At 40.2% G+C, this 72,089-nt stretch overlaps 1 protein-coding gene across 2 annotated transcripts; it reads left to right on the top strand.

Annotated features, from left to right (window-relative positions):
* The first annotated feature begins 34,107 nt into the window (after positions 1–34,107).
* EDNRB (endothelin receptor type B) lies at positions 34,108–66,177 on the top strand. 2 transcript variants are annotated; one of them, XM_027557757.1, is made up of 8 exons: positions 34,108–34,425; positions 35,224–35,755; positions 54,526–54,638; positions 54,773–54,977; positions 56,591–56,740; positions 60,908–61,041; positions 61,606–61,714; positions 63,631–66,177. In XM_027557757.1, the coding sequence occupies exons 2-8, from the start codon at positions 35,276–35,278 to the stop codon at positions 63,763–63,765; spliced, it is 1,326 nt and encodes a 441-aa protein (XP_027413558.1). In that variant the 5' UTR covers positions 34,108–34,425; positions 35,224–35,275; the 3' UTR covers positions 63,766–66,177. The 2 variants fall into 2 exon arrangements, with proteins under 2 accessions (XP_027413558.1, XP_027413559.1); XM_027557758.1 differs by having other exon boundaries at positions 34,354–34,503.
* The last annotated feature ends 5,912 nt before the right edge of the window (positions 66,178–72,089 follow it).

Raw genomic sequence — 72,089 nt, 5'->3', positions numbered from 1 at the left:
TATGTTACTGACAAAAATGTAAACTATGCATAAAATTGTTCTAACAGCAGTATTAAAACTGGTGAAAAATTACCAACAACCAATGCCCAAGAAGAGTCAAGAGCCAAGTCTTTTCAAAAAGGTATCCATTTCATGCTGAATTGGGTTGTAACTTCTCAGTGTGGCTAAGAAAATATTTCCACTTGCATTAATTTCATCTCACCACCTATTTAACTGTGGTTTTCTTAGTAGTAAAATGTAAAGATGTGACTACTACAAGTCCTGAGTTTGAACAACAACAACAAAAAAAACAGTATCAATATACTTCCAGCAAAGGTATCTAGTACGTGTACACAGAGGCACAACTATTCTAAACTTTCATTTCAATACATAATCCATTAGATAGTCTTGATAAGCTCCCATATTACAGAGAAAATAGAAGCCAGGTGTGAACTGCATCAGATGAACTCATGATCTATCACCTGGTTGATTAAGCTCCTTAAAAAACACTAGTATTTGAAAAGGCATGGAGAATTGCAGAAGCAGATTTTGAGCGCCTACCATGTACCACAGAGAAGGCAATGGCACCCCACTCCAGTACTCTTGCCTGGAAAATCCCATGGATGGAGGAGCCTGGTGGGCTGCAGTCCATGGGGTCGCTGAGGGTCGGACACGACTGAGTGACTTCACTTTCACTTTTCACTTTCATGCATTGGAGAAGGAAATGGCAACCCACTCCAGTGTTCTTGCCTGGAGAATCCCAGGGACGGGGGAGCCTGGTGGGCCGCTGTCCATGGGGTCACACAGAGTCGGACACAACTGAAGTGACTTAGCATAGCATAGCATACCATGTACCAAGCACTACCCTGTGCAAAGATCCCCAAGCTCCAATAAGAACATAGACTTCAGGGAACTACCTGAGTGTCCAAAGGCAAGTTAAGTTTTATTTTTAGGACAGAGACTTGTAGCCAAATTTCTTTAACTCTCCAAACCCAAGTATGTTATTCCCATGATACCACTGACTCTAACTTTAAAAATTCTGTGAACCTAAAAGAAATCTAGTTTAATCAAAGGCAAATCTCTCTCCTGCTTTTCTCAAAGATTTTTTAACACATTAGAGACTTTTAGGAGAACTGGATTAGTTGAGCCCTGAAAGCAATATTGAATGTGCCTTGCAATATATCACTAAGTAGTCTAGTTAAGATTTAGATAGTTTTAGGACAAAAGCAGTTAAATATTCTCTCAGCACCAGTACTCATTCCTTTCTAATTGCTATTAAGAAAGTTAGAAGTTCGTCAAATGTCTTTGGCAACAATATGTTCAGAAAACGTTACAGAGCTGAAAATGAAGTTAATTGATCTTAAAACTTTTGAGGTGCTCTTTCAATAGGAAATAAAATAATTAAATTAAATTAAATCCATCCCAATTCTTAATGAATGTGAAGACAGTATAAAATCTATGACGTTATGATCAGTGTTATTATTACTATACATGTGGTTGTTATATCAAAAACCTCAAATCCCCAGTCTAAATACACATGTTTTACACACATTAAACCCTCAGATTTGTATGTAAGCAACATTGAAACTTTAATAAAATGCTTTTTTTTTTATTTAGAAAAGCTTATTTTGTTATGTTAAGGCTTTTAAAGAATAGTCTTAGATTGTATTCTCCATTCTGTAACCACATAGGACTCATTTGGAAACATGCTCAAGTTAAATGCTTGCTTTAAAGAACCTTTTCTCACCCTTGCAAGTGTGGAAATAAATCATTTGTATAAACTTGAAACTGCCTGGTGTGATTTTTATGGAAACAACAATGGCAGTTCAACAATGGAGCAGAGGGTGGGGGTGCTGATGGTTATAAATACATCACTAATAACGTCAGTGTATTTCCCTTGTCTTCCCCACAACGATCCCTGGGGAAATGAAAACTCTGCTCCATGCTAACTTGAATTCCTGTCATTGTACTCTACACATCAGTCTCTGTAGTCTCAGGCTTAGGGCCTCTGGCTGAGGTTATCAGCCTGTGTGTCACACACAGCCACTGACATGGAAATGAAATCAGTGGAGAAGGGATTGTTCTTTTTTCTTATATAGGAGAGGCAAATGACTCATGAGCTCAGCAATAAATCACAGTGAACCAGGACAACTGACCAGTAGGGCAAATCTTAGCTGGAAAAACTAGAGGTTTCCAGAGGAAACGATATTAAATATAAATCCTTTCCTATGTGTTGATAACTATATTTGCTTCAAGTTCCTAAACCGTTGAAAGTGATGACACAACCAGCTTTACACCATGCCAAGTGGATCATTTCCTTCCTTCTCCCCTCTGCATCGCACCCTCCCCCTGCCTACCATTTAAGAAAAAAAAAAAGCTGAGGACAGCAAACTCTTCCAGAGGATAGCCTTGAACTTGAGTCTGGCTTATCCTGGGAGCTTTCTGCTCTTTTCTTTAGATAACACCTATTCTAGAGAGAAGCAGGTGTGCAGTTTCTCTGCAGGGCTTCTGAATTTGGTTTCTCTGATATTTCTACATCTCTGTGATAGTTCACATATTTGTGGCTTTGGAGAGAGTCTTATTTTGTAATTATTAGTGCTTCAGACATGAGTCAGGATGTGTGGCACCATAAATCTCAGGAGATGACTAATGATGCCAAGCCCTGGTATAGCATGACCGTCTTGCTCTGATAATTCCAACAGCTGTGTCATATCTGAGTCTGTTTCTGATGCCTGCTTTGTCTCTTCAGATTGTGTTTCTTGGCTTTCGGCATGCCTTGTAGTAGTTAGCCGAAGGCCGGACATCATGTACAAGATAATAGGAACTGAATGAATAAAGGCCTTTTAAGTGAGGCTTTCTATTAATCTGCTTAGAAGTTGGGCTGTATTTAGTATTGCTGTAGCTGTGGGATTCAGACTTCAGATTCCTATGGTATCCTTGATCTTACTTCCCACTATTGACTTGGTGTTCCCAAAGTACTCTTCAGAGAGTCTGAGCTTTGCATCTTTCAACTCTCACCCACTGTTGTCATATAGAGCCTTGTATATGTGGCATCTCTTTCTGCTTCCCTGGAAGAGTTATAGTTATTGGCTATAACTCTTTGGATTTGCCTTTCTCTGCAGATTTTGGTGTGAGTTTGCCTAGTGATTTCAGTTCTCTATTGGGTCCTAAAATTGTTACTGATTTTCCATTTGTTAGGCTTCTTCTTATCATGGGATTGGAGTCATGACCTTTAAGCTCTTTATAAATGTAGAGCTGAAAATAGGAGTCCACATTCATGTCTCAGGAATCAGCAAATAGGTGCATTTGTTTAATCTATTTAATCAAAAAGAGTCCAAATGATTGTACCAAGATCTTTCTAGGGACTTTTGCTTTTTATCAACATCAGAAAGAATCTATGTATTTCCAAAACTAAAAATTAAATCATTTATACAAAATATAAGATATACACACACACCAAAAAAAGCCATCAACATCTGAGATGGAAGATATCAACACAGTGCAGCACTATCATAGTCCCCAGCTCTAATCCAATCGCCTTCTAAACCAAAGGACAGTGAGTTCACAGTAACGCTAAAGGATTCACTCAGTGGTTCAGTAGCTGCAACTTCTCCAAGATCTCACACTTGGAAATTTTCTCACCAACCTCAAATTTTCTCAATTCAATCCTCAGTTTACCAACTCCATTTATTCACCCCAGGGAGCTCTAGCATAAGTCGCACAGCCCAGGAGTTAGGCCAGCTTCCTCTTACTTTATGGGGTTAGCTCCCACCCAACTTGCAAGCGATTATCCTCTCATATCTAGATTAAGTGGATGACTTGCTCCTTACTGAAATATGCCTTGGCACCTTTATTCATACTGCTTCTGCTGCCTCGATATAATATTCCTTCCACTCTGCCTTTTGAAATTCCATTCATCTTTTAATCAATGATAAAAACTTCATCAATCTATCAACTGTATGTGAATTTCTATTTTTGAACTACACAACCCTTTATTTATAGCTTTATTATGCATTTACCATACTCTCTGTCTTTTATCTAAATTTAGGTTCACCTACTTTAACTCCTCTGGTAAGTGATCTCGAACTTCTTGAAGATGTAATGTATACATGGTGCCTTATACATTGTACACAATTGTCCTTCTAATGCATGAAGGGGTGAGATTGTTTATGCTGGAAGCAGTGAGTTCTTAAAGCCTACTGAAGGATAAACTCAGAGGGGAATGGATCCTATTGATAAACAGGCCCCTAGTTTAGATCGACTCAACATCCAGGGCCAATAATTCTCTAACAGTCTTCGGATAATATTCCCTGTAGAGCATTTCTGTTCTCACCAGAACTCATTAGACATCTTTCTGCCCAGTCATACAACCTGGCAAATATTTTGAAAATTTACTCAATAAGATTGGTATTTTAGTCTCCAAACTACCTGGGAGTTTGAAATTTTGCAGATTTCACTTTACAATCTGTCCTCCAGACTAAGTGTGAAGTAAGACATATTGTTCCATGATCTTCACTGTTTAGATTCTAAGTGGTTTTTTAGCTGGAGTTTGACCATCTCCAATGTTAGGGCTTCACTTTCTTGAGTTTGCAGAAATTTTCTGTGTCTCTCCCAAATTTTTGGGGAGAAAAAATTTTTCTCTTTCCAAATTTTCTATGTCTCTCTTGTTTTGATATAAAACAAGGGAACTTTATTATATAAATCTAAAGGTGTTGGTGGATATCTTTTTAGAAAAAATTTCTTAAAATTTTCTAGCGAGCTTTGAGAAAAATCTATTTACTTATTCAAAATTCTGGCACCTTAATTCAGGGTGATGGATGTACTTTTTGATCACTGAAATCAAGTAATAAATAATGAAACTTAAAAATTCATGGAAGAGATATTAAGATAATGAAGGGAAAAGGCCAAAAATAATTAGCTTATAAATCAGGAATCATAAAGGCTGAGAGAAGGATGAAATTAAAATGTACACAACCATTAAGATATTGAATAAGGCAAAAAATAAAAATAAAAACATGACTGAGTGACTAAATTTTAGAATAAAGCTAGGGAACAGTCTGTAAAGTTTGATTAAAATCAAAAGTGGTACTATTTTTGAAATAAACTGGTAAAGTTATATCAATACACCTTCATGAAAAATTAAATAAGCTAAAGAAAAGTTTCAGTAAATGAATAGATGTTTCAAGGATTATAAAGAAAAAAATGAAATCCTTGGGTATGTAAGAAATCTCTGTTGCTATGGAAATTACTCTGAACAGTAAGACTTCTTTAATGCCACAAGTTTTAACAACAGTCAAGGCTTTACATAAATATTTAATATGATGAGATATGTATAATCTAAGACATTAAAGTTTGTCTATATATTAAAGGCAACTTAGGTAAATCACTCTCAATTATCATATCCACACAGCAAAATATTGCTTTACAGGACAGGGTGTTGCACATTTTCAGGCAGTTAAATCAAAAAATAACTTTTAAAAAAGAAAGGGGAATATTTAGCTAGAGTGTAATAAACACAATATGTAGCAGTTGGGGAAGTCAGAAATTGATTTCTATTTTAGACTAAGGTTGCCTTAAATGGCAGGCTAACCATTTCCAGCAAAAAAAGAACATTTATACTAGCAATAACAAGTTATAATATATTAGGTAGATTTTTGCAAAAGTGTAATTGTTAGGGAAATTAAAGTGGAGGAAGTCTTGTTCAGGCTTCAGAAGCAGGAGAGCAGATCTCTGACCTGCTTCTGATCTGCCTGGATACTGCATGTGGGGTGGACCCACTGCCCAGGACACTTTCCCAATTAGGACTCTGGCTTGCTATTAACAAGGGACTTCCCAGTGCTGTCCAAGTCTGGATGTAGGTCAGACCAACTTGGTGATGTATATACTGTTACTTCCCTCTATTGTTTCTATTCCTTTTCTTTTAATAACTCTATATTATAATTAAATCAAATGATCTATTAAAAAATGAAATTGTTTATATGTTTATAATGAGTGGTTTCTTTTGTTAATGAATTGTTTGAACTTAAAGTAAATCTTTCAGCAAAACAGCAATACTCCCTAAACTAATGTTATTCATATAATTAGTATAAAATAAAAATAATCGAGTTTGTTATGAAAAGAGTTTTTATAATTTGGAAAACAAATGTTTCCTTAAATAGCAATGTTTCTGAAAACACCTCAATTCTCCATTTCCTTTTTTCACTGATTTCAATTAATAGGAAAAAAACACTGATAATTTTCTTTTTACCTACATGTTAGATTCCAGATGAACATGGTCATTACTAAGATTGGATACATTATTAATTCCTCATATTACAATGTCAACTGAGCTTTATTTTCTGCAAACATTACTGAAAACAATTCACATTTCACCCTTATTAATTGGTGCAACATGATCTAGGCAAAGAAAAGGAGAAATACTAGGAAAAGCCTATTTGACCTGTCTGAGACATGGATAACCTAGTGGCTACCAAATAGGCACTGGACTCAGATTTCTTGGGTTTTTGAAATCAGCTTTATCTCTGTCCAGCCTTGGGCAAGTTATTTAACTTCCTTTTCCCTGAAATTCCTCATCTGGAATTAGCCATCTTTCAGAGATGTTGTGAGGATTAAATGAACTAATACAGAACAACAGAAATAGGGCTTGGTTTATTACAAACACTTCATAAATGTATGGTATCATCACAGGTTTTTTCTGTTAATATTTTCACACAGTAATGAAGCCCTTTATACAATAATCTTCAAATTGTGTCAAACTTCATCATAAGATTGGCATAGACTTTTATTCTTTTATCTCTCTTCATGGATGTTCATGAAACCACAACTTAATACTGAACTGACATTATAACTTTATACTCAAGACAATATTGCATATAATCATGTTGGTATTCCCAGCAAGGTTTTTTGCTTTATATGAACATTAGTTCACCAAATATTGATTGAGCATTTACCATGTCCCGAATAGATTCCAGGTTGTACAACAACAACTGTCCCTAATGCACAAACTTAGAAGCCTTCCAATAACTTTCATTCTTTTTGGAAAAATTTACATCATGGTTCTTGTGATGCACTGAATGTGTCCCCTCATCCCTAAAACTCAAGTTGAAGTCCTAATCCTCAATGAGATGATATATTTGGATGGAGCCTTTGGTAGGTAATTGGGTTCAAAAAAGGTCATGAAGGTGGAGCCACCAGGATGGTAGTAGTACCCTTATAAGAAGAGGAAGAGGGCTTCCCTGGTAACTCAGTGGTGAAAGAATCCACCTGCCAATGTAGAACACACGTTCCATCCCTGGTCTGAGAAGATCCCATATGCCACAAAGCAACTAAGCCATGCATCCGAACTACTGAGTCTGTGCTCCAGATCCTGGGAGCCCCAGCTACTGAAACCCACATGATCTAGAACCTGTGCTCTGCAGCAAGAGAAGCCACCACAGTGAGAAGCTTGTGTACCACAACTAGAGAATGCCTATGTGGACCAGTGAAGACCCAGCACAGCCAAAATAAATACGTAAAATGCTTTTTAAAAAACAAAGAAGAGGAAGATACACCAGAACTAACTTTCTCTCTCTCTCTCTACCATGTGAGGATTTAGTTAAAAAAAAAAAGCCACCTGCAAGCCAAAAAACCTGAACCCAACCATACTGGCATCCTGACCTCAGACTTCCAGTGCTCCAAGAAATAAATGTCTGTTTTGGAGTCACCTGGCCTGTGATATTCTGTTATAGCAGCCTGAGCTGACTAAGAAGACATTTCTGTTCCAGCTTTCCTACTCCAATTCTGGTGATGTGTGCACCCTCATTTAACCTGCTTAAGAGGAACATCCTAACCTATAAAACAGAAATGAGGTTGCTGTGAGGAAAATGGACTAGCACAGGTGAGAGAATCTTGTGAACATTATGCAACTGTTAGTTATTTGGTATAACACTAAAAGAATTTTGACATTTTTTTATTTTTTATTTTTTTAATTTTATTTTATTTTTAAACTTTACATAATTGTATTAGTTTTGCCAAATATCAAAATGAATCCACCACAGGTATACATGTGTTCCCCATCCTGAACCCTCCTCCCTCCTCCCTCCCCACACCATCCCTCTGGGTCGTCCCAATGCACTAGCCCCAAGCATCCAGCATCGTGCATCGAACCTGGACTGGCAACTCGTTTCTTACATGATATTTTACATGTTTCAATGTCATTCTCCCAAATCTTCCCATCCTCTCCCTCTCCCACAGAGTCCATAAGAACTGTTCTATACATCAGTGTCTCTTTTGCTGTCTCGTACACCGGGTTATTGAAAATTAAGTTTAGTCACTCAGTCGTGTCTGAGTCTTTGCAACCCCATGTACTGTAGCCTACCAGGCTCCTCCATCCATAGCATTTTCCAGGCAAGAGAACTGGAGCAGGTTTCTATTTCCTTCTCCAGAGGATCTTCCCGATACAGGGCTCAAACCCAGGTCTCCCACACTGTAGGGAGACGCTTTACTATCTGAGTAACCAGGGAAGTCCCTATTTTTAAATTAAGCAGCAACCAATCAAAGTAATGGAGTGTAATGCTCTTTGTGAATACTGGTCATTTCTAGATATTTATTTTCCTCAGAGAAAACAGACAAACCTACCATACCACTTCCTCTCTCCTAAGAAATATTTCTTCCAAAATAATAATAAAAAAAATTGTCTTACAACACACACACACACAAAAGAAATATTTCTTCCAGAAATAATTATGAATGCCTATAGGGATTTCTTGTTGTTGTTGTCTAGTTGCTAAATCATGTCCAACTCTTTTGCAACCCCATGGATTGTAGCCTGTCAGGCTCCTCTATCCTTGGGATTTCTCAAGCAAGAATACTGGAGTGGGTTGCCATTTCCTTCTCTAGGGGATCTTTCCAACCCAGAGATGGAACCTGCATCTCCTGTACTGCAGGTGGATTCTTTACCTCTGAGCCATCAGGGAAGCCTCTATAGGGGCTTAAAAACAAACAAAACGGAGTTCTCTGTTACCATCATTCTGAGCCTCTTAAATGTCTTCTCTCCTTTGTCTTCTCTAACTCCTCTTATTCCTTTTTGGCCATTCTTTTGCAATCTTTTTGTGGAATGGCTTCTACACTCATTCCCATACCCATCCTGGATGAGAGCATCGAAACTAAATAACAAGTCCCAAACATTTAACTGCATTTAAGATGTGAGCTCCAGACTCACACTTACAATTTTCAACCGGATGTCACACCTAACTATCTCCCAGACATCTTAAATTAAACTAGTCCTAAACTGAACTCATCATCTTTCCCCCAAAATTCCTTGGCTTCCCCTCTTAATGAATGATACCAAAATGCACCCATCCAGAGTGAGGCTTCCAGACTCCTCATTTCCTTCAACTCACATACAGAGACCACACCTTGTATGTTCGGAGTCATACAACAACTTTCTCAAATTCCGTCCATCCCCTCTTCAAATATTTGCAGCAAAAGTTTCTTCATCTTGCTCACGGGTTATGACAGTTTTAGTTCACATGCTTTCTGTGCATTTTTATTTACCTCCCCCCTCCACTGCCCACGCACACACACAAGCAATCCATCCTCTATTTGACTTGGAATGAGATTCTCTAGTAAACTGATCTGTCCATGATCTCAGTTGTAGGGTTCACCTGCTCCCCAGGTCTAAAAGGTAAACCACAGTCTTCTTAAGTCAGTGTATGGGAGCCTTCTGAGGTTGGTGTATGGGAAGAAAAGCCTATGACAAACCTAGAACAGCATATTAAAAAGCAAAGACATTACTTTGCCAAGAAGGGTCCATATAGTCAAGGCTATGCTTTTTCCAGTAGTCATGTATGGATGTGAGAGTTGAATCATAAAGAAGGCTGAGTGCTGAAGAACTGATGCTTTTGAACTGTGGTATTGGAGAAGACTCTTGAGAGTCCCTTGGACTGCAACGAGATCAAACCAGTCAATCCTTAAGGAATTCAATCCTGAATATTCATTGGAAGGACTGATGCTAGAGCAGAAGCTCCAGCACTTTGGCCACCTGATGGGACGACCTGACTCATTAGGAAAGACCCTGATGCTGGGAAAGATTGAAGGCAGGAGGCATAGGGGATGACTGCCTGGAGCAGGAGCTCCGCCTGTGGCAAAGGTCATGAAGAAGGAAGCTCGGCATACGCAAAGGCGGGATTGAGCCTCAGGAGTCCCCCTGGAAATTCTCAAGCATCTACCCCCAAAACCAGAGTCTGCCTACTTTCTGCTTTGTGCTGTCACCTACACCTCTGACTTTACAGGGGGCTGTCCCCCACTACCTCTTTCTGAAAAAAAGAGTTAACCTACAGCTCCAGTTAATAAAGTTCCTGGGTGTGATAGTGTTTCAACCTACAAACTCCTTTGGAAGTCCCTAGCCTGCCTGAGAAGGAAATGGCAACCCACTCCAGTGTTCTTGCCTGGAGAATCCCAGGGACAGGGGAGCCTGGTGGGCTTCCGTCTAGGGGGTCGCACAGAGTCGGACACGACTGTAGAGACTTAGCAGCAGCAGCAGCAGCCTGCCTGAATAGGTTTTTCCGGCCACATGTGATTGCTCAGAGCCTCCCAAGTGTGAGAGGCATGAGATGTTCTAAACTGTCTAAATACAGATTCCTTTGAGCAGTTAAAAGATTGATTAGAAATTGTGTTGGTGAAGGGTTTTTCACTTCTTGGGTCAATGTTTGCTGCTAAGTCTCCATATCCCTTACCTGCTGTGTCCCTGGCAGTGTATTGATTAATATAATTGGTGTAAGTAGTAGCTTTAATGTTTGTAACCTTGGACCCTTGAGTTAATTCTTTTTCTTGTTATAGCCCACCACATCTTTGCCCTATAGGAATGCAACTTTAATGCCTTTGGAGGGTGGTGCCTGACTAATAACCTTTAGAGAAAGTAAGTTTTCTGAAAAAAGGGTCTTAAAATGTTAACAGGCCTCCAGGCCAGAAGATGATGCAAATCACCTAAACTTTTGCATATGATAAGTTTGCAGGAAGAAAGCCTGGCTTACTGCATGACTCTACCCCTTCCCCCATTATCCTCTATGCATAACTTAAGATATAAAAACTACTTTGGAAAATAAAGTGTAGTGCCTTGTTGACCGAAACTTGGTCTCCCCATGTCGTTCTTTCTCTTACCTTCTGGCTGAATTATTCAGCTTCTTTCTCCACTGAATTTCCTCACTGAGCTATCCTTAATTCAGCCTCTTTTCTCCACTGAATTTCCTCACTGAGCTATCCTTAATTCAGCCTCTTTTCTCCACTGAATTTCCTCACTGAGCTATCCTTATTTGACCACTCTTTATATCTTTAATTAACATTTAAATAAGCTGTTGTTTCCTGATCGCCGATGCCATGATGCCGTCTCCCCTTCGAATTCCCTGGATCCACCGGGGCTGGACCCTGGCAGACGACAAAGGATGAGATGGTTGGACGGCATCACTGACTCAATGGACATAAGTTTGACGACGCCCCAGGAGATGGGGAAGGACAGGGAAGCCTGGCCTACTGCTGTCCATGGGGTCGCAAAAAGTCGGACACAACTGAGCGACTGAACAACAACAGAGGGAACCTCCATCATCCTCTAAAGCTGTCTTCTCACTCTTACTGCACTGAATGCCCCTCTTCTGTTCTCTATTCCAGTCATACTGACATTGAAACTCCTCGGGTACCTTGGGAAATTTTATATCGAGAATTTTACCAAGCTTTTCCATTTTTTTGAAATTTCCTATCTTTCTCTTCTGCCTAGAGGACATCTGCTCATCTTTCACAGCTCAGCTTCATTATGATCATCCTTATTAAATAATTCTTAAACTTTTTTCTGTTAGAATTAACCATTCTTACACCTATAATTAATCTCTTTTATGGTGACAATAACATCTGACTCCACGCTATATGTTCAACCCCTGGTGCCTAGCATACTGCCTAGAACCTAGGGGTTAAATCAGTAAGTATTTGCTTATTTATTGCAAAAGTTAATGATCAGATAGCTGTAGTAATGGTGAATATCAGCATGATGTGCATCCCATAAGAAGACAAGTCTGCACATAATTTTAAGTCCAACCTGCTACAATATTTCAAAAGAATCCCTAATGAAGGGAATCACATATGTTTGCCAAGTACTCACATTGTGCAAATCCTTTATCATCATCATCTCATTTAATTTGCACAGAAATTCTTTAAGATAAACGTTATGGATCACCTACAATGTAAAAGGCGTTTCTTCTCATTCATGACCTCACTTAATCCTCCCAACAAAGTTGTGAAAAAGGTATTATTTTTACAAATATACAAATGATAATATTAAAGCTCAGAGAGATTAGAAAATTTGCTAAAGACCATAGAAGTTAAAATCCAAAATTCAGTATTCCAACCCACTTTTCTGCCTATGAGAAAAATCCCACAAAATTCAGTTTTGAAGTTCTTGCCACAATATCCACAGGTGTTTTGAAATGGACACAGGAGTTTCTAGCATCTTAAGATCACCACAGAAACAAATATTCCCATAAAAGGACATTTGCAGAAAATTTAAAACAGCCCTGTCATCAACACTCCTTAAATATATATAATGCCACACAAGGGAAATTTGCATGCTTTAATACTTGGCAAGACATCAAAGTTTGCTTCTTTAATGTGATGTATCCTTTAGTTGGTCATGACAGATTTATTACAACTGGATGTTTTCCAGAAGTCATTACGCTCCTGATTTATTCATTTATTTTAATCTTGGAGAGATTTGAATTGAACTCTAAATTTGTGTTACTAAAACATTAACATTGAGTTCCACCTTAAAAGGGATTGAAAGAAAAACTGCTTTGGCCAACACCAAATATTGGAACGATTCACTTAGCATTTTTGGTTTTGATTGTATTTATTATCTTTTCAATAAATATGTCAGTTGAAGCCACGAACGGACTTTGACATACACTGTCAATATGAGCATGATCAAAACATTTGGGGAGTGTGGGACTGGAGTCAGAGGGACTTAGTCTCAGATTCGCCATCCATTGTTTACTTGCTCTATGTCCATAGGCATCTGGAGTGACTCATCTTGAATGTCAAGAAATATTTACTTCATAGAGTTTTTAAAAATAAGGTTCTAACAAAGTCAGACACGTAGAAAAATTAGGCAACTGATATGTCATTGAGCTGTCACTCAGTAAGTGAAAACTATTGTTTTTAGTATTGTTTTGAATAATAAAACTTGTTAAATAAGCAATAGAGACTAACGTTTCTCATATCTTTTTCACATGTTACTATGCAGGTATGTTCTGATAAATTAGATCCAAGGAGAGACACTGAAAGATTGGGAAATGGATGAAACTGTCTATGATGTCCACTTTACTTCATAGATTTCGAGTATCTTCAATCCTCAGAATTCTAGGTTCATCTGTTTATGTTTGCACTGTCTTTAGCCTTCCTTTCTGAGACGGTGTCAAAATTTCAGGACTTCTGTCTCCACCCTTGGGTCTATTTCTTCCTGGTTCTGAACTGAGTCTCTCCTCACATTTTTCCAATAATCTAACTGTCGAGATAATTATGTCTGTATTATAAAACTGGATTCCGATATTATTTTGTCTTATTTTTGTATTTAAGAAACAGAATTGAGTCTTTCAGAAAACAGTTTCATAAAAATTCGTCCGTGAGCTAACACTTCTTATTAAAGAGAACTTTCAATGTATGATTTGAGCTACCCTAGCCAATGCATTTAACCAGAGATAACTATTATTAGATGAAAGGATATTTAACTTCTATGTAATAATAACATGGAAACGACTTCACTTCAAGTAAACATAACTAATCATCTTATACTTTCCGAATAGAGAAGCCCCATGTGGTCCCTTCCTGTCATTTTTTCCTTCATTCTTAGAGAGGATGGAGAAGATACTGAGAAAGTACTACAGATTCCTAAAGATCAGAAACCTGGCAGTGCAAACAAATATTATCCATTTAAATAACCCAGACAGTCCAAGAAGGAAAATAAGCTGCTCATAGCAGCTGAGAGGAGTAATCTGAAAGGAGTTTGATGCTAACTTGCTCTAAGACTTGGCAGCTAAATCCTAATCATGACAAAGAATTGCCTCAGACATGTTTCAGGGTGAGTTAATAAACAAACATGCTGATGGACAGTAAAAACTATGATCATTGTTAATTCTTATACTAAGCTAGGATTTAGTGATCAGGTTGTAAATACTGCATACATACTTACTTTTTAAATATTTGCTTTATAAGATGGTATTCTGCACTGCCTGCTGCCCCCAGTCCCCAACCCCCAGTCAGGGCAGGTCAGTGTCAAAGCAAAAATAAAACTATCTTAAGAAAATCCTCTCCCAAATACCAAAGTAACTTGCACATTCATTTCTAAAGAGCAAACCAGTGTCTCACGATAGAAGTTTCCTGAAATCCTTGTAAAGCAAATCCTTTTCTGGTAATAGATATGTTGCTCTTGTTTACCAAAGGTCTCTTCCCTTTACCCACATCAGGATCACTGGTCAGTTAACATGGTCATGTAAGCCAGTTGAAGTGTGCTCAAAGTACCTTGGTCTTCTATGAATCCAATAAGTACTTAGCTGTAAATAGGAAGATTTTTCTGAATGTAATTACATACCTTCTTAATGAGAAAACAAACATTAATATATAATGTATTTTCATTGGTTACTATAATTTGAACTTCAGTTTACATTCGATTTTAAGCAATCTATTTTCTATTAGCATGTCAATTATGAATGTCTGTTACACACCCATATAGATATGCATATGAGTATACGTGTTATAAATATTTATATATGGCTATGTACAAGAAACCCACTTTACAAAAAGGAATTGCTTTTCTTTGAATCTAAATCAGAATCACTTCTATTTTATAAACAATTGTCTATGACAGTGTTTCTGCAATGTTAGTATATTTCTTAAACATTCCCTCCTTGTGACAGCTGTTTTGCTTCTCATATCTATGGATTGAGACCACACATAATGAAATTGAGCTGCCATAAATTCAATGGTTTTCTAAAGTGCTTTCTCATCCTTTGCATACAATTATATATTTTTTGAAATCAAAGTTAATGTGGGTATTCATTCAATAAGTATTTACTAACTGTATTACTTGGGCTTCCCTGGTGGCTCAGGGGTAATGAATCTGCCTCCCAAGGCAGATGTGAGTTCGATCCCTGGGTTGGGAAGATCCCTTGGAGAAGGGAACCCACTCCAGTATTCTTGCCTGGGAAATTCCACATACAGAGGAGGCTGGTGGGCTATAGACCATGGGGTTGCAAAGAGTTGGACATGACCTAACAACTAAAATAACAGCAAGAGCAAATTGTATTTCTTAACTATTTCTAGGTAACAAATTACATCAAAGTCTAGAGCTTAAAATATCAGACATTTCTTATAGCAAATAGTCCCAGAGACCAAGAATCCAGGAGTGGTACCGTTGGACAGTTCTGGCCCAGGGATCTTATCAGCTTGTAATCAAGCTATTGCCTGGGAACTTAATCATCTGAAGCCCAACTCAGTCTGTGAAATCCACCCCCAAGTTCTGGTTCATGGCTCTCATAGACCTCATCTCTTCATTAGTTATTGGTCAGAGACATCAGTTTCTATATAAGAAGAGCATCTCTACGTGAATGATTGTAACAAGACAACTGGCTTTCCTCAGATCAAGTAAGGAGAGAGGTAAGAATGTGTGTGTGTGTGTGTGTGTGTGTGTGTGTGTGTGTGTGTGTGTAACACACAGAGAATCAGAAACAAAGAAGAGAGAGAGCAGAGAAAATACAGGGTCTTTTACAACCTAAGCTTGGAAGTCACATACTATGACTTCTGTCACATTCTATTGATAACACAGATCAACACATCAACCTTGGCATAGTGTCAAAAAGGACTGCATACAGATCTAATGCCATGAGGAAGAGATCATGGTAGGCCATTTTGGTGACTAGCTGTCACAGTAACTAACTGTGGGCTAAGTAAAATATATTCTAAATAACACATACATCTAAAACCCCAAAATGAGAGTCCTTCGTAAGTTTTCTATACTCATTACAACTCCAACATAAATATTATAAATAAATTGTTATCTACAATTTTCTTTTTTTTACATATATGGATGTATGTGCATGCATAATTCATAAAAATATTCTGGAACTATACATTCTGTACTGAAGCAGACTCTTCCACACAGTAATCTATCGTGAACATCTTTCCACATAGGTCTGCTTTATTCAGTCATCAGTGATTAAATTCCTTGTAGCTCAGCTAGTAAAGAATCCGCCTGCAATGCAGGAGACCTGGGTTCAATCCCTGGGTTGGGAAGATCCCCAGGAGAAGGGAAAAGCTACCCACTCCAATATTCTGGCCTGGAGAATTCCATAGATTATATAGACCATGGGATCACCAAGGGTCGGACACAACTGAGTGACTTTCAATTCCACATAGGTCTACTTTATTCAATCATCAATGACTAAATAGTATTTCCTATTAAGGATGTAATAAAATTATGTTGTAACCAATTTTTTAATGGTTACATGTTGATCGTTTCTAATTTTTCTCCACTGCAGTTTGCTTCAAAAAATTTGAGTCACATTAATCATAGTAGAATTTACATACATTTGAAAAGGAAAATTAGAAAATTCAAGTAATATTTTTTCAAAAGAAAAAAAGCCTAGTATTTCATGAAGGCATTTTTTTAGTTAAGTTTTAGAGACATTAGCCATATATTTCTGTTCCAAACTGTGATATACACCTAAGCATATTTGTTCAAAAGCTACCCTGTTTGTATGTATGAACATGACCCCTGAGTTCAGGGGACCTACGATCTTTGGCAGTTGTAGTGATGGTGGTGATGCTGACTTGGTGACGATGGTGATGGTGGTGGTGACCACTTGGTGGTGTTGGTGATGGTGGTAGTGATGACGGTGGTGGTTATGACTTGGTGGTGTTAGTGATGGTGGTGTGATGAAGTGGTGGTGATGGTCATCATGGCAGTGGCAGTATTAGAAGTAGAGAATTGTTGGATGCACTGAGGCAGATAAGCAAACAAGAAAACTCAATACAGTGTAATAAGTGCTGTGATAAGAAAGCCCTTAGAAGAACTAATCTACTTCAGCTTTAGGAAATCTTCCTCATAAAATATTTCTTATTAGCAAAGACAGGAAGGATGTAGGTTAGCCAGGCCATCTGAGTCAGCTGTCATTAATTGAAAAACTAATATCTGTTTCCAGTCCTCCTACGTATTAATTTGTACACACAAATTCATTCTTCAGTCCCGTTGACAGAGATAAGCACCTCCTCCCCACCTCCAGAAAAGAGATATGCTGATGCCTACCATCTTTAAGTTGGTTAATTTATTCATTTATCAATATTCACTGAAAATCTACCATGCGTCTGAACACTGATAGGGCAATAGGAGAGCTGGGGTCTAGTACCTCTCCCGCCAGTCAGCTATGGCTAGCTAGGCTGTCATATGATACAAACATGATCTCTTAGTGGTGCATGTATGCTCAGCTGCTAAGTCATGTCCAGTTCTTTGCAACCCCATGGACTATATCCCACCAGCCTCCTCTGTCCATGGGATTTCCCAGGCAAGAATGTTGAAATGGGTAGCCATTTCCTTCTCCAGGGGATCATCCCAATCCAGGGATGGAATCCATGTCTCCTGCATTGGTAGGGGTACAACCCTACATAATCAAGACAGAGGAAGAAACTTCTATGGATCAGGAAGCTTCTCCAAGATTACTATTTATAAGCAGTTTGATTATAAGTTGTTGTCATTGTTGTTTGATATGACTTCTTACACAAAATTTGGGAAATTCCTCAATAAAATGAGGAAAGGCAGGTTTGGGGGGGCATGACTTTAAACATAAACTCTAATAAAACTGAGCCACTTCATCAAAGTCCTTACAATATTTGAAGTTTCATTTTATTTTAGTTTCAACTATCCATGTAAGTATTTTATATATTATATTAAAAAACAGAAATTTGGTTTATACAATGGCTTTAGGAAAACAGGCTGAAATTATCTTAGTCAACAACCTCGTGACATAGAGCAGCAATGATTTAGATGCTGCTTTTCAAAAACAGCATCTGGAAACTGAATTTCTATTTCTCTTTGGCTTGCAAAAATTGGTATTTTGCTGCTAAATATAGGCCTGTGTATAATACACACTTAGAGTTTGGGGCTCTACCTTATAAGGTAAAAATAGGTGTAGAAATGTCATAAAATAGATAGTGCTCCAAATTCCACTGGCACCAGTAACAAGACCCAGCTGTGCATGGTAAACTCCTCAAAGACTACACTTTAGGCACTGCAAGGGTTTAGCCAAGTCTCATTATTTCTGCAAACATCTCAGAACTGCTGAAAGTTCTATTTCAGCACATAACAGATGTATCAAAACATGCTGGACTTTTCTCAGTAGCTTTCTGTATGTACTTTTGAAAAGTTAGTATGTTACGAACTATCAAACTTTCTGACATGATTTTGGTCTCAAATCTGCACTGATGGATGGTTCATGTCCACCAACATGGAAATTTCTCCCCAAAACCATCTCTCCATCACAGTGCTATTGTATCCCAGAGCGCAAGCAGCCAAAGAGTGAAGAAATCATTTATGCTAATTTGTGGTGCCACGTCACAGATGTTTAATAATATTAAATATAAAATATTAATGTAGTTTGAAGTAAAAATTAGAACTGACACCACCATGAACCAGTTATTTATAGAGTCCTCTCCAAAAGTAGCTTACTTCTCATATGAAAGTACATTTTAAGAACTTACTGAAATAAACAAGGCATTTAAATCTATGCAGCTAGCTGGCAGGAACAGAATCTCAGGTGGCAGCCTCCGGGGCAGTGTCTGTAGAAGGGCAAGGCGGGTGTGGCTACCCAATAAAAAAAATAAATAAATAAATAAATAAATCTATGCAGCTCTAACTTTGTAAGTGATGAAAAATCTACTGTCCATATAACTAATTCTCATGCTTTTCAGTTTTCTTGACTGGCTTTCAAGTGGTCATAAAGGCAATGGTTATGTATTTGAAGACCAATGAAACTGTCACCGAGATGGTCAGTCTTGCTCGTTTCTGGTCATCATATAATTGATGATCAAAAGAAAGCAATCCAGTGCAACAAACAGTGATGGCATAAACTCAGCTATCTATCAATCAATCATAATATACATCAATTCTATTAGAAACAAGCCCTCATCTAAAAGACTCCATCATGCAGTGTCCCCACCCTAATATTTACCCTCAAACAGAAAATTTATTATTAATAAAAATGATCTCTGATATTTCTAGATAGTCACTCTATCCGAAGTACTATTTTTTTTTTCAAGTGTTTTTGTTGGCTTTTTTTTTTTTTCCACACTGGCCAGCATGCAGGATCTTCCCCCAGCCAGGTATGGACCCTGGGCCCCTTGCATTGGGAGTGCAGAGTCTTAACTACTGGACTACCAAGGAAGACCAGGCACTATTCTAAATGCTTTACAAACTGTAGAACTTAAATTTTACAATGGAGTTACTATTCTTACTCCCTTTTAACTCAGGAGATTCATGGGGGTAAAATGATTCACTTAAGTGTTCTCAGCTAAATAAATGACCAGGTTTCAGAGTGACCAAGGCGCATGTTCTTTTCTGCTTTTCAGACCACCTCTTTTCTAAGAGGCATAAGCCTCTCCTTTTTCTAGTCCAGGGGTTTAAAAGGAAGATTGTTATCAAGGAAGTATTGGAGGGGCTTCCCTGGTAGTTCAGTAGCTAAGACTTCATACTGTCAGTGGGGGCAGGCCCAATTTGATCCCTGATCAGGGAACTAGATCCCACAGACTGCAATTAAGACTTGGCACAGCCAAATAAATAAAGTATTGGAAAGTTTACCTGCCATGTACAGATCTATTTTTAGGTCCTTAAGAATTATCTAGGGGCTTCCCTGGTGGCTCAGTGGTAAAGAATCCTGCCTGCAATGCAAGAGACCTGGGTTTGATTTCTGGTTCGAGAAGATCTTCTGGAAAAGGGAATGGCAACCCACTTCAGTATTCTGGCCTGGAGAATTCCATGGACAGGGGAGCCTGGTGGTTTACACTCCATGGGTTGCAGAGAGTCGGGCACAATTGAGCGACTAAGCACAGCACAGCATATTTAGTAAAAGAAATTTACATACTCATACAACCACTATTAAAAACAGCATAGATGTTCCTCAGAAAGCTAAAAATAGAGCTACCATATGATCCAGCAATTTCAGTTCTGGGTACATATACTCCAGGTAAGTATTCTTGCCTGGAGAATCCCATGCACAGAGGAGCCTAGTAAGCTACAGTCTATGGGGTCACACAGAATTGGACACAACTGAAGCAACTAAGCAGACTCAGATAGAAACATCCAATTCATATAAGAAATAAGACAGTTGCTATTTCATTGTTTCAAAATAATGATAGATCTTAGCCAAAAATAATAGCAAAAAGCCACAGAAGAGGAAGTCTTCTAATGTACTTTTTAAAAAATAAAGGCCATCTAAAGAGAGCAGATGAGCTGCCCCAATGGCTCAGTGGTAAAGAATCCGCTTGCAATGCAGAAGACGTGGTTCAGTCCCTAGTTGGGAATATTCCCCTGGAGAAGGAAATGGCAACCCACTCCAGTATTCCTGCCTGGAGAATCCCATGGACAGAGAAGCCTGGTAGGCTGCAGTCCATGGGGTCGCACAGAGTCGGACACAACTGAAGCAACTTAGCAGTAGCAGCAGTAAAGAGAGCAGATGGGCTGCCCCAATGGCTCAGCGGTAAAGAATCCGCTTGCAATGCAGACATGGTTCAATCCCTAGTTGGGAAGATTCTCCTGGAGAAGGAAATAGTAACCCATTCCAGTATTCTTGCCTGGGAAATCCCATGGACAGAAGACACTGGCAGGCTACAGTCCATGGGGTTGCAAGAGTCAGACACAACTGAGTAACTAAAAACACCAACCAAAGAAAACAGAGGCTGTGTTATAAGACCAAGCTGAAGCCAATATACATCACTAAGTATCAAAGAAGAGTCACACATACATGTAGATGAGAGGTACAATTTGTATGACCAGATCTAAGATATTTATCTTACCCTTTTCCCTTATGTATTAGTAACTGTTTAGGAAGACATAATCCTGTATATTTTGGTCTTCTCACTCATATACTCTGAGAATTTCTAATAACCAAAACAATTCCTGGTATTAGGCCCACATCACACTTGCTCAGGCAAAACAAACAATCCCTTTGCATGATTATTTCCACTGTCAGTCACTTCCAGAAATCTGTTGTAACAAGCAGCATCCTGACAAGTACAGGCAATGAATCACTCACCTTTTGACCCTCGTCAATGTCTGCACCTAAAATTTCAACCTGATACATGACTGAATACAACTGAAAATGCTTCAGCCATATTGCTTTGGTTCCTCTGCTGACAGCCTGAGCTCTAAGTAAATTTGATACTTAGAGAATTGTTTTAACAATTGGAGATTGGACAATGATTGTCGCTAAATTACGCATTAAAAATATTTTAAGAAATACTTAGGAAATTCTTCCTAAATAATTTGGTGAAAACGTTACCAAGACCATGACATTTTACCTTCATCCCTCAAGCAAATACCGCTTTTCCCTAAAGGTAAGGATCACATTGTTCCCTGACTTGATCTTCTCTTGATTTCCAAGAAGCTGTATGATGTCTGGAATTCCAAAGGGAAAAGGCCATTTGTTTATCTCAGGCGAAGACATTTTCATTTATATATTTCAGATGGAATAACTTAAACATGTGTTTTTAGAACTACTTTTCAGCTGAATACACTGTTGATGCCTCCAGTGGTAAACTTTTTTCCGGAAAAAACATTCCTTTTGAAAACAAATCTTAAAATATCTTGTACTCTAGATAATTTTATACCAAAAAACACTGTCATGAAAAAAATATATAAAATATTTGGTAGCAATACCAGCACAGAACCACCCTGTGGTAAGCAAAAGGGATGAAACATTCCTCAGAATATTTCTTGGTGGTAAAAGAGGACCACCAAAGATCAGGTCACTTGGTTCTTGATATAAGACAGTGGTTAACATTGCAGCTTTAAAAATATGATGATATACTATCGTCATGGAAATTAAAATGGAGAAAGTCTTATCCAGGCTTCAGAAGCAAGAGAGCAGGCCTCTGACTTGTTCCTGACTGACCTGGACTCTGCTTGGATTCCATGCCTGCCTGCAAGCACAGCAAGTCAGGCAACACTTGAGATAAGAAAGGGAGTGGGTCTTGGAATCTCTTTTAAGCCCCTGAGGACCAGGCCAGCCTCCCAGGGTCTAAGAAGTCTTATGACTCACAAGGTGAAACAAACTGTAACAGCATTGTAAAAGCTTGTAAAAGTTAAAACAGAGCTGAATTTTTGCACAAAAACTGATGATGATGGTGTCAGTTTGCAGCCTGGAATTATAAGCAGGAGCCCCCCACACTGCCATCTGAAGGCTTACCTGTAGGGTAGATGCATCACCTGGAACCCTTTCACAACTGAGACTCCGGATTGCTATTAACAAGGGACTCACTAGTGCTGTTCAAGTCTGGATATAGATTGTTGGCCCAATTTGGTGATGTATACACTGTTCTCTCTATTGTTTCTACATCTTTTCTTTTAAATGACTGTATATTGAAATTGTCAAATAATTTTCTATAAAAAATTTAAATTGTTTACTTGTGAGTAACAGGAGATTTCTTTTGTTAACAAATTTCCTTCCAACCTAAAATGAAAGTAAAACTTTTGGCAAAACAGTTATAGTCATATGTAATATTATAATAAATCTACACATATATGTATACATAATAAAAGTAGCATCTTATTTACTGCCCAAATGATTATAAAATAAAAGATTAATTTAATTGTTTGTCTTCTTGCTTGCATATTTAAGATCCAATATACTTTTTTCTACAAATACTTGACTCCCTCACAAGATATGGATTATTTACTCTGAATATCTAGATAGATGGATGGATGGATAAAAGTAGAAGAAAAGCAACTGTGAAAATCTAAAGATGTTATAGCTCTTACTTAGGATAAATTTTATTTACAGCACTGCAGTGATGATAATCATTCACCTACTTTTTCAACTACCTTGAAATGGGAACAATATCATGGAAACATTTCTATGAAGTTCCTGATTGTTGATTTCACCTAAACTCCACAGCTGGCCTTTTACCAAATTGTCAAAAAGGGGAAATTTGTCTTAAATTTGTCTTGAGTACACCCACCCTTGCTAACCCTTGACCTGGTTTCTAGACACAGACTTCCCCAATCCTCACATTTCCCCAGATGGGTCTGTTAATATCCTTCTTGTACAATTTCAGGCCTGTCCAATTCCTTCATAAATCCAGAGCAAGTTCTGAATGCAACAATACAGTTCTAGAGTCCAACCCTCAACCTACCTCAACTAGAGAATCTCTGAACTTACTGAGGCTCCCAGATCAAGGATGTGGAGGCTCAGAGCTCACGTAGTGATCTTTGAATCTCTGACTTCTATGACCATGAACAGAGAACTAGGCAATTAAGAACAATCTTTCTTATGAATGAAATGGATAGACCTAGAGATTATCCTACTAAGCAAAGTTGGAAAGAGAAAAAAAATAACATATGATATCATTTATATGTAGAATCTAACATTCGACACAAATGCACATATCTATGAAACAAACACAGATTTACAGATACAGAGAACAGATCTGTGGTTGCCAAGGGGAAAGGGGTCAGGGAGGGAAGGGCTGGGAGTTGGCAATTAGCAGATACAAACTATTATATTAACATATAGGATCAATAAACAGCAAGGTCCTACTGTATTCAGCACAGGGAACTGTATTCAATATCCTGTGATAAACCATTGATAAACAATCAATGCAAAAAATAGAGGAAAACAACAGAATGGGAAAGACTAGAGATCTCTTCAAGAAAATTAGAGATACCAAGGGAACATTTCGTGGACAGATGGGCTCGATAAAGGACAGAAATGGTATGGACCTAACAGAAGCAGAAGATATTAAGAAGAGGTGGCAAGAATACACAGAAGAACTATACAAAAAAGATCTTCACGACCCAGATAATCACGAAGGTGTGATCACGGACCTAGAGCCAGACATCCTGGAATGTGAAGTCAAGTGGGCCTTAGAAGGCATCAGTACGAACAAAGGTAGTGGAGGTGATGAATTCCAGTTGAGCTTTTTCAAATCCTGAAAGATGATGCTGTGAAAGTGTTGCACTCAATATGCCAGCAAATTTGGAAAACTCAGCAGCGGCCACAGGACTGGAAAAGGTCAGTTTTCATTCCAATCCCAAAGAAAGGCAATGCCAAAGAATGCTCAAACTACCGCACAATTGCACTCATCTCACACACTAGTAAAGTAATGCTCAAAATTCTCCAAGTCAGGCTTCAGCAATACGTGAACCATGAACTTCCAGTTGTTCAAGCTGGTTTTAGAAAAAGCAGAGGAACCAGAGATCAAATTGCCAACATCCGCTGGATCATGGAAAAAGCAAGAGAGTTCCAGAAAAACATCTATTTCTGCTTTATTGACTATGCCAAAGCCTTTGATTGTGTGGATCACAGTAAACTGTGGAAAATTCTGAAAGAGATGGGAATACCAGACCACCTGATCTGCCTCTTGAGAAATCTGTATGCAGGTCAGGAAGCAACAGTTAGAATTGGACATGGAACAACAGACTGGTTCCAAATAGGAAAAGGAGTACGTCAAGGCTGTATATTGTCACCCTGCTTATTTAACTTACATGCAGAGTACATCATGAGAAATGCTGGACTGGAAGAAACACAAGCTAGAATCAAGATTGCCGGGAGAAATATCAATCACCTCAGATATGCAGATGACACCACCCTTATGGCAGAAAGTGAAGAGGAACTCAAAAGCCTCTTGATGAAAGTGAAAGAGGAGAGTGAAAAAGTTGGCTTAAAGCTCAACATTCAGAAAACGAAGATCATGGCATCTGGTCCCATCACTTCATGGGAAATAGATGGGGAAACAGTGAAAACAGTGTCAGACTTTATTTTTCTGGGCTCCAAAATCACTGCAGATGGTGACTGCAGCCATGAAATTAAAAGACACTTACTCCTTGGAAGAAAAGTTATGACCAACCTAGATAGCATATTGAAAAGCAGAGACATTACTTTGCCAACAAAGGTCCGTCTAGTCAAGGCTATGGTTTTTCCAGTGGTCATGTATGGATGTGAGAGTTGGACTGTGAAGAAAGCTGAGCGCCGAAGAATTGATGTTTTTGAACTGTGGTGTTGGAAAAGACTCTTGAGAGTCCCTTGGACTGCAAGCAGATCCAACCAGTCCATTCTGAAGGAGATCAGCCCTGGGATTTCTTTGGAAGGAATGATGCTAAAGCTGAAACTCCAGTACTTGGTCACCTCATGCGAAGAGTTGACTCATTGGAAAAGACTCTGATGCTGGGAGGGATTGGGGGCAGGAGGAGAAGGGGACGAGAGAGGATGAGATGGCTGGATGGCATCACTGACTCGATGGACGTGAGTCTGAGTGAACTCCGGGAGCTGGTGATGGACAGGGAGGCCTGGCGTGCTGCGATTCATGGGTTTGCAAAGAGTCGGACACGACTGAGTGACTGAACTGAACTGAACTGATAAACCATAATGAGAAAAAGGACAGTCTTTTTCATGAAGATGAGAAAAAATATGTATTAATCTTATATATACTGTGCATGTATGTGTATTTCTCGAAGTCAAAGATTTAGCAAGGTAATGAATTAATAGGCCAAATTCTCAGAGAAACGGTAAAACCAGAGAAGTTATGCCTGTGATTTTGATACTGCTTTTGCCACCCCCAGGCATTGTAACAGTTCAGTTGTGGCAAGTGGCAGTTTCTTCCCAGCCTTGCAGAGCTAGGAGGACAAAAGCTGGAGTCCAGGACACACCCTGAGTGGGGGCCCCCATCCCCCATCTGGGTTGCACTCAGAGGTGTTGCCTCTTAAGAGTAAGGATGGGAAATAAACAAGCTTTCATATGGACTGAAACTCAGCTTCAGGTGTGTGCCTGCAGCCCACATACAGGACACCAGGGGCTCTGACCCTCAGGAAAATTATGTTGGAAGTCCAGCATGTGTTTCCTGCTCATCAGTTTTGGCCCAAGTTGTTCTGATCACCAGTACCATCTGGTGATTTCCTGCTTGCCTTCACAGGATTAGGTTTCAACATATGAATTCTGGAGGCATGTGTTCATATCACATCTTCACTGCAATATTATTCACAATAGCCAAAAGGCAGAAGTGACCCAATGTCCATGGACAGATGAATGGTTACACAAAATGTGGTTTATACATACAAAGGATTATTAAGGAATATTATTGGGCCTTAAAAGGAGAGGAAGTCCTGTCACCTGCTACAACATAGATGAAGCTTGAGGATTATGCTAAGTGAAGTGAGCCCATCACAGAAAGAGAATTACAAGGGTATCTAAAGTTCTCAAATTCATAGAAACATTAGAACGGTTGTTACCAGGGCCTGGGAGGTAAGGGAAAAGGTACAGAGGTTCAGTTTTGCAAGATGAAAACTGGAGACCTGTAACAATTCCCAACACAGGTGAATTGTACACTTACAAATGATTAAGATGGTAAATTTCATGTTATGTGTTTTTTATCACAATACAAAAATAAACAATGTAGATTTTCAAAGGAGAAACCACTTGCCAGATTCCCTATTGCTATATCCTGTCTGCCTCCCTATCTAATTGCTCGGTCTGTACCCACTGCCTCTGCAGCGGCCCCTCAAATGACCACCAGCCCCTGAAGTAACTATGTCTTCTGTGCATTTCCTATGAGAGCATGTGGGCAATGTCAATAATTAATAGCTGATAAATCACTTCAGAATCCCTGTTTCCAAAGGTAACAATAACTGGTCCTCCTGCTGCTGCTGCTGCTGCTGCTAAGTCGCTTCAGTTGTGTCCGACTGTGAGACCCCATGGACTGCAGCCTACCAGGCTTCTCTGTCCATGGGATTCTCCAGGCAAGAACACTGGAGTGGGTTGCCATTTCCTTCTCCAATGCATTAAAGTGGAAAGTGAAAGTGAAGTCGCTCAGTCATGACTGACTCTTAGTGATCCCATGGACTGCAGCCTACCAGGCTCCTCCATCCATGGGATTTTCCAGGCAACAGTACTGGAGTGGGGTGCCATTGCCTTCTCCCAACTGTTCCTCCTAGAAGGCCTGAAATAGAAGAGGCAATTCTCTGCTCATCCATCTCTAAGTCTTTGTTATTGTGGTTTAGTCGCTAAGTCGTGTCTTTGCAACCCCATGGACTATAGCCCACCAGGCTCCTCTGTCCATGGGATTTCACAGCAAGAATACTGGAGTGGGTTGTTGTTTCCTTCTCCAGAGGATCTTCCCAACCCAGGGACCGAACCTGTGTCTCCTACCCTGCAGACAGATTTTTTACCACTGAACCACTGACCAAAACAGCCTTATGAAATCAGGCACAGTTTTGAAAACCCCTGATAATGCATCACCTTAACAAAGGCGTCATAATTCTGAGCTATTATTTCACTTTGGACTGGAGATCAAATTTTTCATCTTATGTAAGGTAAATGAACTTTCAGGAAATTCAGTTTCCCTTTACACTTGTAGTTCAAACTTTTCTATTCTTCCACTAATAGATCTCAACAGATAGGAAACTTTTTAAAGATGTCAGCAGCATTTGATTGAAAATATTTTCATTAATTAGCAAAATTAGCTAATAATTTTCATTATTAGCAAAAGTGAAATTAAAATACCTCATTGATCAAACGCAATTTTTTAAAAAGCCTGCTGTGGAAATTCTTTTTCTCGTCTCCTAGCACATTCTATTTTGTACTGCAAAGAACTCCTTTCTTCAAGAAAATAGCAATTCTCCTTTATTCAACAGTGAATTGTTAAATCCCCATGTTTCACTCTCTCTTTTCTTTCTAACTTCCTTTGACTAATATCTTTTTGAACATTCTTTTTGGGATATTAAAAGAATGGAAACGAGGAAATGTGAAAATTAAAGAAAATAGAGTTAGAAGAAATGATCTATAAATTCATCATAAATTATATCCCAATGAAATAACAGCCACCCAAAGGAGTTCCTGACACATGACGGGATTATTCTAATATCAAGAAATGGGAGTATTTTGTCCATGATTGAATGGACTAAGAATAATTTCCGTAAATGCTAAGTGTGCTCTGGCAAACCAAGAGAGTCCAGGTCGGACTGCTTGCTTAGAAGGGATTTCTAATATATTTTTAAGTTGTGCCAAGTAGTTCTTGTGAATAGTTTTAAGGATTTTGTAGACCAGCTTATACTCATTTTTTTTTTCTTTTACTGACACTGGTGTCCAAAAAGTACATCAAAGAAAGAAATATAAAAATTGCTTAAGCCATAAGCAAGAGAGCAAATCCTTTAATTAAGTCCTTTAATTAAAGTAGACTTTAGCCTGAGGTATTTGAACTATGCTGTTTTTCTCAGGAAATAAAAGGAAGTGTGGCCTTGCTATTTTTCATATTTCCTCTAAGCAGATAACTAGTTATGTCTTATTTCTAGTTACTAAAAACCTATCAAACTTTCATGACTTTAGGGGTATTGTCAAGCAATTATCAATATAGTTTCAAACTTTAGAGTCTGTAAATTATAAGCACACCTCTAATGAATCATGTTTCAATCACAGAAACTGATAACGTGTGTAAAATAAGTTACTAGAGTAGAAATGATGTCTAAATTAAAAATTCCATAAGAATAGTATCCAGATCCAAAATATTCAAATGTTGCTACTTTAAAAGAAGAATAAATGCATTTTCAAAAATCCCTGGTAAGTATGGGTCACAGGGAGCATGCATTTGCCAAAAGTCTTCCAACAGTGAAAACTGTGCACTTACTCCCTGTTCACTTGTGGTTGTTTGGTCACTAAGTCACGTCTGACTCTTTGCGACCCCATGGACGATAGTCCTCCGGGCTCCTCTATCTGTGGGTTTTCTTGGCAAGAATACTGGAGTGGGTTGCCATTTCCTCCCCCAGGGGATCTTCCTCACCCAGGGATCAAATCCATGTCTCCTGCATTGGCAGGCGGATTCTTTTACCACTGAGCCACCAGGGAAGCCTGTCCATTTAGCTTTATGTAAATTATACTTTCACTTTGAAAGCCTTGAAAAGGCATCCTTAGCCATAAGGCCCAAATAGCTACAGTCACTTAATATATGAGAAAAATTCAAAAATAGAAAGGCTCAGGCTGTTTGCTGTTGATTTGTACAGTCACTTTAAATCTTCTATTTGCCCTTACTACTGATCATCAGATGTTCCTAGGGGAGATGTGTGGAGAGCAGCTGAACCAACTCTTTCTGTTTTGCATACACTGTGTTCCCCAGCATTGATGGTTTAGAGAATGGCAGGTAGATTTCGAAAGGTATATTCATAGCAAGGGGATCACACTAAAGCATTAGCTTTTTCTTGTGACTGTAAGGGATTTCTTTTTTCTTTGTTCTCTTAACAGGAGAAAAGGTTTGCTTTGGGTGAGCTCCCTATTTCTCAAACATCTTTGAGAAAAGAATTCTGGAGTGCATTCAACCATGTCTTCAAGACTTTCTAGTTAAAGCATTTGAAAGGGATTGTGGGACATTGTTCTTCACCACCCTTTCTGTCTTTGGTGACTTTAGCCAATCTAGGATTTTGAAGTACTTCCTAGGGCACTTCAAAAAGTGTCTTCATAAAAGCAACTTTGTAAAAGAGTCCGTATTTACGAAGTCAAAAAAAGAAATTCCCTTCCTAAATGCTAACTGTGGAATTAGTTCAAACCCAAAAGTTTTCAGGAAAGAATTATTAAAACTTGATCCAACTTTTTTCTCCTATTTACAACTAAAAAGTGTTTACACAACACTTTAGCTACTGATGAATTTATAAATAATGTTTATCAATAAAGGCTTTTAAGTCATTAGGTGAAAAAAAACCCTTGTATCTGTAGTAATAGTGCCCAAGGCATGAGTAGCAGAGAAAGTACAAAGAAGAAAAATAAGGTCTGGCATAAGATCTCTCCTCACTTTTCTGCTTTTCAGGTCACTGAGCACACCCGCACACCCGTGCGCACACGCACACACACACACACACACACACACTCACACACTTACAGGATCAGTTAGCTTATCTGTCAAAGTGATGGATTAAAGTGAGACAGCTTTAAAAATCATCTAGTCCTTTCCCTCTATTTTACAAAAGAGGAAACTGAGACTCAACTTCTTGTGACTTCATTAGGGTCATTCATGAGGAGCAAGTCAGAAAACTTTCACATCATTACCTTTACCATTTTCAGTCAATTGAAGGTTAAACTTCAATTGAATATTCTGATGTCTAAAATACTGCTTTCCCAAATTAATTTAAAAAAATATGTGTAGAATCTATGGAGTTAATCGAAAGTATGGTCTGTATAACCAGATAGACTCAGATTCGAATCCTAGATTGAAATCGTAATCCCAACAACTAACCAACTACATGATCTTACATGCATTTCTATAGCTCAATTTCACTACCTATAAAATCATGAAAAACAAGTCCTAACCCAAAGACTATGATGAGGGAGTAAATAAGATCCTGTGGATGAGGTGCCTAGTACAGCCTGTAATTCATTTTCAGTTCAATCCCTCAGTCGTGTCCGACTCTTTGCAAACCCATGAATCGCAGCAAGCCAGGCCTCCCTGTCCATCACCAACTCCCAGAGTTCACTCAGACTCGTGTCCATTGAGTCGATGATGCCATCCAGCCATCTCATCCTCTGCCGTCCCCTTCTCCTCCTGCCCCCAATCCCTCCCAGCATCAGAGTCTTTTCCAATGAGTCAACTCTTCGCGTGAGGTGGCCAAGTACTGGAGTTTCAGCTTTAGCATCAGTCCTTCCAAAGAAATCCCAGGGCTGATCTCCTTTAGAATGGACTAGTTGGATCTCCTTGCAGTCCAAGGGACTCTCAAGAGTCTTCTCCAACACCACAGTTCAAAAGCATCAATTCTTCGGCGCTCAGCTTTCTTCACAGTCCAACTCTCACATCCATACATGACCACAGGAAAAACCATAGCCTTGACTAGATGGACCTTTGTTGGCAAAGTAATGTCTCTGCTTTTGAATATGCTATCTAGGTTGGTCATAACTTTCCTTCCAAGGAGTAAGCGTCTTTTAATTTCATGGCTCCAGTCACCATCTGCAGTGATTTTGGGGCCCAAAAAAATAAAGCCTGAAACTGTTTCCACTGTTTCCCCATCTATTTCCCATGAAGTGATGGGACCAGATACCATGATCTTCGTTTTCTGAATGTTGAGCTTTAAGCCAACTTTTTCACTCTCCTCTTTCACCTTCATCAAGAGGCTTTTTAGTTCCTCTTCCTGTAGTGTATGTGTATTAGTCACTCAGTCATTTCTGACTCTTTGTGACCCCATGGGGTGTAGCCCACCAGGCTCCTCAGTCCATGGGTTGCCATTTCCTTCTCAAAGGTGTCTTCCCAACCCAGGAGTCAAACCCAGGTCTCCTGCATTGCAGAAAGACTGTTTACCATCTGAGTCACCAGGAAATCCCAGGTTACCTGGTCCTGGAGTAGGTAGCCAATATTGTATTTTAAGTTTCAGGTGAGGAATGTGTATATTTACCTTAATTTTTGGCTTTGACCCTGAGACTTATGACTACAATTGTTAAAATATAATTCAATTAAATAACTTAAAATGTAATTATCACATCTATAAAAATTATTTCTGGAGCTCAGCTTGTGGCAGGTATATTGTGGTGGTCTAGAAAGAACCTATCATTCTGTCCCTGTTCTGAAAAAGAAGTAATACACATGAAATCAACCTTGAGCCATGAAAGCCGCAATGTGATCAAGTGCTCAGTTGTATTTAACAGTCTTAAAGTGCTAAGAGAAAAAAGGAGAGCGAGATCTTGGTGAGGCTTAGAGTAGACATCCAGGACAGGGTGGCAGAAACATGACTGGAGATGGCAGTGAAGATGGGGGAGTGACTAGGAGGGAAAAGAAAGTAACCCCATCTGTAAGGCTCTATGTGCCTGCCATAGGGGAGAAGGACAGGTCCAAAACTGAGCACTGCTGCTGCTGCTAATATGCTTCAGTCATGTCCGACTCTGTGTGACCCCATAGACAGCATGCAACCAGGCTCCTCCCTGGGATTCTCCAGGCAAGAACACCAGAGTGGGTTGCCATTTCTTTCTCCAAACTGAGCACAGTATACTCCAAGTTCATCCATTTAATTTCTCATTCACATAACACTCTGTATTGTCACTTGACTCAGTTTTGAAGCAACTGAATGTTGACTTTGTTTTTTACCAAGACAGGAAGGATGAGTACTGGGCTCAAAATAGCCAGATCTGGAATTAGTACTCACAATTCTAGACCATATTTCTCATTCCTTTAGCATTACTTCTTAATCATGTTCTTTAGACCATATTTCACACTTAAAGTTCACCTTTTAAAATAGAAATTGATTTCTTACTTAGATTTTCCCAGAAAACTTTGTATCGAAGCCCCAAAATCCAAGATTCTGGTCCCACCTCTGCCATTAACCAGCTGTGAAGTTACGAATGACCCACCTAGACACCAGGTGAATTGCTGCAAGAAGTGGCTCCTCCTGAGTCTGAAATTTCACAGATCCAACGGGGACTTAGCTGACTGGAGGACAGCAGAGTAACATCCAGTATATACTGTACAGCCTGAATTTCTGACTTCCGTTCTATACAATCTAGCTAAAACTGGCCAAAATTCTCAGCCAGTATTATTTCTTTCTACCTCTTAAAAACTGAGTTCAAGAATGGATAGGAAGAATTCACTTCATGGCTCTGCTGATAAATATCCTAAATCTGAATGTTAGCTCTCTGATTATTTTCATGCCCCCGATAGGTATCAGGTTCTGACAGTAATAAAATCTGGAGATAGACTGACAATAGCACTTTAAGACACAGCAGGAAGAGAGAAGAGCCACCGCTAGAGAAAATGAGGGAGGAATTTTAATTCTCTCTCAGGGCAGTGATGAGGCTTAAGAAGAAAGGATCAAGCTCTTCCATGCTGGTGGGGGCCAGTGCAGACTTGACACTTAACAGGAAAACATCTGGACTCAGTGGGAGAAGAGAGTGGGATGATCTGAGAAAATAGCATTGAAACATATACATTATCATATGTAAAATAGTCAGTGGGAGTTTGATGTTGGAGAAGGAAATGGCAACCCACTCCAATATTCTTTCCTGAAGAATTCCATGGACAGAGGAGGCCTGGTGGGCTGCTGCCCATGGGGTCACATAGAGTCGGACACAACTGAAGCGACATAGAATGCATGCATGCATTGCAGAAGGAAATGGCAACCCACTCCAGTATTCTTGCCTAGAGAATCCCAGGGACAGAGGAGCCTGGTGGGCGGCCGTCTATGGGGTTGCACCGAGTCAGACACAGCTGAAGCGACTTAGCAGCAGGAGCAGCAGGGAGTTTGATGTATGAAGCAGGGCACCCAAAGCCGGAATAGGGTGAGAAGGGAGGTGGGGGTGGGGGTTCAGGATGGAAGTGACACATGTATGCTTATGGCTGATTCATATTGATATATGGCAAAAATCATCACAATATTGTAAAGTAATTGTCCTTCAATTAAAATACATATATAATTTTCTTTAAAAGCCAAGAGCACCCTCCACCCCCAACTAATTGAAGTTTAGGTGTCACCGTGGGATGTTTAACTTTTGGGGCGGGGAAGGGGAGTCTTAACAGACATCGTGTGTACCTGTGCTCAGTCACTTCAGACTCTGTGCAACCCTATGGACTGTAGCCCAACAGGCTCCTCTGTCCATGGGCCTTCTTCAGGCAAGAATACTGGGGTGGGTTGCCATATCCTCCTCCAGGGAATCTTCCTGACCCAGGGATGCAACCCTAGTCTCTTGTCTCCTGCATTGGCAGGTGGGTTCTTTACCACTAGCACCACCTAGGAAGCGGGCATTAAACACATTTAATTCAGAGCCAGGTTCTAGTCTCGCGCCTCGAGGGCCAGGAGTTGTGTAAAAACTTGCCCTTGGCCGAGACTCGTCATCTGAAGCGCTTTGAGCTATGACATGTCCACAGCCTTTCAGGACGCATCTCTGGCCTAGGACTGTCCAGTATGGCAACGGCCAGGTCCGACTGACGCTGTCCAGGCGTCGCCCCAGGGGAAAGGTTGCTGCGCGGTCGCTAGGGACGGGAGGAGTCTGGTGGTGATTGATGGGGAAGGGGCGAATGAATAAAAGTACTTGTCTTGGGACAGCAAGGATCCCGAGCAAACTGCGGAGGCCACACTGTCAGGCATTCCCTCGGCGTTTCGTCAGAGCCAGACCCTCCCGCTGCTGAAGGGAGGCGCGCTCTGCTCCCGGGCAGCCGGGAACCCAGCCGCGCGCCGGGGAAGGAGGTCCCTGCCTGGTGCGTCCGGACCAAGAGGTAACCGTTCTGCTTGGTGTTTAATTCAAATCTGTGATTGAACCTTATCCTGGGGCTTCAGTTTGGATTACTTCTTAGGTTTGTTTTTGTTTGTTTGTTTGTTTTTTAACCTGTAGCTACAGCAGATTAAAATGGGATTGGAGTGAAGGAGAGGGCTTGAGTGTCTGAAGTCACTCGAAGGGGATAGAAACTTCCGAGTTAATCCAGATAGAGACTCTTCCAAATAGACCAAGTGGAGATGTCCGGGAGATTTTCCGAGTCAGCCGGCTCAGTCCTGGGGTGTGTGTATGGGGGGTGGGGGCGGTGCCGAAGGAGCCGGGAAGGAAGGGGTCTGAAAGTCCAGACATGCGGCATCCGGGGTTGCTGTGGAGTCGAAAGCAGAGACTGGCGATGCCCTTGATCTCTAACCTGCCTTGATTTGCCCCGTCCCCGCGCGCCCTTGGCCAGAACGAATACTGCTCCCTCTGCGCACACCAGGAGCTCAAAGCTTTGCTTTGGACACCCGTCCTCTCCTCCCCGTCACACCCCTTCCAGGATACCCCGCCCCACTGCGAGTCATTTACCCCTCAGGGGACGCAGGGGAGGAAAAACCAGCGAAAGCTGGCTCTGGAGGGACGGTCTAGGGGCGCAAGCGAGTCCCACGCGCCAGAGTTCCCCACTCCCGCGCCAGCTCGACTTATTAATACTTTTGCGCACTGAGAGTGCGGGCGCTGCTGCGCTTCAGGATAGCGGCTTGCAGGGGCGTGGCTGGGGACGCTGACCCGGGTGTCCTGTCTTCCTTCCCTTGCTGGTCTCTAGACTCGGAAAGCGGAGGAGCGGCCACCCGACTCCCTCTGGAGCAGGCAGCAGCATGCAGCCGCTGCCCAGCTTGTGCGGACGCGCCCTGGTGGCGCTGATCCTTGCCTGCGGCGTGGCGGGGATCCAAGCAGAAGAGAGGGAATTCCCGCCAGCCGGGGCCACTCAGCCACTTCCGGGGACCGGAGAGATGATGGAGACCCCGACTGAGACCTCCTGGCCCGGGAGGTCCAACGCCAGCGACCCGCGATCGTCCGCAACACCGCAGATTCCTAGAGGGGGAAGGATGGCGGGAATCCCACCGCGCACCCCACCCCCGTGCGATGGACCCATAGAGATCAAGGAGACTTTCAAGTACATCAACACGGTGGTGTCCTGCCTAGTGTTCGTGCTGGGCATCATCGGAAACTCCACGCTACTGAGAATCATTTACAAGAACAAGTGCATGCGAAACGGTCCAAATATCTTGATAGCCAGCCTGGCTCTCGGAGACCTGCTGCACATTATCATTGATATCCCCATCAATACCTACAAGGTAAGGGGTGCCTGCTAGGATCGCGATGGGAGGGCGCACCCTTAGGCCCGGGAAGATGGGAAAGTCTTTGCAGGGAGGTTCCTCAAGAAGAGCCATCCCCCTCAACTCCTCCACTTCCACTCTCCGGCCCCACAACCCCGTTTCCCCCCGTACTTTCAATAATCATTGGAACCGAACACCCTTCTGGTTTCAGTAGCCCCCTGCTAAGCCTAGAAAAAGCATAGCCCCTAGCTACTGCTGCTGCTAAGTCGCTTCAGTCGTGCCCGACTCTGTGCGACCCCACAGACGGGAGCCCACCAGGCTCCACCACCCCTGGGATTCTCCAGGCAAGAACACTGGAGTGGGTTGCCATTTCCTTCTCCAATGCATGAAAGTGAAAAGTGAAAGTGAAGTCGATCAGTCGTGTCTGACTCTTAGTGATCCCATGGACTGCAGCCTACCAGGCTCCTCTGTCCATGGGATTTTCCAGGCAAGAGTAGTGGAGTGGGTTACCATTGCCTTAGACCAGCAGCCTAAATATAACTTGGGAACTTGTTAGAAATGTATTTTAACAAGCCCTCCAGGTAGTTTGAAAGGTACTGGTCTTGAAGGACCTTGTCCCTAAATTCAACTCACAAAGGTATATTCTCTCTGCTCAGAGTTTGATGGACCATGGACTGGCAGATTGTTATCACCTGAAAGCTTGTTAGAGCTCCAGGTCCACCCCAGATTTATTAAATCAGAACCTGCATCTTACAATACCTATGTGATTCATATGCATACTAACCTTGGGAAGCGAATAGGTTTTTAGAAAACAAATGGCCTAAGAGAAAGATTCCCAGACAGGTGAGTGGGAAAACATATTCATCTGCTGTGCATGACTGTGTCGTATCTGGTCTTTACTGAATGCCTATGATGGGCCAAGCACCGGGATAAATGTGTTACTTTTCCTTCCTCCTTCTAACAACCTATGAGTAGATATGACTCCATTTTATCAATGATAGGATGCTCAAGGCTCTCACAAGAAGTAAGTGATGGAGCTGAGGAAAATCAGGCCCAATCTGTCAGGTTCCAAAGTGCGAACTGCACCGCATCAATTACTTTGCAGACAAGACCAAGAACACTTAACTGCAGTCTGTCACAGTTTCAGTAGCTAACATCATTGTGTGATTACCACTGGCATCAGAGGAAATGGGCATGAAGATTTGGGGACACAAACCCCCATATGATTTGACTCCCGCTTGCTTTGAAACTCTGAACACATCCCAACATCTCTGGACCTCAGTGTCCTCAACTCTACAATAAGCTGCTGAGTGAGTGAAGTCGCTAAGTCGTGTCCGACTCTTTGCGACCCCATGGACTGTAGCCTACAAGGTTCCTCAGTCCATGGAATTTTCCAGGCAAGAGTACTGGAGTGGGTTGCCATTTCCTTCTCCAGGGGATCTTCCCCACCCAGGGATCGAACCCAAGTCTCCCGCATTGCAGGCAGACGCTTTACCATCTGATCCACCAGGGAACCCACCAACTGGAATTTTGTGGCGTTGAGAAAACAGCCTAAGGGAAAGAGATGGAATATTAAAAAGGACTATGCAAATATGTAAAACTCTGCATCCCCATCATAATCAGCAATAGAAAGTCACCCATAAACACAGAACCCAAAAGTGTTAGGAACTCAGAATGTACTTTGGGGATTTGCCTAAAGCTAGCTTTGGGCTCAGTACAAGATTGGGGGAGGAGGGGGAAGGCAGGTAGGGTTAGGAAAAGGTTGTGGGGAATTCTTAGAGTTTTGTGACAGGAGAAGTTACCAGATAGGATGCTTTTAGGTTGTCTTTTATGAATTTCTGGAAATCCTAATCCAAAAAATCAGACATTAAGGAATTCTAGAGATTTGTAAGATTTACAGATAGTATTTAGATTAGGAGCCAGGTCCTAGAAAGAAACACTCCCAGAAATGAGGGAGAAATAGATGAAATCCTAATTTCCTGCATGACTACCAGTTCTGATGAACTCTGAGGATTTCCTGGGAGAAGCACGGGCTGAAATGTGTCCCTTATATGCAGTCCCATCTCCATTAGAACCAAAACTAACCCATTTTAGGAGTCCTACAGACCAAGTCTTACTGTTCTAATGTGGCAGAGGCATTCCTCAAACCTGACTTAAGAAACTTTAGAGTACAAGGTGTTGTGAAAACCTTTAAAATGAGTGATTTATTGTTGTTCATTCACTAAATTGTGTCCAACTCTTTGCCACCCCATGGACTGCAGCACACCAGGCTCCCCTGTCCTTTACCTTCTCCTGGAGTTTGTTCAAACTCATGTCCATTGAGTCAGTGATGCTCTCCAACTATCTCATCCTCTGTCACCTCCTTCTCCTCCTGCCCTCAATCTTTCCCAGCATTATAAGATCCTTCTGCAAAGGGAGATTGCATCTAGTTTTGTGAAAGATCTGTTAAGGAAGGTGCCAGGAAATCCCATGTGGTGAGCCCACTTAGATATCCTCCTAACTCCTAGGTCAGCTGGCAGGTGAAATCCTGTAGGGAAGGTAGGTTTGAGGGCACCAGATGTAAATCAGCTCTTCCAGGACCATCTTACTTTCTCTGCCTGGCCAAATTATTACATTCAATAAGCCAGAGACAAGCCTGTTCCCAAAGGGGCACACAGGTTTTCCCTCCCTTTCAAACTCTTTTATGATTTCCCTAGGAAGTTACATTCTTTTCCCTGAAACCATTAAGTCTGTTCAACCTATGTTTCTGTTTCTGAGTCATTACAAATCTGGCCCTGTAGTTATCCTTATTAGCTATGAACTAATCCATCACCTAGAATTAGGTCCTCTTGCTAGGTTTGCCATCACTGAATCCTACATAGTGGTCTTTGGTTTATGTTTATAATATGCATAAATATGTGTCACTTGAGACATGATATAATAATAATGGTTACCATTATTATGCATGGTATACTTGGTTTTGTTCATTTCAATCACTACAAGAAAGCCTATGGAAGGAGTATTGTTATCACCCCTGTTTGATGGGGAAATTGCATTTTCAAGAGATGAAGAAGTAACTTGATGATATCACACCACTAGAAAGTGATGAAACTTGGGTTTGAACCCAGGCCTCTGGCCCTAGAACCCCCCACCCTGCACAGACTGAGCTGCTCACAGCATGACCTCCTCCAATCTGGAATATTGTTAGGACCTCACTGGAGTATAATGGTGCAATTATGTGATGCACTACTTCACAGTAGGCTTCTTGGGAAGCATATTCAGTTTTAATTTTGTCATCTGAAGATTTCTATCTCCTGAAATTCCCCTCAGATGATCTATAATGTATAACATTGATAATATCACTGTTTGTTATTCTAAAGTCTTTATTTACAAAAACATCTAATCCAGGACTAGTTAAAAGCCACTTATTTCTTTAAATAAGTGTGTCACTATATTAAAAAGTTTAAAAAATGCATTTAGAATTTCACAGTAGTCAAGTATTATACTTCACACAAAGGAACTTAAGTGAATTATGAGTATCATTTAAATTTAGCCTAAAGTGGGGTACTCTGGTGATTTCTAATTTTGTTTTTGTGGGATGTTACTAGTCTCTTGAAAACCCACTTAATTATCTATGTTATATGCTATATAAATTAATATATAAATAGATAATTTATGTATGAAAGAAAAAGTATTAGTCACTTGTCCAACTCTTTTGACCTCATGCCGACCAATATGGAATTCTCCAGACAAGAATACTGGAGTAGGTAGCCCCTTTCATTCTCCAGGGGATCTTTCCAACCTAGGGATCCAACCTGAGTCTCTCATGTTGCAGGTGGATTCTATACCATCTGCTGATGCTGCTGCTAAGTCGCTTCAGTTGTGTCTGACTCTGTTTGACCCCCATTGATGGCAGCCCATCAGGCTTCCCCATCCCTGGGATTCTCCAGGCAAGAACACTGGAGTGGGTTGCAATTTCCTTCTCCAATGCATGAAAGTGAAAAATGAAAGGGAAGTCACTCAGTCGTGTCCGACTCTTCGCGACCCCATGGACTGCAGCCCATCAGGCTCCTCTGTCCATGGGATTTTCCAGACAAGAGTACTGGAGTGGGGTGCCATTATCTGAGCATTATAATTAATACATAATATAATATACATTCACAATTTCTGAAGGTTCATATAATACTGCAAGTCATCTATTGGTTTACCCAGGGTATCAAAACTTCAACATGAATCTGTAACTTAATCTGGAGTTCAGTAATTCTAGAGTTCAATAAAGTTGACAAACCACAAAATGTCACAGATTTGGCTGAAAGCCGTGCTCCTTGATGCAGCTGTAGAAATGGGATGGGACTTTTCAGGGAGGGGCTGCTATGAGCGCTGACAAACCTCAGGGCATGTGTCTCTTCTGCCTCAACTCCTTCAAGGAACTGTTCTCTGGAAACTTCTAGACAGAGTCAGTCCTCTCACCAGGGCTCCTATGTCAGGGAGGAAATTCTGATTGACAGATGTTGTGGGAGACTCAGCATACTGAAGCTTAAAAGGGGCTTCAGATAGGCATGTAAGCATGCTGGAAATAAAAGCTGTGTCTCCTTCTCAGCAGCACACACTAGGGCTGTCATTGTATTACATAAGAGCATCTAGATGAAAATGAAATGCAAGCATCCAAAGAGGACCTTTAAAAATATATAAGTCTATGTGTATATGGGCTTCCCCAGTGGCTCAGCAGTAAAGAATCCTCCTGCCAATGCAGGAGACACAGGAGACGTGGGTTTGATCCCTGAATCAGTTGGAAGAAGGCATGGCAACCCACTCCAGTAATCTTGCTGGGAAAATCCCATGGACAGAGGAGCCTGCCAGGTTACCATCCCTGGGGTTGCAAAGAGTAGGACAGGGCTGAAGAGACTGAGCACACACACATGCACATATATGGTTATACATATTCATATGTAAATACATTAAATGTTATAAGAATGTATAGATAAGTAGATAGGTGAATATCATTGGTCACAGTTCCTGGTACAAACTAACCAAGTAATAAATGTTACTAGAATGTGTGAGAGAGTGCGTGTGAATAAGAATGGAAATTGTCTTGTTTTTCAGCTTTTGCCGTTATAAACTTGACTACAAATAACTTTTTTGTATGGCTTTGTACGCATGTGTGACTATAGTTGAAGGATAAATTTCTAGAATTAGAATTATTGAATCAAAGGATATGTGCCTTTGTAATTTTGATAGGCATTGCTATACTGACCCCCAAAGTTATTGTTGTACTCTTAGTTTGAATCATGAGTTTGTGTAAGATGTTACAAAGCTATACAAAGATGTTATTTGTAGTCATGCTTATAATGGCAAAAGCTAAAATAAAAAAAACAGTTTCCATTCTTATTCACACATACACTCATACACATTCTAATAACATTTATTACTTGGTTACATTGTACCAGGTACTGTAACCAGTGATATTCACCTCTCTACTTATCTACATATTTTTATAACATTTAATATATTCACATATTAATATATATACATATATACTTACATATTTTTAAACATCCTTTCTGGATGCTTGCATTTCATTTTTCATCTGGATGTTCTTATGCAATACAGTGACAACCTCAGTGTGTGTTGCTGAGAAGGAGAAATAAGCTTTTATTTCCAGCATTTCACATGATTATCTGAAACCTTTTTAGAGCTTCAGTTTGCTGAGTCTCCCACAACATCTGTTTATCAGTATTTCCTCCCTGACTCAGGAGCCCTGGTGAGAGCCCTGGTCAGAAGCCATCTTTATATGGGCTTCCCTGGTGGCTCAGATCCCCTGGAGAAGGGAAAGGCTACTCACTCCAGTATTCTGGCCTGGAGAATTCCCATGGACTGTATAGTCCATGGGGTCACAAAGAGTCGGACGTGACTGAGCAACTTTCACTTTCATATATATATGAAAAGTTAAAAGTGAAACTGCTAGCTGCTTAGACAAGTACAATTCTTTGCAACCCTATGGACTGCAGCCCGCCAGTCTCCTCTGTCCATGGGATTTTCCAGGCAAGAATACTGGAGTGAGTTGCCATTCCCTTCTCCAGGGGATCTTCCCAACCCAGGGATCGAACCCAGGTCTCCCACATTGCAGGCAGATTCTTTACCAGCTGAGCCACAAGGGAAGCCCTCATATATATATATAGATATATATGTTCACACATATACATACATATATACACACATATATATGTATCAATATCTATCTCTAAAATAGAACGTGAATCACTATGCCAGTATTTATATGGGCTATGTATGCACTGACCCACAGACTAGTGTTTTAAGTATCTCATGGGAGGGTGAATCTCTCCTTATTCACAAACTACTTATTGTGTCCTTCTTGTAAGACTAAAATGAATGAAATAATCTAGATGTTTGTTGCCTATAGAATCCTGGAGTAGCACCAATGTCAAAGTTGCATAGGAAGAGCTGAGTGTACTTATAGATGCTGTGAAGTTTTATGTGTTGCTAGTGATTGATTGATTAGTTGGTTTGCTTGGTTTGGATTAGCAGTGATATTTTTTAAAGCCTTGAATTGAAAATTTCTTCAACTTCTCTTAACATCTCAAGAAGTTAAAAATGCTTGAGCAAATATTGAACTTTTAAATTGTAACAAATTCATTCTCTTTGTGCTGTATTTACATGGATAACTGAGTTGATATATATAGTTAACATAAATATAGTAAATAATAGAAATGTAGTTTCCTCTATGTATAAGCAAATAGCATTTAGTATCGTCCCAGTGGCCCTACTGGTAAAAAGCCTAAAGGTATGAGACGCAGTTTCAGTCCCCAGGTCGGGAAGATCCCTGGAGAAGGAAATGGCAAACTGCTCCAGTATTCTTACCTGGGAAATTCCATGGACTTTTTTTTTCCTAGTGGGCTACAGTCCATGGAGTTGCAAAGAGTCAGGCACAACAGAGCTCACACACACACACACAAATTGCATTTGAAAACAAATTTCCTTAAAAACTGATGACAGATATCTACATGGACATTATTTTGATAAGGATCGAAGTATAATCTTGTGGCGGTGGAGAGCTTTCTAAAAATTAAGCTGGTGACCTGTTTCGAGTGCCTCTAGATGGTTTTATTGTTAAGACTTTGGAGGCCACTGTTGGAGGCAAAGAAGCTGCCTTCCTAGGTCTGAGAGGCAAAAACTACTGATCTTTAACATTTAACCACTTCCGGTGGAATACATGTAACATTAAAATGCTGGTATGTCAAAATGGGAATTGCTTCACTGAACCCTCAAATGAGTTTTGAGTGAAATGACCTTGTAGTGACTGTCAGATAGTCAGGCTTTCCTGCTTGGGACACAAGCAAAGCTATATTTCCATCAAAAGCACCTTTCTCACTTTTCAATCTTAGACTACTTCCGGCACTTAACAATTCTGTGTATGATTAACTAGTTTCATAGTTAGAAGTAGAAGTGAACAGAACACCATCAAATTTTAACTTTTGAAGTTATACTTCTTTGATTAATAAATGGAAGTTTATGTGTATAGAGCAACACAAGAAGTAAAGGTATCATGGAGGTGGTGGTTGTCATTGTTTAGTTGCTGAGTCCTGTCTGACTCTTTTGCAACCCCCAGGACTGTAGGCCGCCAGGCTTCTCATTCCAGGAGATTTCCCAAGCAAGAATACTGGAGTGGGGTGCCATTTCCTTCTCCAGGGGATCTTCCCAACTCAGGGATTGAACCAGTGTGTCTTGCATTGGCAGGTGGATTCTTTACTGCTGATCCACCGGGGAAGCCCCTGCCATTGAGTAGGCGAGTCTAATTTTGCCCAAGATATCAATACTGTTGATATGTCCAGTTAAGTAACTGTGATATTTTAGTGACATTTTAGTAATATCTGGAGATATATTAGGGTTCACCGGCGGCTTAGCGGTAAAGAATCTGCCTGCTAATGCAGGAGATACAAGTTTGATCCCTGGATCAGGAAGATCTTCTGGAGGTAGAAATGGCAACCCATGCTAGTATTCTTGCCTGGAAAATTCCATGTACAGAGGAGCCTGGCAGGCTATAGTCCATGAGATTGCAAGGAGTCAGACACAACTGAGCACAGAGATATGTTAGTAGAAGAAGCATTTTGTACCCAGAACAGAACCTAGATACTTCTGAGATTCCTTTATTTAAATTAAAAAAAAAAAAATTTAAGGACCACCAATTAATCATATTTGAAGTAGTAACATTTTAAAAGTATTAATAAAGAGTAAGACTATTTGTTTTGAATAACCTTGAGTCAATTAATAAATATAACTAACACTCCAACACCCTGTAACAGTCAACCGCAGACAAATGCTTGTTAACAGACGTTCTACTCATATTTTTGTAACTGTCCAAATGAAAAAGAAGAGATTTTTGTTCTTTTTTCTATATATATGAGGCTATTGGCCATTGCAGAATAAGAGGTCAATGCTGCCGCTGCTAAGTCTCTTCAGTCATGTCTGACTCTGTGTGACCCCATAGACAGCAGCCCATCAGGCTCCACCGTCCCTGGGATTCTCCAGGCAAGAACACTGGAGCGGGTTGCCATTTCCTTCTCCAATGTATGAAAGTGAAAAGTGAATAGCAGATGTCAAATAACCCAGAAACGCAACACTTCCTAGTTCTGATTCATTGCTTCACATTTTGCCCATGGAAGCCTGTGACAAAGTGATTGGCAAACCCTTGGCCATGGACAATGGAAGGTTTCCCAGGGTTAACTCTATGATTCTTCTTGTGTTTGCCTTTGATCTGTCACTCGGTCACTCCATAAATCTAAGGCTCTTAAAATGTCAGGGCAATGTCTCTTTCAACATGGTAAGGTTTATCTATCAAAGACTTTACATTTTTTTCTTTGCTTATTTTAAATGAATCGTTCAAGACTGAAGGTATTTCCATAGTTGTACAAGAGGATGATACAGCCAAGACCATGTTGTTTCGAAGCCAGGGAGCCAGGGTCTTCATTCTCTAAAGAAAACCAAATAAGGTTTTCACTGTGTAGCTAATATGCAATGATTGATGATCTTTAGAGAAACATGCCTAATGCTAATAAGTGACTAAGTGCTTTCAAGGATGTTGACAGATAGAGCCTGAGCTGAAATGCGATTCTAAATATAATTTATGATGTGAAGCATTTTCTTTGAGGACTTTGCAAAGTTAAGAAGAGGTTGGTTATGTCTGGGAGATAGCTGAGCATGGTATATGGATGTACCTTAGCCAGCAAATCCTCTAATTTTAGACTTTTTTTTTTTCTTTCCAATGCTTTTATTTTAGAGATTTACTATTTGTCTTTCCTATAAGATCCTCTGGTGAAATTGGTAAAGAAATAAGAAAATGGCCAAAATGGGGTGGTAGAAGAAAGACAGAATGAGGATTGTTCTTGAGTCAGAAATTATTAGCAGGGACTTACTTCCCTGGGGGTCCAGTGGTTAAGACTTTGTCTTCTAGTGCAGAGGGTATGGGTTCGATCCCTGGTCAGAGAGCTAAGATTTCACATTCCTCGCAGCCAAAAAACCAAAGCATAAAACAGAAGCAATGTTGTAACAAATTCAATAAAGACCTTAAAAATGGTCCACATCAAAAAAAAGAAAAAGAAATATGTCAGCAAAGTTGACTGAGGCATTTTGTCCCCAAGATTCCTTTCCAGACATACTCGTGCCTTCTCACCCTTGTGTTTCTACTTCTCTCCTCCTTAGCTTCATTTTACTTTTCAGAAAGGAGTAATCCAATTCTCCGGGTGTTAGGTTCTATATGTCGCCTTCCCCCTCACGCAATGTTTTTAATTTATATTAAAGAGCTTTTGACTTCCATAGTAATCAAATGTTTTCTAAGCATAGATTATTCTGTAAACCATTCTCTGGATAGAATTAGGTTTAAATAAGACATGAAATGACTTAAGATTTGTTGAATTTATTAAGTTTGAGAGTCACTTTCTGAGCCATGAGATCAACAGGTTATAACTCTTTTGTTTCTTCAGGTGTCACAGTTATCTTAGAAGATTCAGCTCAGAGAAGTGAATCTGACCCTAAAGCTAGACTTGTGAATAGCATTTCTTAATGCTCTTAGTTGAATCTTTTCAACATATGTGACATGTCAATGAAAGCTTTTAAGCACAAATTGAGGATAAGTTTTCAGGTTCAGATCATAGAAGAGTAGCCATCCAGTTATTTACTGGCCTGTTACAGATGTGGAAATAAATTTCACTGTAACCTGAGAAGGGATATATATTTAAAGTGAAGTTAATTTACTCCTAAGACATATTTATTTTTTATCTTTTTATTCTGTCTCTTTGCTGCTCTTAGAGCTTTTGTTTCAGGAAACTTAACTCATTTTAATGGAGTCATTCATCTATTTCAGCCAGTCCTAGGAATCTTTTCAGAGCAGTGGAAAGCCCTTTCTTTGCTGGAGTGCACACCACAGATTCCTGGGACAGGGTCTCTGTCTAACACAACTCCAGGGGTTGCTGTTCATACTGTAGTCTATTTAAATGGCACCTTTGGCCTATTCTTTAAGTGATTAACTGCATTTTAATGGATGTAAGATGGAACTTGTAATTGATATTTGTCCCCAGGGCACAAGTACCATGTAAGTCAAGAAAATATTTTCTGTGCACTTTACCAGCAGCTTTAATTCTCACTGTATTTTTTTAATTAAATTTATTTATTTTTAATTGAAGGATAGTTGCTTTACAATATTGTGTTGGTACCCACCAAACATTAACATGAATCAGCCATAGGTATACCTATGTCCCCTCCCTCTTGAACCTTCCTCCCACCTCCCTCCCCACCCCACCCTTCTAGGTTGTCACAGAGCTCCAGTTTGAATTAAAGAAAAAAAAAGAAAGGGAGATCAATCGGACATGGGAAATCCTTGAATGAGGATGTCTTATCTTATGAAAATGCCAGTTCAAATGCAGAAAAACTCTTATCTGCCACAGGAAACAGATAAAAGCAGAAGAATACACCCTTCCCCAAACTTGTGAAACACAGCCACTCCATTATTTCCTTCTTTTGACTCTGACTGTAAAAATATTTCTATAATATCAGTCATTTGAAAGAAATGTTCACAGCTCATCACCAGATGGAACAGACAGCAGTCTGGCAAAGTAGCCCTGGTTGTCACTTGTAATGCGTTGCTCACCCACCTTCCTAAAAGCATCTCTGTGCTTTCCACATTCATCTCCACCATGCTTACAAATAACACACCGCATAGAATCCCAGCAGATAGTGAGAAATAGTGGGTTCTGTTTTATACCAGTCATTTCCGTGACACATTTGAGGAGGAGAGAGAGAGGGAAGGGAAGGAATTTTGCTTTCCACTTTTTCCTGTCTGCTTGGCAAGCGGAACTCCCAGAGAAGAGCCAACGCCTCATTTCTGGAGGCCCTGGCTTTATGTGTCAAGAAGACTTGATCTATCTGGTAGGGAGGAGGACCTGGACTAGACACTACAAAATCAGTCAATCAGTAGTAAGCACAGTCATCTCAATTCTCAGAAGAATTGTTTCAAATATGGGAACTGAAAAGCTCATGACAAGTCTTAATACAAGATGTCTGTCTTATGATCAAGTTCATTCACTCATCCATGAACTCATTCATTCATCATTAAGAGCCAACTCACTGGAAATGACCCTGATGCTGGGAAAGACTGAAGGCAGGAGGGTCTAGATTCCATTGGGTATTAAGAATGGTATGTATTAATAGGATTTTCTCCATTTAATTTGTCAAGAATGTAATTTTTAATTAAAAAAGAGAATTGGAAAATATAAATTTCCCCAGTTGGAAAGATTTTGTAGGACTCATTTAGCAATACCTTTAAAGAAAAGACATTGATTTTCTATTCACACTATTTATCCTTTTAGAAATTTTTTAAACTATGTAATATAAAAATATGTATATACTATAGTAGTATACAGTACATAGTATAAACTATGTACTATAAAAACAATTATAAATATATGAACTTTTGTAGTATTCTGTTGCCTTTTTTCTTTCTCAAACAGCTGTTTCAACATAAAGTTATGAAATCATGTGCATCTTTGAGTAGAAATCTTATAGTCAGTATGACCATGACTATTTTCAATCCAGTGTTTATTTGTTTGTTTATTTGTATTTATTTATACAAAAGAAATGTGCTAGCAGAGCAGTGGAAGCTTTAGGGGAAAGAGGCAAGCCTGAGGACAGGCTATCATTTGTCAAATGGACACTGCATTGCTCCTAGGACCAATACTAACAAAGGCTCTTTCTCAAATGAGCCATCACCATTGCAAACCAGTGTCAGTAACGGGAATATTTTCTGACTGGCTCGCATTTGATAAATAGTAAGTAGTATGTATTCAAACTTAATTTTAAACAGGACCCAAACATTTAAGTTAGGTGGCAGGGACCTAGAAACAATATTGATCCCTGACCTTTTTTTTTTTTTTTTGCAATCAGAGAGATTTGATTACATGCATAATTTGTCTTCAATACTCAGATTTTGCCCTTAAGTTATCTAACTGAATGACAAAAACTGCAAATAAGAAATATGAATGTATTATTGCTAGGTTTAAAGTTAGACTTGCTTCTTCTTGCAATAAAAGAGAATCAGTTTCCTCTACCAAAAGGAAAACTGAATCATTGAACTTCAGATTATAGGCACTGGGTGTCATTATTTTTGTCAAGAAATAGTGAAATAATTTCCAAGAATTATGAAAACCTCTAAGAACATTCTTTCACCAAATTTTAAAGTGGCATCTTGGTTGAGATTGATTTTTTTTTTAAGTTCACAGCTTTTCCTCCACTCAGGGCAAGAGATTAATGTCTTTGCATTCTTAATAAGCTCCAAGCCCTAAATTGCCAAGACATTCTGGATGGAGGCCATTTAGACAGAGATGAGCATCAACAGTACGCATGGTCTATGTCACAGGAGATCAGGCTTCTCAGTGTCTCCACAAAGCCTTCTGATGAGAGAAGCAGAGGTTGCCAAAGTCATCCTTCTGACTACAAAATAATAGAAATGGGTGATCAATCCCTCACCTTCTGTGGCCTCTCAGGACTGGCAGCATTCATGTCTGAATTGAAATCATGAAGGGTTTTTTGGCAGTCTCTTTTCCTTTGGAAGGGTAGATTAGAAAATTGTAATCTGTCGGTTGTGATTAAGTTTCTGATTATCTCTGTGTTGAACTTGAAGAGAATTGCTACAATTTTCAGTTTGTGTTTCCCTGTCCCCTGTGATAACTTGGGTCAGAGGTTGGACTGCAGGCCTCCCAGTGGTATGAAAAGCAATCATCCAATGTCCAGTCTGAGCCAAAAGCAATAATAACCTCAAAACAGAGCCTGGATTCAACGCAGAACTCATTTTCATTGGCCAGACATCTCTCTCTTCAGTGACCAGACACTCATTCATTTTGACTCATCTAATGACTGTACCCTGTGACACTCACATTTGCATATTTAGAGATTGTTCAAGACAATAAGATACTTGAAACGATCTGAATTTTTGGACATTAGATGAATAAAATAGCCAGGGAGTTATCTATTACTTACCTAAGTGAGCATGTGTGTGCGTGCTAAGTCACTTCAGTTGTGTCCAGCTCTTTGCCACCCTATGGACTATAGCCCTCCAGGCTCCTCTGTCCATGGGATTCTCCAGGCAAGAATACTGGAGTGGGTTGCCATGCCCTCTTCCAAGGGAACTTCCTGACCCAGGGATCGAACCCACAATATCATGTCTCCTGCAATGGCAAATGGGTCCTTTACCACAAACGCCACACAGGAAGCCTCACATAAGTGAGTGACCAAGGACAGATATATTCCCTGGTAGCTCAATTGGTAAAGAATCCACCTGAAATTCAGGAGACCCCAGTTCCACTCCTGGGTCAGGAAGATCCGCTGGAGAAGGGATAGGCTACCCACTCTAGTATTCTTGGGCTACCCTGGTGGCTCAGCTGATAAAGAATCCACCTGCAGTGTGGGAGACCTGGGTTGTCCTGACTCAGGGTCTCTCAGGAGGGTCAAGTTATTGGTGGGGCTGCAGTCATGAGAAGGCTTGTCCAAGGCTGGACACTTGGAAAATCGGTGCCAGCTGTTTTCAGGTGGCCTCAGTTCCTTGCCATGTTGCCTCTTCACAGGGACCCTTGAGTCTCCTCCTTGACATGGCAACTCCCTCAAAGCAATGATCCAAGAGCGAGCAAGGAGGAACCCATAATGCCATCTATGAACTAGTCTCAGATGTCAGGCATCATCAGTCCCACCACATTCTATTCACTAAATGTGAATCATTAAGTACCCCCCCCCCTTCAAAGAGAGGGAAATGAGCTTCACCTTTTGAAGGGAGGACTGTCGAAGAATTTGTGGGCATGTTTAATACTGGAGTGGGTTTCCATGCCCTTCTCCAGGGGATCTTCCTGATCCAGGAATTGAACCCAAGTCTCCTGCATTACAGGTGGATTCTTTTACTGTCTGAGCCATCAGGGGAGCCCTAAAAAACCAACACAGCAAGTTAATAAACTTCTAAGTACCTCTAAGTCTTTTAACCTATTAAAATGCAGTTTATAGTAATTTACCTTATAGGATTGCTTTGGGCATTCAATGATATACCATAGGTAAATGGCTTAGAATAGTCCTTAACCCACTGTAAATGTCAGTTTTCCTTTTTCTTCCCCCTCTGATACATATAAAGACAGAATGATTAGAAAGAGTATCATCTAGATGCAGTAGTTTATACCAAATTGTGTCTGGAAGGATTCTTTCAACTGGTTGGAATCTTTTTATTATGTTTGCAAGGGTAATTGACAAGTCTTCTAAACCACCTCAAGCTTGTAGCTGGTTCAGATTTGTGGGATCCTGGGTCTTCTACATTTCTGTCAATGTCTTCACCATTCATATGATCAACTTCTTTGAGTTTTCTGGTTCCTCACATCTTATATCCAACCCATCAACAAGTCCTGCTAGCTCTGTTATCAAAATATATCCTGTCTATAATCAATTCCTTTCAGTTGCAAGGCACCACAAGTTTCAGCCCATGATCTCTCATCAAATCCTCTTTTCTTGACTATTCTAGTCGTCTATCATTGTCTATCTAGTCCATTCATAGTCTGCCATACCACTTTCTAGTCTATTTTGAGCACCCAGAGTGATCTTTTTATGTTTTTAGAATGAGAAGGGTTGTTTGTTGTTTTTTTTTTAATGTGGACCACTTTGTTTCAAGACTTCGTAGAATTTGTTACAGTATTGCTTCTGTTACTTATGTTCTGGTTTTATTAGCCATAGACGTATGGAATCTTAGTTCCCTGACCAGGAATCAAACCTGCAACTCCTGCACTGAAAGGTGAAATCTTAACCGTTGGATCACCAGGGAAATCCCTGGAGTGATTTTTTTTTTAACATAAATAAGATGATGCCATCTCCCTGTTCAAAATATTGCAATGGATTTCCTTAAAAAAAAAAAAAATCACACTCCTCCCTCTAACTACATCTAGACTGGTCTGGAACACTCCAGTCAGCTTTAAGAAACTTCTTTTCATCTCCTCTCACTAGGCTTATTTTGATCTCAGGACCTTTGTATTTGCTCTTTCCTCTGCCTAGAGTACAGTCCGCATGGCTTACTCTTTTATTTTAGTCAAATCCCTACTGAAGGTTGCCTCTTATGAGAGAGACCTGACTGGTGGTACAGGGGTTAAGACTTTGCTTCCAATGCAGTGGGTGCAGGTTGGATCCCTGGTTGGGAAGCTAAGATCCCACATGCCTCATGGCCAAAAAAATCAAAGCATAAAGAAGAAGCAATATTGTAACAAATGCAATAAAAACTTTAAAAATGGTCCACATCAAAACTATCTTTAAAACAAGAAAGCATCCCAAATTTCATTACAGTTTCTCAGTTCAGTTCTGTCGCTCAGTCATGTCCGACTCTTTGTGACCCCATGAACTGCAGCATGCCAGGCCTCCCTGTCCATCACCAGCTCCTGGAGTTCACTCAGACTCACGTCCATTGAGTCAGTGATGCCATCCAGCCATCTCATCCCCTTCTCTTCCTGCCCTCAATCTTTCCCAGCATCAGGGTCTTTGCTAATGAGTCAGCTCTTCGCATCAGCTGCCACAAATCCTGTGAACACCATATTAAGTATTTGTGTGTTCTTTCTCTGCCTCCCTCACTAGACTGTAAGCTCCATGAGAGCAGGGAGTTTGCCTTGTTCTCTAATGGGCCCCCATACTCCAAATGGTGTTGGCACATGGTGAGTATTGAATACATGTTTGTTGAATGAATAAATGAATAAGCAGAGTTATGAGCCAGCCCATTTTAATCCAGAGGTCACAAGTTAGAGACTGGTCCGACACATAAAATTATTTTGTTAACATGATGTTATTATCTGTTAGTGTTTTTGTTTTCTCAAAAATTTGAATTAGTTGACAATTTTTATAAATTATGAGATTTTATATAAACATTTGGGGATAAAAATCGAGATATTTTGGTATTGGGGATTTCTTATCAACAATCACATCATGTTTATTAGCACAGGTTCCTTTTAGACAGGATTTAGCCCAGACCCCTCTGCCCTCTATTATTTCCTGACACCAGTAACTTTCTTGCACCTGGCTGCCTTCACTCTTGTGTGATCTGCCTGGCCATGCAGGCTTTCCGACCCTAGAAAAAGCATATTTGCTGTAAGTTTGCCAACATTTGTCTACATGTCAGTGTAATTTTTCACGTCTGCCTTAGAAGTGAAATTGGTCTCATGCTGGAGCTCCGAGTCATATTCATACTGAGACACACGTTTCAGGTTTGGGTGCCATTCTAGTTGCCAAACAGTTACCCAGCATGACAAACTCTACAAAGAAACGTTACAAGTAGGAGAATGGAAAGACTTAATTATGTTTCAAACTAGTTTTCAACTTTGGAAGGTTATTCTTTAAAACATTAAAACACACATCAGTTCAGTTCAGTCGCTCAGTTGTGTTCAACTCTTGCGACCCCATGAATCACAGCACGCCAGGCCTCCCTGTCCATCACCAACTCCACGAGTTCACTCAGACTTACATCCATTGAGTCAGTGATGCCATCCAGCCATCTCATCCTCTGTCGTCCCCTTCTCCTCCTGCCCCCAATCCCTCCCAGCATCAGAGTCTTTTCCAATGAGTCAACTCTAAACACACATAGGTAGATTTAAAACAGTTTCTTTTCAAACTGCGTAAACATTTGACCCAGATGTTTACCTAATGTGATTCATTTACATTGTGTGTGGGGCATACCCAGTTGTCCTACAAAAGAAATCATGAGTTTAACAGAAGATGGCTGCATAGTTAGTTTGAAATAGAAATGTAGGTACAGTAGCAAGAACTAAGTCATTTTGCTCACTGAATAACCAGTGCCTATGTATTTTAGGGACTTGAATACTTAAGCATCTGCTGTGTGTCAGGAAACTGTGCTAGGCAATTGCAGAAGTTGTATTCTGTCTGATAGGCTAGGGGTTGCAGACAGCAAAAACTTAACAAAACAAACAAGTATACTATACTATACACAGTAGGAGTTAATAAGTGCTGTAGGTGTAAAGGAAAGTGGAGTAGAAAGACGAGATGGGGAGACCTGACCATTTCCTATCCTTAGCAGTGTGGTCATATTGAAAAGATGAGACTTGAATAAGAGCTAAGAGAAGTAAAGGTTTTAGCCAAGTGGATCTGTTGGGGGAAAGCCTTCTTGGAGAAGGACGGACTTAGGTGAAGTCTTAAGGAAAAGGGTGCCTTGTGTTGAACACATGCTGAACAGTGTGCTGACTGACAGTGCAGTTGGCCAGAGTGAAGAGTAAGTACATGAACACACACTCTGCTCTCCATAGGAGTCATCTGTGCTTAGTCGCTTAGCCGTGTCCAACTCTTTGCGACCCCATCGACTGTAGCCCACCAGGCTCCTCTGTCCATGGGGATTCTCCAGGCAAGAATACTGGAGTGGGTTGCCACTCTCTTCTCCAGGGGATCTTTCCAACCCAGGGACAGAACCCAGGTCTCCTGCATTGCAGGCAGATTCTTTCCCGTCTGCGCCACCAGGGAAGCCTAAGAATACTGGAGTGGGTAGCCTATCCCTCCGCCAGGGAACCTTCCCAACCCAGGAATCGAACCAGGATCTCCTGCATTGCAGGGCAGATTCTTTACCAGCTGAGCTACCAGGGAAGCCCAGGGAGTCATGTAGTCTAACTAAGGAATACTTTTCACCTATTTTTGATTAATCTTTATTTTGATTTGGCCATCAACTGAGCATTGGAGACTTCATAAGAGTATGAGAGGCATTTTCAGCACTACAGGCTCAATTTAAAAAAAATTTTTTAAACTGGAATATAATTGTTTTACAATGTTGTGTTAGTGTCTGCTGTGCAATGAAGCAAATCAGCAGTATGTGTACATATATCCTCTCTCTCTTGAGCCTCCCTCCCACTGCCCCCCATACCACCCCTCTAGATCATCACAGAGCACTAATCTGAGCTCCTGGTGCTATACAGCAGCTTCCCATTTTTGTAAGGAGAACTTAAGCAATTGGCCCCTCTTGGCCCTGCAGTAGAAGATACCTTAACCCTAAGCTCCTGTTCATGTGTAGCTAATTCTCCTGAATTGTCTGCCCTTTCATGATTGCCAGCCCACTCTCTTGTTCCAAATATCTAACAAATGCAGATGATTTTCAGAGGAGTCCATGAGAAAAAGAATAAGAACTGAAATTTGTTATTTCACTCCACAAGTTCATTCACCTCCACTAAGTAATACATACAGTTCAAGAGCACCCTGTGAACATCTCCCTAACAGAGCTCTGTGTCTCCTCAATGCAGCTGCTTGCCAAGGACTGGCCCTTTGGGGTTGAGATGTGTAAGCTGGTGCCTTTCATTCAGAAGGCCTCCGTGGGCATCACTGTGCTGAGTCTATGTGCTCTAAGTATTGACAGGTAAGAGCATGTATCTAAGCGACATATATCCTGACCACGATCCTAGTGGTTGCTACGTTACTTAGAAAGTAAACTGTAATTCAATAAAAACCAGGCTCTGCCAGCTTGGCAATTGATTCTGTTTTGTTCTTCAGATATCGAGCTGTTGCTTCTTGGAGTCGGATTAAAGGAATCGGGGTTCCAAAATGGACAGCAGTAGAAATTGTTTTAATTTGGGTGGTCTCCGTGGTTCTGGCTGTCCCTGAGGCTGTGGGTTTTGATATAATTACCAGTGATCACATAGGAAATAAACTGAGAATCTGCTTGCTCCATCCCACTCAGAAAACAGCATTTATGCAGGTAAATTTTACTTTTTTTTTCCCTTTTCTGCTCTTGCCTTATAAATGTTTAGCTATTTCCCCCCAATCTCTTCTTCTTGGGAAATTATTGATTTATGACTATCCTTGGCATAAATTAAAAGTGTAGGTCCCAGGACCTCAGGGTTAACAGCGGGACTAGTGACCCATGCTGCAAGAAGCTAGGTCATTACTTCTCCAAGAATTCCCTGATTCTCAGGAATACAGATAAGCCAAGTTGACATAAGAGAATCGATTGGAATTTATAGCTTTCCGACTCAAATTCACATAAGAACTGGCAGCTACAACATATTTTGCATTAAGCAACACAGCAGTCATTGGAGGCAGTGTGTGGTTAAAGGAATGATCAAGGAGAAGTCCCTCGTATGGACAGACTGGTAGAAATCTGTGACTCCATGAATCTTGGTATGAATGACAAGCTTGTCCTCTCTCTAAAGGGAAAGCTGCTATTGCAAAGAACTTCATCTTGTCTATTTATTTAAGAGTGTTTAATTAGGGAATGGGGAAAAATAGCAATGCTGGTCATCAGAAAATAGACCCTAAGTAAAAAAGGCTCTTCCCAACAGAAAGGGTGAGGAGAAGTTAATGCAAAGGGAGTGGGTCCAAATGTCACAAATAATTATTTTCTATTTTACACATAAGTTTATATAAGATTTTATGTATATGTGTATAGATCATGATAAACAAAAGACTAAAGAGGGGCTTTAATGGGAAACTGAAACTGAAAATGCCGTTTCCTTGTTTCTTATTAGTTGCAATAGAAAAAGTACTGCATGGGTGTGCGCTAAGTCGCAGTCGTGTCCCAATCTTTGCGACCCCATGGATCACCTCCACCAGGCACCTCTGTCCATGGGATCATCCAGGCAAGAATACTAGAGTGGGTTGCTGTGCTCTCCTCCAGGGGATTGTTGCAACCCAGGGATCGAACCCGCATCTCTTATGTCTCTTGCATTGGCAAGCGGGTTCCTTACCATAGGACTACCTGGGAAGCCCAAAGTACTGCATAGATTCCATAACTTCTGTTCCAACAGAGACGTATCTGGAACAACAGTCTTTAAAAGGAAAAGGAAAAAAGAACGAGTAAGAGAGAAGTCATTTTATAAGCAATTTTGATTTTTAGTTGATAGCTTAGATGTATACATTCCTGAGCTAAATGATTACCATAGACCTCTTCCTACCTGCTTTCCCCAGAAACAAACTTGTTAAAAAGTGAGAAGTTCCCCAAAACACTAGAATATCTTTACACATCAAGATGTGGTATTTCACACAAGAAGTTCCTTTCACTTGTGTGAAGACAAAAATATTTGAGTTATCAATTTTGCCCAATTGCTTACATTTTTATATATAATTATAGCACACTGCCTTAGAGAATTGAAACACCTTTTAGGAAAAGTTTGTTTCATTTAATTTAATTTTTTGTTCAGCAGACAAAAAATTCTACATAGTAGAATAAAGATTCTACTGAAAGATTCTACATAGTATTTATAAAATGGATCTACTTTAGAAGATTATTCCTTGATGAGCATTTTTTAATATCTGATATGTAAGATTTTCTTACAGAGGAATATTAACTATAACATCCTTTCTTCCTCATAGTTTTACAAGACAGCTAAAGACTGGTGGCTATTTAGTTTCTATTTCTGCCTGCCGCTGGCCATCACTGCATTGTTTTATACCCTGATGACTTGTGAAATGTTGAGAAAGAAGAGTGGTATGCAAATTGCCTTAAATGATCACTTAAAACAGGTAAGGAAATAGAAATATTTGCTGACTCATGATTATAATTCCAATTATGAATATGAAAATAATTGTAGTGATAATAAACTAAAAGTATCATATACTAGAGCATAATTCCTTTTTCTTAGTCTGATATTTTTAATATGGTTTATACTATCTACCTGGAGATACCCTACATAATCTAAAGGAATGTAAAAAGAGCCATCAATTTTTTAGATAAACCATTTTTTATTGGTGTATAATTGCTTGGCAGTGCTGTGTTAGTTTCTGCTGTGCAGTGAAGTGAATCAGCTGTATGTATACATAGATCCCCCCCTTCTTGGACCTCCCTCTCACCACCGCCCATCCCACTCAGCTAGGTCATCACAGAGCACTGAGCTGAGCTCTCTGTGTAATACTGCAGGTTCCCGCTATCCATTTACACATGGTAGTATATTCATGTCAAGCCTAATCTCCCAGTTCATCCTACCCTCCTCTCCCCTGCTTGGTGTCCACACATCCTTTCTCTGTGTCTGTGTCTCTATTCCTGCCCTGCAAATAGGTTCATCTGTACCGTTTTTCTAGATTCCACATATCAGATCAGATCAGCCGCTCAGTCGTGTCTGACTCTTTGCCACCCCATGAATCGCAGCATGCAGGCCTCCCTGTCCATCACCAACTCCAGGAGTTCACTCAGACTCACGTCCATCGAGTCAGTGATGCCATCCAGCCATCTCATCCTCTGTCGTCCCCTTCTCCTCCTGCCCCCAATCCCTCCCAGCATCAGAGTCTTTTCCAATGAGTCAACTCTTCGCATGAGGTGGCCAAGTACTGGAGTTTCAGCTTTAGCATCATTCCTTCCAAAGAAATCCCAGGGCTGATCTCCTTCAGAATGGACTGGTTGGATCTCCTTGCAGTCCAAGGGACTCTCAAGAGTCTTCTCCAACACCACAGTTCAAAAGCATCAATTCTTCGGTGCTCAGCTTTCTTCACAGTCCAACTCTCACATCCATACATGACCACAGGAAAAACCATAGCCTTGACTAGACGAACCTTTGTTGGCCAAGTAATGTCTCTGCTTTTGAATATGCTATCTAGGTTGGTCATAACTTTCCTTCCAAGGAGTAAGCGTCTTTTAATTTCATGGCTGCAGTCACCATCTGCAGTGATTTTGGAGCCCAGAAAAATAAAGTCTGACACTATTTCCACTGTTTCCCCATCTACTTCCCATGAGGTGATGGGACCGGATGCCATGATCTTTGTTTTCTGAGTGTAGAGCTTTAAGCCAACTTTTTCACTCTCCTCTTTCACTTTCATCAAGAGGCTTTTTAGTTCCTCTTCACTTTCTGTCATAAGGGTGGTGTCATCTGCATATCTGAGGTGATTGATATTTCTCCCGGATATCTTGATTCCAGCTTGTGTTTCTTCCAGTCCAGCGTTTTTCATGATGTACTCTGCATATAAGTTAAATAAATAGGGTAACAATATACAGCCTTGACGAACTCCTTTTCCTATTTGGAACCAGTCTGTTGTTCCATGTCCAGTTCTAACTGTTGCTTCCTGACCTGCATACAAATTTCTCAAGAGGCAGATCAGGTGGTCTGGTATTCCCATGTCTTTCAGAATTTTCCACAGTTTATTGTGATCCACACAGCCAAAGGCTTTGGCACAGTCAATAAAGCAGAAATAGATGTTTTTCTGGAACTCTCTTGCTTTTTCCATGATCCAGCGGATGTTGGCAACTTGGTCTCTGGTTCCTCTGCCATTTCTAAAACCAGCTTGAACATCAGAAGTTCATGGTTCACATATTGCTGAAGCCTGGCTTGGAGAATTTTGAGCATTACTTTACTAGCGTGTGAGACGAGTGCAATTGTGTGGTAGTTTGAGCATCCTTTGGCATTGCCTTTCTTGGGATTGGAATGAAAACTGACCTTTTCCAGTCCTGTGGCCACTGCTGAGTTTTCCAAATTTGCTGGCATATTGAGTGCAGCACTTTCACAGCATCATCTTTCAGGATTTGAAATAGCTAACTGGAATTCATCACCTCCACTAGCTTTGTTCGTAGTGATGCTTTCTAAGGGCCACTTGACTTCACATTCCAGGATGTCTGGCTCTAGGTCAGTGGTCACACCATCGTGATTATCTGGGTCGTGAAGATCTTTTTTGTACAGTTCTTCTGTGTATTCTTGCCACCTCTTCTTAATATCTTCTTCTTCTGTTAGGCCCATACCATTTCTGTCCTTTATTGAGCCCAACTTTGCATGAAATGTTCCTTTGGTATCTCTAATTTTCTTGAAGAGATCCCTAGTCTTTCCCATTCTGTTGTTTTCCTCTATTTCTTTGCATTGATCGCTGAAGAAGGCTTTCTTATCTCTTCTTGCTATTCTTTGGAACTCTGCATTCAGATATTTATATCTTTCCTTTTCTCCTTTGCTTTTTGCTTCTCTTCTTTTCACAGCTATTTGTAAGGCCTCCCCAGACAGCCATTTTTCTTTTTTGCATTTCTTTTCCATGTGGATGGTCTTGATCCCTGTCTCCTGTAAATGTCACGAGCCTTATTCCATAGCTCATCAGGCACTCTATCTATCAGATCTAGGCTCTTAAATCTATTTCTCGCTTCCTCTGTATAATCACAAGGGATTTGATTTAGGTCATACTTGAATGGTCTAGTGGTTTTCCCTACTTGCTTCAATTTAAGTCTGAATTTGGCAATAAGGAGTTCATAGTCTGAGCCACAATTAGATCCTGGTCTTGTTTTTGCTGACTGTATAGAGCTTCTCCATCTTTGGCTGCAAAGAATATAATCAATCTGATTTCGGTGTTGACCATCTGGTGATGTCCATGTGTAGAGTCTTCTCTTGTGTTGTTGGAAGAGGGTGTTTGTTATGACCAGTGCATTTTCTTGGCAAAACTCTATTAGTCTTTGCCTTGCTTCATTCCGTATTCCAAGGCCAAATTTGCCTGTTACTTCAGGTGGTTTTTGACTTCCTACTTTTGCATTCCAGTCCCCTATAATGAAAAAGACATCTTTTTTGTGTGTTAGTTCTAAAATGTCTTGTAGGTCTTCATAGAACCGTTCAACTTTAGCTTCTTCAGCGTTACTGGTTGGGGCATAGACTTGGATTACTGTGATATTGAATGGTTTGCCTTGGAAACGAACAGAGATCATTATGTCGTTTTTAAGATTGCATCCAAGTACTGCATTTCAAACTCTTTTGTTGACCATGATGGCTACTCCATTTCTTCTGAGGGATTCCTGCCCGCAGTAGTAGATATAATGGTCATCTGAGTTAAATTCACCCATTCCAGTCCATCTCTAGGATGAGAGGAAGGGCCGGCTAGTTAGGGGGGTTTAAATGGACATGTACACACAGCTATATTTAAAATGAATAACCAACAAGGACCTACTATATTAGCACATAGACTTCTCCTAAATGTTGTGTGGCAGCCTGGATGGGAGGGGAGTTTGAGGGAAAAGGGATTCATGTATATGTATGGCTGAGTCCCTTTGCTGTTCACCTGAAACTACCACAGCATTGTTTATTGGCTATGCTACTGCTGCTGCTAAGTTGCTTCAGTCGTGTCCGGCTCTGTGTGACCCCAGAGACGGAAGCCCACCAGGCTCCCCTGTCCCTGGGATTCTCCAGGCAAGAACACTGGAGTGGGTTGCCATTTCCTTCTCCAATGCATGAAAGTGAAAAGTGAAAGTGAAGTCGCTCAGTCGTGTCTGACCCTCAGCAACCCCATGGACTGCAGCCTACCAGGCTCCCCTGTCCCTGGAATTCTCCAGGCAAGAACACTGGAGTGGGTTGCCATTTCCTTCCCCAATGCGTGAAAGTGAAAACGGAAAGTGAAGTTGCTCACTCGTGTCTGACTCCTAGCGACCCCATGGACTGCAGCTCACCAGGCTCCTCTGTCTATGGGATTTTCCAGGCAAGAGTACTGGAGTGGGGTGCCATTGCCTTCTCCTTATTGGCTATACCCCAATACAAAATGAAAAGTTTAAAGAAAAAGATGAGTCTCTAGTCATTTAGGTTCTAATTCACAGTAACTATTTAGTTTAAAACTCTGTATCCTGAATTTTTACAAATGCCACTGACTTTTTGTAAACAGTATTAAACATTTTTTTTGGAAAGAGAGAATGCTATGATTATAATGAGCCATCCATTACAGAGTCTGATTGTGGTTTTATTTCAGAGACGGGAAGTGGCCAAAACAGTATTTTGCCTGGTCCTTGTCTTTGCTCTGTGTTGGCTTCCTCTTCATCTTAGCAGGATTTTGAAGCTCACTCTTTATGATCAGCATGATCCCCGTAGATGTGAATTTTTAAGGTAAGTAAGGTAAAATAGAAATAGTTGTGTAAATAAATGCCATTCAGAAGTTTTTCCATTGATTCCTTTCATTGGCAGGAAGAGAGAGTACCATTTTTCTAATCCTAAAGCAATTTAAGATGCCCCCCACCTTTTTTTTTACTTTTACTTCTATTTCCAATGGAGAAGTAAGGGGAGCTTTGGAGAACGCTGAGAATGGAGAGCCAGGGCTGTCCAAGTGAGTGAGTGCATGATTGAAAATACCAGATCTGGTTCTCCATTGCACTTTGTAAATCCTTTCTTTTTTAGACAGCCTGGGCACTTACGAAATATATTTCATTTTAAGGCAGAGAATTGAGCATGGGAGTGGGAATAGCAGTTAATGATATGACAGGGACAGAGAATAAGAGAAAGAGAGAGACAGAAGCAAAGAGAAAGAGAGAGAGAGAGAGATCAAAATCAGCAAAGACTAGTGATAAAGTTAAAATAACTATAAATGGGTAATTTTTAAATTTATAAAGCATAAAAGTCTTTAAAGGATTTGTGCTCATAGCACATAAATAAAATTTCATATTATTTTTGCAGCTTTTTGTTGGTATTGGACTACATTGGCATCAACATGGCCTCCCTGAATTCCTGTATTAACCCAATAGCTCTGTATTTGGTGAGCAAAAGATTCAAAAACTGCTTTAAGGTAAGACAGTATTCGAAAATCAAAAACCCTTGTAATCTGGTATCAAATATAACCCTTACAAACTATTAACATTTCTATCCAGAGAGATCTAGTCAACTGTTTTATAATTTTCCCTTGTATTACATGATAGATGATTGTTTAAATATAAATTTTGCTCATAAATCACTATAATTGATTTCTCCCTACAAATCCCAGTCAACCATTCACTACTGCCTCAACCAATCAGTTTTACTCATAGAATTACTCAGAAAATGAATAAAAAATTACATGCATTGATATATGAATGCTCTCACATGATAAAATAAGAGCTACACATGAATTAAATGCACTATTTCCCTTTTTGCAAGATTTTGGACTAGGTAGCCCACTCCTAATTATAACTATGTTAGTCTCCTTTTTCATACACAGGTGAGAATTACAAGTCAAACAAAGCAGCTTAATTCAAGTTCTACCTTCACTTTTCTGTCTTCATTCAATAGCAGTGTTCCTTGATATAGAATACGTGAAATTATTCCTCATTTGCCTGCTTCCATTTGTGTGTAACATCCATCCATTCATTCACTCCTTCAGTTACCTAGTATGGAATAAAACATTCCTTCCCTTATATCCACTTATTCTTAGTGTAACCAAACCTAGGTTGGCTGCTTGTGCTCATACACCAATAATTCCAGAGGCAAGTGTTAATAAAGAAGAAAAATACTTTCATCAGAAAAGCCAGCAATCTAGGGAGATGGTGGATTCGGGTGCAGAGACCGACTCTAAAGATTCTATTCAGTCATGACAATTTTTAAAGGGAAAAATGGAGGGAGAAGAATCTCAGTGAATCATCCAGGCAGAAGGTTGGGTTCTGCCTCTCCATGGAAGGCAGACAATCTGGCTCTCTCTTCAGATGTTATCTTGCCAAGTGATCTGCTTGCAGGATCCCTTGGGGGGATTGCTGTGGGTTCAGACCTAGTCCCGCTTCTTTTTATCTAGGAAAAGCATCAACAGGTTAGACAAGGCATCTTGTGTACCCAGTTGAGCATTAAGTCAGGAGTCAGTTTCAATTGCTTAGTGATCAAATCTCTAGGGGTGTGTTAGTTGCTCAGTCACGTCCAACTCTTTGTGACCCCATGGTCTGTAGCCCACCAGGCTCCTCTACCCATGGAATTCTCCAAGCAAGAATACTGGACTGGGCCATTCCCTTCTCCAGGGGATTTTCCCAACCCAGGGATTGAACCTCGGTCTTCTGCATTGCAGGCAGATTCTTTATCCTCTGAGCCACCAGAGAAGCCTATAATTAGGTTCTTTTAAGGTTAGAAGTGAACAGAAATAGGTAAACAGGAAAGGGACAAAGGAGCTGTTTTCAGTTCCCCACTGTCAACCACCATTCCATTTCTATGGAATTAGGGGTGAAGTTCTAGGGCACCATATTCTCAGAGTGGAAGACGTCAACATGGGTCTGTAGCATCTCTTTGCTGACAATTTTAGTTCTGTACTTAAATATATGGGGGGAACAAGCTACAATTATTTTGATGCCCACAAAGTTACAGATTATTATGGATGTATGGGTATGGTAATATTTCCACTTGCATAGGAAAAAAGCTTTGAGTTATATATTTATCAAATATTAAGAATATTCCTCAAGTAATCAAGAGTAAGTATCCAAGAATTGAGTGTCTTTCTATTTCATTTTAATTAAAAGATGAAGAAGTTTAATTATATACATTTTTCTTCAATGTAGCTTCTACTTTAAAAACTTATCATATACTACTTCTGTAGTTATATGTTTTTAAGGGGAAAATAAGAGGGCATGGCAAGAAAGTGGCCCAAGAATTGCTGTTCATGCAGAGAAAGCCAGAATTCTGGTGAGCAAGGAGGGTTGTGATAGTGTAACTTGATGTAAACTTATAACGAAGTTACTTTGCTTTGTGCAGTCATGTTTATGCTGCTGGTGCCAATCATTTGAAGAAAAACAGTCCTTGGAGGAAAAGCAGTCGTGCTTAAAGTTCAAAGCTAACGATCACGGATATGACAACTTCCGTTCCAGTAATAAATACAGCTCATCTTGAAAGAAGGATTATTCATTTTCTTTATTTTGGACAGAAATCATTCAAACAAAGAGGTATCTGTCAAAGTAAAACAAAACAACGTGTGTGTTTGCACAAAACAATGTACAAATGTAAGAGTGATTATTTTCTTCACACTCAAGAGTTCCACATGACGTTTGATGAGCTGTTTCCAGCATGAGAAGACAAGCAGTGAGAATTAAGAAAGCCTTATTGTGAAAGCACTTAATTCTTTACAGTTAGCACTTCACTATATTATAGCTCTTCAGAACTTCTGGTCTATTCATACACCACTTACATTTAACTTGAGTTCACTCAGAATTCCTGTGAAAGATGTTTATTTTTGTAAATTAAGGTGAATCTGATGTAAAGGAAAAATGTGTCACTGCAAAACAGAATTTGTAGATGAAATTTTAAAAAAATCTTTTAAAGTTTCACACCATTGGTAGGGATTATATTTGGAAACAACATGTGAAAATAGTTCAGCTGGTGTATTTTTGACATTAGAGATGTATTTAAATGATCAGGAGGGAGAATCAGACAGACTGAGGTTTTTGAAAATCATGCAACTTTACATTCAGATGAGATCAAATGTCACAAAGGGACAGAGAGAGAAGTTTTGGAATGCCATCCCAAAACAATGCTTTGAAATCGCCTATTCGTGTACTTGGCAAAGAAAGGACTACCTACAAATTTTTTTGAGGATTATTAAAGCTTTCTTCTTTTACCACTGTAGTTTAAAAGCTGTACATCTAGTTTTGTCATCTGTAAATACTTCGCTACAATACACAACGTGTAGGTGATTAAACAAAGGCAGGCCCCGGTGTTCATACCTTTACAACGGAGAGATGCCAGTAACCCCATCATGGACAGAATGTGAGTTGCCTGGAGCATTGACCATATGGCAAAGGAGACAGCAGCATCTTCTCTGCAATTAAGGCGGTATCTGGCATATGTACCATGTGATAGTTAAAATACTGTCTCTAAGAGCATAGCTATTACAGTCAGTGCAACAGTCACCTTTAAAACTTATTACTAACTTTTACATTATTTTTGTAAATAACTAATAGAAATGAGTTCTGGATGCAGTGCCTTCCTGTCACAGGCAAAGCTGCTATATGAGACTGTTAAGAACCTTTTAACTTTGTGCATTCTTGCCGAATTCTTTCATCTCCCCAGCAAAGTGCCTTAGGTTAACTCAGATGAGATGTGTGTGAAAGTATGTACGAGAGGGAAACGGAAGACAGAGGAAATGAGATGGGGCGGGAGGAGACCCATGGGGACAGATTCCCATTCTTAGCCTGATGTTCGTCATTGCCCTTTACATCAATGCAAAAGGTCCTGATTCTGTTCCAGCAAAACACAGTGCAATGTTCTCAGAGTGGCTTCAGGAACAAATTGGGCCCAAGAGCTTTAACTCTGTCTTAAAATATTACAGAGTTTCTGATTTTTTTTTTTTTTGGTAACCCAGAGCCACATGTTGGGAATAAATGAGCAATGCTGCTTTCCAGCACCTAAGGTGATGATACCAAAAACCCAACAATGCCAGAAAGGAAAGACAAGTCATGGATTCATATGCCACATGGAATTTATATACACATCACAGTCTTGTTTATTAATGTCTTCCTAATCACATTTTCAGATCCTTGTCATCACAAAAGACATTTTAAACTTCAGATCTTATTTTAACTTTGGGTCACTACTGTTTTCAGTTTGTTAATAGATTTTTTTATTCCTATTTAAATTTGAGCTCATTTTGTGACAATTTCATTTTGTTTCTTCCTCATTTACATTACTGTGCCCTTTCTCTGTGTCAGAATCATGGGCTGTAAACATCTTGCCAAATTTTAAACTGCACTCAGAAAGTATATACATGATTATTTATAATGAACTCATGCACAGAGTCGGACACGACTGAAGCAACTTAGCAGCAGCAGCAGCATGTTCAGTAGCTTTTCTAAAAATGGTTGATTCAAAATTTTAACAGACTGACAAAGGTTGGTAAGAAACAAACATGATTTCTCAGCATAAATAAAATCAATATGGGGAAAGGGGCTACCGTTTAATTTTCAAACATATTTTCTAGTATTAAGGACTGCATAATATAACAATGGACAAAAGTAGTGTTAACATGGTTGTAAAGCTTAAAAGACTTACAACACTTTTAGATTTTCTTTTATATTTGCTAATATGGATGTGCATTAGTATTGATAGCTTACAACATATGGCCAAAGGAATACAGTTTATAACAAAGCATGAGTAAGCTGTAACTAACTTTATAAAATTGTAATATAACCATGTAAAATAATTATATATTTTGTTTTTTCTGAGGTCACTTAAAGTGGCAACTACTATAGTTGCTAATTCTTTATGATGTAAACAAAATCAATAAAAATTTAAATTGTTTTTGAAAAAGACCAGCTTATTTTTTCAATGTGCAAGCAATAATTTATTAAACACTAATTTAGTATTAAAGTTTAAAGGAAATATAAATGTCACAAATGGACATTACTTATGTTAAACACACAACTGTAAAGAAAATATGAAAGTTCTTAAATTAAAATGCCAAGTTTCTGTTAATGGTTTATTGTTGCGAGTAACCAGATACATATATACATTCAATTTTCCGAGGTTATCTGATTGATAGTTGCCAATGGCACCTTATGTCTTTCTACCTCTGGTTTCTTGCCTGGGGAGCATTTCATTGTCTAATTATTACTGTACCATAGATGAAAGGTGAAAGGCTGAAATGAGATTTTGGAATCACTCATTTCATTTCACAAGCTCCTTTTGAGTATTTACTAAGTGCAAGATAGGATGAAATTAAGAAAATAAGAGGTCAGCTCTTACTTGATAGGAGATAGAAATGACAGCAAAAATTAGTACAAGACAAAATGAAGTGACCACTAAATAACTGTGTTTTGCAGCTCTCAAGGTTCACATGCTTGTATCTCTTAGTACACAACCTCTTTCTTCCCCTGATAAAAATAATCAAGAATTTGCATTTACTCTTTTACCAAATAATTATATAAACTCAGCCTAGTGTTCTAGAGGTTTGTATGAGTTATTCCTCACCTTTTCTGAATGTCAAGTTGCCTAATCTGAGCTGGGCATTTTGAGATATGCTTGTGTGCTAAGTCACTTCAGTCACATTCGACTCTTTGTAACCCCATGGACTGCAGCCTGCTAGACTCCTCTGTCCATGAGATTCTCCAGGCAAAGATACTGGAGTGAGTTGCCATTCCCTCCTCCAGGGGATCTTCCCAACCCAGGGATAGAACCCACATCCATCTTTTATGTCTCCTGCATTGGCAGGTCAGAGAAGGCAATGGCACCCCACTCCAGTACTTTTGCCTGGAAAACCACATGGATGGAGGAGCCTGGTAGGCTACAGTCCATGGGTTTGCTAGAGCCGGACATGACTGAGCGACTTCCCTTTCACTTTTCACTTTCATGCATTGGAGAAGGAAATGGCAACCCACTCCAGTGTTCTTGCCTGGAGAATCCCAGGGACGGCGGAGCCTGGTGAGCTGCCGTCTATGGGGTCACACAGAGTCGGACACGACTGAAGTGACTTAGCAGCAGCAGCAGCAGCATTGGCAGGTGGGTTCTTTGCCACTGGTGCCATATGGGAAGCCCCCATCTATTTTGAGATATAGATGTTCTGAATTCAGGAGCTATGTGAGAAGTACAAGAAAGCAAAACCCAGGCAGAATCCTCTCTAAGGATTCAACAAAAAGCCTTCCTTCTCTTGAACTATATGAGTTATGGAGTCACAATAATAATAATAATGCCCAAATGATTCATGATAGTAAATGTAGGCAAAACAAATACAATTTAGGTTCTTGGAAGAAAACCAAAAGATGTGGCAGCACTAAGATGGAAATGTCCAGAAATCCAAATAGTGCAGAGGCCAAACTCATGAAGAATAATGTATCTGGCTGGACTGACTCGCTTTCAGTCATTAGTTAACCACAGAAGTGACAACATTAAATAAGCAACAGACCGAATGTGTATACCCAAATCAGAAAATCCCACTGAACACTTCCAGAATGTAAGGCTCACCAGCCCAGGGAATAACTCCATCATGGTAGGAAGGCAGCATGTGTAATGGAAAAAACTCCAAATGTAAAAAAAAAAAAAAGGTGATACCCTTGATTGTTTTGACACTTTGGTTGATCTCAAACAAGTCAGTTAACATCTCAGAGTTCCAGTTGAATTACCTATAAAATATAGATATGAACACTCTTAGTCTAACTCTTATATCAAATCAACACATTTATTCCATTGTTGTTACTCTGTTGCTAAGTGGTATCAAACTCTTTGTGACCTCATGAACTGCAGCATGCCAGGCTTCCCTGTTCTTCACTGTCTCTCGGAGTTTGCTCAAACTCATGTCCACTGACATGATGCCATCCAACCATCTCATCTTCTGTCGTCCATTCTCCTCTTGCCCTCAATCTTTCCCAGCATCAGGGTCTTTTCCAATGAGTCGGCTCTTTGCATCATGTAGCCATAGTATGAACCTGAGCTTCAGGTTCAGCATCAGTCCTTCTAATGAATATTCAGAATTGATTTCCTTAAGGATTGACTGATTTAATCGCCTTACCATCTCCAGCACGACAGTTTGAAAGCATCAGTCTTAATACATAATTTTATTGTACCTTCTAAAACATAGGTATATTCAAATGCAGAAGACATAGTCCCTGTCCTTCAGAAATTCACACTCTACTGGGAGAAGTAGACAAATAAATTCAAGCAGCTAATATGTTACAGGTTCTAGAATATGGATACATACACAGTAAGAATAGACAGTTCAGAGAAACTCATCAGAGCAGTTGGAACTTGAATTGAACCTTAAAGGAAGTTTACCCAACAGACCAGGAGATAATGGCATTACTGGCAAAGTGACCATCTAATGGGGAAAAAGAGGATGAACCAGTATGGCCAGTTCAAGAAAAGGGCTGACCCACAGCATGTTGAAGGAGGAGTTATGAGAAGTGGGGCTGGAGAGATTATAGGTCATGCAGGACTGTGCTCCATGCAGAGGGGTTCGCCCTTCCCAAGGCTGAAAGTGAAAGTGACAGTCACTCAATCATGTCTGACTCTTTGCGACCCTGTGGACTGTAGCCCACCAGGCTCATCTGTCCATAGGATTCTCCAGGCAAGAGTACTGGACTGGGTTGCCATGCCCTTCTCCAGGGGATCTTCCTGACCCAGGGATCAAACACAGGTCTCCTGCATTGCAGGCAGATTCTTTACTATCTGAACCACCAGGGAAGCCCTTTATCTAAGGCTACTGTTTTTCAAATGTTTGAGGACCACATGTGCCAATCATCTGGAGGTTTGTTTAAAATGCAGATTCCTAGCCTTCAATTCATATCTTTAGAATCTCTGGGGTGGGGCCCAGAAGTCTTTAATTTAATGAAGATTTCAAGTAACTCTTATGCATCAAACACTGAGGAAGCCCTGCAATGTAGATGTTTACAGAACACCGAGTATTTAAATAAGAAGCAACAGGGTAAATTCTGTTCCCATAAGACACTGGTTTGGAAGCAGCGTGGAGCCTGACTAAGAGACAGAAAGCAAGGAGACAGAATAGAGACATGAGGGTCTGAGGGGGGAATGTGCGTGGAGAGGATGGAGGACAGACCTGGAAAGACAGGGTCATCATAACCTACTCGAGCAGAAAGATGTGGCAGGTAAAGTTTTTACGAGGTTTTTGGATGGCGGGCCATTAACCTCAATTAGCAAACTGTGGCCCAAGGGCCAAGCCAGCCTACTAACCTGTTTTCTTTCTTTCTTTCTTTCTTTTTTTTTTTTTTTGTAAATAAGGTCTGGGAAGACAGCCACATCCATTGGTTTACATATTGACTATAATTGCCTTAATAGCACAATTGTGACAGAAACTTCATGGACTGCAAAGCCTGAAGTATTTACTATTTGCCTTTACCGGAAAACATTTGCCAGTCCCTGACTTAGATAATTGATCCTCAGTGATCAATGCAAAGAAATAGAGGAAAACAGCAGAATGGGAAAGACTAGAGATCTCTTCAAGAAAATTAGAGATACCAAGGGAATATTTCATACAAAGATGAGCTCGATCAAGGACAGAAATTGAATGGACCTAACAGAAGCAGAAGATATTAAAAAGAGGTGGCAAGAATACACAGAAGAACTGTACAAAAAAGATCTTCATGACCAAGATAATCATGATGGTATGATCACTCACCTAGAGCCAGACATCCTGGAATGTGGAGTCAAGTGGGCCTTAGAAAGCATCACTATGAACAAAGCTAGTGGAGGTGATGGAATTCCAGTTGAGCTCTTTCAAATTCTGAAAGATGATGCTGTGAAAGTGCTGCACTCAGTATGCCAGCAAATTTGGAAAACTCAGCATGGCCACAGGAATGGAAAAGGTCAGTTTTCATTCCAATCCCAAAGAAAGGCAATGCCAAAGAATGCTCAAACTACTGCACAATTACACTCATCTCACACACTAGTAAAGTAATGCTCAAAATTCTCCAAGTCAGGCTTCAGCAATACGTGAACCATGAACTTCCTGATGTTCAAGCTGGTTTTAGAAAAGGCAGAGAAAGCAGAGATCAAATTGCCAACATCTGCTGGATCATGGAAAAAGCAAGAGAATTCCAGAAAAACATCTATTTCTGCTTTATTGACTATGCCAAAGCCTTTGACTGTGTGGATCACAATAAACTGTGGAAAATTCTGAAAGAGATGGGAATACCAGACCACCTGACCTAACTCTTGAGAAACCTATATGCAGGTCAGGAAGCAACAGTTAGAACTGGACATTGAACAACAGACTGGTTCCAAATAGGGAAAGGATTACGTCAAGGCTGTATATTGTCACCCTGCTTATTTAACTTATATGCAGAGTATGTCATGAGAAACGCTGGGCTGGAAGAAGCACAAGCTAGAATCAGATTGCCGGGAGAAATATCAATCACCTCAGATATGCAGATGACACCACCCTTATGGCAGAAAGTGAAGAGGAACTCAAAAGCCTCTTGATGAAAGTGAAAGTGGAGAGTGAAAAAGTTGGCTTAAAGCTCTACACTCAGAAAACAAAGATCATGGCATCTGGTCCCATCACTTCATGGGAAATAGATGGGGAAACAGTGGAAACAGTGTCAGACTTTATTTGAGGGGGCTCCAAAATCACTGCAGATGGTGATTACAGCCATGAAATTAAAAGACACTTACTCCTTGGAAGGAAAGTTATGACCAACCTAGATAGCATATTCAAAAGCAGAGACATTACTTTGCCAACAAAGGTTCGTCTAGTCAAGGCTATGGTTTTTCCACTGGTTATGTATGGATGTGAGAGTTGGACTGTGAAGAAAGCTGAGTGCCAAAGAATTGATGCTTTTGAACTGTGGTGTTGGAGAAGACTCTTGAGAGTCCCTTGGACTGCAAGGAGGTCCAACCAGTCCATTCTGAAGGAGATCAGCCCTGGGTGTTCTTTGGAAGGAATGATGCTAAAGCTGAAACTCCAGTACTTTGGCCACCTCATGGGAAGAGTTGACTCATTGGAAAAGACTCTGATGCTGGGAGGGATTGGGGGCAGGAGGAGAAGGGGATGACAGAGGATGAGATGGCTGGATGGCATCACCAACTTGATGGATGGTGATGGACAGAGAGGCCTGGCATGCTGCGATTCATGGGGTCACAAATAGTCGGACACGACTGAGTGACTGAACTGAACTGACTTAGATAAGAGCTTCCCACACGATGCTAGTGGTAAAGAACCTGCCTACTAATGCTGAAGACATAAGAGAATAAGGTTCAGTTCCTGGGTTGGGAAGATTCCTTAGAGGAGAGCATGGCAACGCACTCCAGTTTTCTTGCCTGAAGAAGCCCCATGGACAGAGGAGCCTGGCAAGCTACAGTCCATGGGGTTGCAAAGAATCAGACATGGCTGAAGCAACTTAGCACACCGGCACAACTTAGGTAAACCACATTAAAGGAAAAGAGAGGCAGCAATTAAATTGGAGGACAAAAATGAATTATGGGAACTAAATGAAGTCTGTCTGGGATGGAATGAGTTTAAGGTACCATGAAACATCCACGGAGAGATTTAGAAGTTATGTCAAGGTTCAAGACAAAGATGTTTTTATCATGGTTTGTATTAATCACTTCAGTCATGTCTGACTTCCTATGGCCCCATGGACTGTAGCCCACCAGGCTCCTCTGTCCATGGGGATTTTTCAGGCAAGAATACTGGAGTGTATTACCATGCCCTCCTCCAGGGGATCTTCCCAACCTAGGGATCAAACCCAAGTCTCCTGTATTGCAGGCAGACT

The sequence above is a fragment of the Bos indicus x Bos taurus genome, chromosome 12 (genome assembly GCF_003369695.1).
Source record: "Bos indicus x Bos taurus breed Angus x Brahman F1 hybrid chromosome 12, Bos_hybrid_MaternalHap_v2.0, whole genome shotgun sequence".
NCBI classification, from domain to species: domain Eukaryota; kingdom Metazoa; phylum Chordata; class Mammalia; order Artiodactyla; family Bovidae; genus Bos; species Bos indicus x Bos taurus.
Note: the sequence above shows the minus strand (reverse complement) of the source record. Positions and strands in the feature narration are given on the sequence as shown.

Coding starts and splice junctions, on each gene's coding strand:
- EDNRB (XM_027557757.1), top strand. CDS start 35,276: ATGCAGCCGCTGCCCAGCTTGTGCGGACGCGCCCTGGTGGCGCTGATC. Junction 54,639..54,772: donor TGTGCTCTAAGTATTGACAG/GTAAGAGCATGT, acceptor TTTGTTCTTCAG/ATATCGAGCTGTTGCTTCTT. Junction 61,715..63,630: donor GATTCAAAAACTGCTTTAAG/GTAAGACAGTAT, acceptor TGCTTTGTGCAG/TCATGTTTATGCTGCTGGTG.